The 72,089-nt window shown below is 36.4% G+C and overlaps 1 pseudogene; it reads right to left on the bottom strand.

Moving 5' to 3' along the window:
- On the bottom strand, window positions 33,936-34,474 carry MRPS35P3 (mitochondrial ribosomal protein S35 pseudogene 3; annotated as a pseudogene).

The following is a 72,089-nucleotide window of genomic DNA, read 5'->3' as shown; positions in this document are numbered from 1 at the left end:
TCTGACAAAAGAAAAGCATATATCAAGTGACTTAGAGCAGTGCTTCTCACACTTTAATGTGCATTTGAATCAGCATCAGCTGGGGAATCCTGGGGAACTGTTCTGATGCAGATTCTGGTTCAGTAGGCCTGGAGTGGGCAGTGCCATGATACTGCATTTCTAACAGGCTCCCAGGTCACCTGTGAATGAATAAAGGCCACAGGTCTTCTGGCTTTGGCTTCTTTGTTTGACCATCAAGATCTTCATCTAACACAGATCTTTTTTTCCTGGATATATACCTAAAGAAATGAAATAACCACCTTGTAAAGACATCTGCACTCCCATAGTCATTGCAGCATTATTCACAGTAGCCGAGATATGAAACAACTAAAGTATTGGCCAACAAATGAATGGATAAATAATTTGTGGTAAGGGAATGTTATTCAGCCTCAGAAAAGAAGGAGAAAAGAAGGAAAACATAGATGAACCTAGAGGACATTATGCCAGACACAAAAAGATAAATACTGTGTAATCTCATTTATATGTGTAATTTAAAAACCTTTGAACTTTTAATACATACAGAGTAGAACTGTGCAGTGGTTACCAGGTGTTGGGGTGGAGAAATGGGAAGATGGAAGTCAAAGGGAACAAAGTTACAGTTATGTAAGATGGATAAGTCTAGAGATCTAATGTACAACATGAGACTATAGTTAATAATATTGTGTGGTGTACTGGAAATTTGCTAAGAGAATGGATTTTACGTGCTTTTACCACACACACACACACACACACACACACACACACACACACACACAGAGGCAACTATGTGAGTTGATGGATATGTTAATTTGCTTGATTTGCCTGTGGAAATCATTTCACTATGGATATGTACACCAAAACATCATGTTGACCACCTAAAATGTATTCAATTAAAAAAGAAGATTTCTGCTATGTGAATTTGAGTATTAATGCTCTCGTATTTGTATCTATTTACAGTCAAACAGTTTGGAAGAAAATAAAGGGGAAAAAATGGAATAATTGAATCTGTCAGAAATGTAATACCAATTCAGCACACCAGTTCAAAGACTAAAACAGCAGCTCTGGAAGAACCACTGACATTTTCATTACTAAGGTCAGATAAAATTTATTGGGCATATGCAAGAGCCCAGTCCTCCTTTTTCTCCCTTTCAGGTCTTAAGGATCAAAATAACCTATGTCATGGACAAGTGAAATGATCCTGAATATAAATGCACACCCAGACATTGCAGGGCTGAAGCAATTGAGCTGTCTGAGGTATTTCTCACTAAAAGTATTTCTCACTGCCAGTTTTAACCTTGGCAAAGTTTTATGATCATTGTTATAAAATTCACTTTTCAGTTAAGAGCTGTGGATAATTTTGCCCTAGAAAAAATTTTGCACAAAACCTATTTTCTTTAAACTGTCAATGTTAGTGTCATGGAGAAGAAAAAGGCTTAAGGGATAAAATTAAATTAAACTTCTAATAATTCTCTGTCTCTCAAGTTTCAAGAGGGTGATGATGATCCAATGTGAAATGGGAAGAAAGAGATTTCTCACAAAATACCAAATCATGGAGAGGGAAGGGTTCCTGTCCATCTCACGTTAGGAATTTCCCTTTGATTTTTCTGAGTTCTTAATATCTTTGATGATGGGGCATGGAGAATGCATGCTGATGTCTAGAAGTGTTGGCCAATTGTCATACTCTTCCCGTTGGTCAGACTTTGAAGTCACGAAGAGAGAGGGCAAGATAGTAAAAACTAGCGTGGAGAAAGACTGGCTTAGATGTTCATGTTTGCTGATAGCTGATGGTTTATTGGTTGAAAAACTGTCTGAGCTCCCTATGTTAGATATATAGAGCTTTCAAAGGAAAAGTTAAACAACAAAAATGAGTGGAAAGTTTTGTTTTCTTTAATTTCAAATGTCCATAGCAATGGAATGTGCATGAGGAAATAATCTGGAAAAAAAGTAGTGAGTTAGATTGTGGGAAAATGTCTGACAGTAGAAACGTATTTATGGAATATCTATATTCTATAAAATAAACACATTTATAGAATCTATATTCTTATATACATATTTAATATATTTATACATATACATATTTATAATTTTATTTGTGTACTATATAATACTTTGTGTTTTATTTTAATGGATAATTATACATATTTATGAGTACTGTGTGATATTTTGATACATGTATACATTGTATAATGATTAATCAGAATAATTAGCTTATCCATTACCTCAAATATTTCTCATTTCTTTGTGGTGAGAACATTCAAAATTCTCTTCTAGTTATTTAAAAATGTACACAATATTGTTAGTCACGCTACTGGGCAATAGAACACTGGAATGTATTCCTCCTGTCTATCTGTAATTTTGTATCCATTGACCAATCTCTTGTACAATGTTGGTATTTCTAGAATATAGAATATGAATATCTTCCTGAAATATAAGTAATTAGATTTTTTTGCATATAAATCCTCTGATGCAACTAAGAATTTTTTTGTGACACAAATGTTTACTTGGCAATGAGATTGGATATTTTAAAACTTGCTTTTCTAATAGGAGTGGATACCTGCCCTTGATATTTTCATTTTTGGAAATTGATTACTTGCTCCCTTTTGGACAGTGATCTGAGACCAGGTATCAGTATGAGAGATCAATGTCATATTTTGCCAAGGATATTAGCTTGGCCTTAATGTTAAAAATTCATAGCTTACAGAACTGAGATGTATTCAGCTCTTAAAGTGCTTTGGATAATATCTTATTGCTGGATCTAGTGGCTAAATTCCTCAGATGAAAATACTAGCTTCGTCTCTGTTCTCTTTCCTTCCTTACCAGGCTTTTCTAATCTTGGTCACCCAAACACACAAATATTCAGTCCATTGCAACTCCCAAATCCCCTAACCCTGCCAGGTTGTTTTGGTTCTAACTTTGCCTTAGAAATGCCACCAAACCAGGATTGATAAACTTGGATTTTGTTTTTCCAGTCTGAAGCGAATCAAAATGATTTGATTAACTCCTTTTAGGAGGCATAACTTGCTTTATGTATGGCTTGGAAGTGTATGTCCATTTGAGGCCAAGTCAATGGTCCTACTGCTTAAGGGGCAGATGGTAACCATAACCTAGAGTGGATATTAACCCTGCTTCTGTGCTTGCACTGAACTGGGTCTGCTCTCTGATCTGGCTATGCTCTTACAGCTCTACTATGCTAGGGGGAAAAAAAAAGTCCCGAATAACCCTGGACCACGATGGGCTGATTTGCTGGCCTGTTCAGCGAGAGCAGATTTATTCAGTAACTATCTTTAAATGTGTGACTTCATGGCTTCCAGAGCTTTTCATTCCCTTGCGTTCTATCTTTATATAGTGAGTACTTGTTGATGTGATGATTCAGCAGCACTTAGAGTGCTGGGGTACTGTTTAATGAAGAATTGATGAAAGAGAAAAGTTTTCTTATATTTTAGGTTAACCACAGAAAGTATTATTTTGGAACTGTTCACAGGGAGCTGCATCATGGAGTTTATGAGTTTCCTGGTATAACTTCTCATCTAGTCCCAGAATATCTTCCCTTACATTACTGTTGAAAGAAAACAGGTGGTCATTAGTAAAAGGAAAATGATCCCACTTCTTACACACAAATTACTGAGTAAAGTTATACTACATCTAGCAAATGCCTTCTCTGTGTCAGATGCTGTATTGGGCATTGTTAATGTTTAAATGATCAGTCTTGGTTCCCATCCTCAAAAAATGACTTTTTGTTGTATTTTAGCACTTTAAAATCTACACAGATAACCCATGAAATTAAAGACTTTCCATGTGTTTCCTTGCTACATGCATATAAACATTGAAAATTATGCGATAAATAAGTTTCCAAATAGAATATTAGTTAACACATTTATTTCTTCTGTGCGAACTCAATTCTACTGATTATAATTTCATTAAGAGCCAGAAGTATATGGTAATTCTTTCCTTTTTGTTTATACCAGAGGCCATTAATTAATAGCCCACATGCTGAATATCGATAGTAGATGTATTTTTTGGCATGTACTTTATTTCAAATGCATTTGAACTGACATTTAAATCTTGAAAATTTCAATAAAATAAGATTGTGGTGATAGTTGCACAATTATGTGAATATACTATGTGAATGTACCTTGAGTGACTGAATTGCATGGTATATAAATTCTATTCACTGGAAGTATTAAAAACCAATATCTCTGGTTTCTCTTGAAAAATGCAAACTCTCTGGCAATCCTGGACCTATATTCCCCCATGGCAGCCATCAGTGGGAGCTGAGCAGCTGCTGCTTTTAGGTGCAACATGAGCTCTCCTTACCCAGCCAACTATACTACTAATCCAGCAAAAAATACATGAGTCTGGGATTCTCTTAGTTGGCCAGTAATTTTCAGCTCAAAGCAGTTTGTCATGATCCTTGCAGGTAAGGGAGGAGAGAGACTGTGATACTAAAAATGTCATGCAAGATGGGGCCTCTAGGGTCCTTCCAGGAATGATCAAGTTCTCTGAGTTCCCCCATTAAAAGCCTCCTTGTTGTGAGTTAATGTCCTTTGCTGGGACATGGATGAAGCTGGAAGCCATCATTCTCAGCAAACCAACACAAGAACAGAAAACCAAACACTACATGTTCTCAGTCATAAGTGGGAGTTGAACAATGAGAACACATGGACACAGGGAGAGGAACATCACAAGCCAGGGTCTGTCGGGGGATTGGGAGGCTAGGGGAGGGATAGCATTAAGAGAAATACCTAATATAGGTGACAGGTTGATGGGTGCAGCAAACCACTGTGGCTTGTATACCTATGTAACAAAACTGCACGTTCTGCACATGTAACCCAGAACTTAAAGTATAATAAAAACAAAAAACAAAAAAGCCTCCTTATGAACACATAAAACAATGGGAGAGGCAGAGGTTTCTTTTCTCCTTGTTCTGCTGCCTAACATTTTACTACCCACAACTAACCACTCAGCAGAGTGCTGCTGGCCAGGCTGCTTGATTCACTCTGAATGCATGTCATGGGGTGGCCCATTTGAAACATCACAAATGTATTCAGACCTTTAGAGTAGTACTTCCAAAACTGTTTCCCTCAGAACTTTTGAGTCTCAAGACAATATAAAAAGCTTCTGTGTTTGAATATTTTGGGGAAATGCTGGGTACAATATTCACTCTTCGTATTAGCATTGCATATTAGCATATTAACAACCTTCAGAAGGCTCACAGTGAAGGAATCTATTTGATTTTGTTGTTTCCCAAATAAAATGATCTGGTGAGTTTACCCAGGAATCTTCACCTCAGTTTTTGAGATCATATATCTACCGAAAGACTGGTGGATCACACTTTGGGATACAGTCAAAGAATGTTCTTTGGATATTACAATTAATTAACTGTACATCATTTTAGCCATCAACTGATATCCAATTGAGGACCTGAAAATCCAGCTTGGGAATAAAGGCAGGGGTGAGGTATTGAGAGATAACAAGTTCGCCATCATTTATAAAGCATTTAAAAGGTGGAATTATATATAGAGAAACATGCCTTTTGAAGCAGAATTTTAAGTCACTGAGTTGGATATAAAGACCAAGGTGATCTGTAAATCCAGGTGGGGACCTGATTGTTTCTCAAATACCTATCATGGTGGTCAAAGGCTTTTTTTTGATTCTTTGAGGATAGAGTGTCTATTATGTTCTCTCCCTTTAGTACTTCCATAAGTGATCAAGTTGTAACATTCAAAGAAAGTATTTCTTTGAGGAACCTAGTTTGAACTCACCAGTTTGAGTACAGAGGTATGAAGAGACTGAAATCAACCAATTGCAACCACTTATTAACACTTTGATCTATTTCCTTCTCAATATGCATTGAGCATAATGTGAAACAAGTTCTGGCCCAGCTTTTTCACTTACGTTGAGAGCATTTCTCTGCCAATAAAAATCCCTCATAAACATTTTAATGACTACATTAAGTTCCATCTTTTAGATTTACCATAAATTTTTAAACTGTCATTTGTATTATTAAAGTATAATATGCATGTGTTTCTGGCAAAACCTTACTAATCGTCTCTGTCCCAGGGCATGAGCACAAATAATGTTGAACTAGATCAGATGAGGACATGCAAATGCAGAGGGGCAGGTGACCTGTTTAGATTACCAGCAGACCTGGAGCAGAGCTGAAAACAGAATTTGGCCTTTTGTTGTCTGATGCTCAGTTCAGTGCCCCACACCTCCAATCCCTGCTGCTCACACCTATCCCAGACCTCTAAGGAGGATTTCTGTAAAGACTGTCATTTGGGGGCTATTGATTTGAGGGTAATTTAGCCTGCAGCAAGGGGAGCATAAGTGAGAAAATTGCTGTCAAAATGGAGCATGTCCCTGGAGTGTTGCTTTCTCTGCTTTGAGCCCTTAGAGGCTCAGTGGAGGGCATAGGCAGAGAAGTTATGCTGTTGGCCTCTGTCAGTGAGAAATGAAGAGGGGAAAAATAGCCCTGGGGCAATTACCAGTCTTAATTGCTGTGAAAGGGACAAAATGCTTTTTACAGGGTGATCAACAATCGAAAAACCATCCATTTAGTTTATAAATGAAACCGAGGAAGATGGACATCCCCATTTCTTAGGTAATCAGCACAGATTGCTTTCAAGAGGGTCAGGGAAACCACCTGCAAATGGAATGGCACAGGAGACTCACCGCTGACCTGCAGTGAGAGTGAGTGATTTGTGCCCTAATGACATAATCCTCTTTCCTTCCTGGGTTATTATCTTGCATCTCCACCTCTTTCCAAACCAATCATAACCTGGCAAGATGCGGTTTTCGAGGCCAAAAGAACACAGGTTAAAGTAATTGGTTTATTATTGTCTGTATCTATTCATTTGTTTTTGTCTTCTTTTAGGAGAAAACTAATATAAAGCTTCTCACAAAATTATATGAGCTTTCCTTCTATGGTGGCAGATTTATTCCTTTATTAGAGTTTTTGAGTATTGAATCATTTCCCCATTGATCAGAATGATGAAATCATGGGTTTTGAAATTCTATATTCTGAGAGAGGAAAAAAATGCAGCTTCAACTGTAATAAAATTTATATTTATGACTATCAATATTCACATAAAAGTGCATTGCATCTGTGCATGTGGAAACTGTTTACATTGAATTATCCCACACAAAGCCCATCAGGGAATCAGGCTGGACCTCCTTGAAGCCTCTTTGGATTTGTTCTGGACCCAGGCATGAGCACTTGGCTGAAATGTTGATTAGGCATTGTGGGAAGTTCTCTCTCCCATAATCATGTCCAATTATTATGTGCCAATTATAAACAAAATTTTAAAAATAACAATAAAAAAGAGAGGGCTCTTTCAAAGGCTGCTGGTAAGAACTTAAGTTATTCTTTTTCCTAAAACCAAAGTTATAATACCTTCTAGGCCATTGCATAGCCCAATCTCTGCAGCACATGCCTTCCTTGGTGGCTTGAGGAGTCTCACACTTGTCTGGCCCGTGTGCCAATTCATAGGCTGGCTCAGGAGCCTCAGAGTAATGTTCTCTCTCTGTCTCTTGTGAAGGCTTGCCACAAGGAGAAAACAATGAGGCTTCTTCATCTCATCATCGTCTCTAACATCATCGTCATCAGTTATCACCAAGAAGCACTTTGTTAAATTCTTTTTTTTTTTTTTTTTTTTTGACAGGATCTTGTGCTGTAACCCAGGCTGGGGTGCAGTACATGATCACAGCTCACTGCAGCCTCGACCTCCTTGGCTCCAGCCATCCTCCCACCTCAACCTCCCGAGTAGCTGGGACCACAGGTCCATGCCACCATGCCCAGCTACTTTTTGTATTTGTGGTAGAGACGGGTTTTGCCATGTTGCCCAGGTTGATCTCAAACTCCTGAGCTCAAGCAATCCACCCGCCTCAGCCTCCCAAAGTGCCAGGATTACAGGTGTTAGGCACCGTGCTGGCCCCAAAGTATAATTCTTAAAATGTTAAAAGTACAACTCTCATACAGAATCTAAGCATATGTCAAATTTTATTTAATGCATTAACGAGGGAACTAGTAGTGTGATAGAATGATTACCAAAGAGAATAGGGGAAACTCTTTTTTGGTCAGTAGAATAAAAGAGAATGCTCAGACAAGATTAACAAATTAGAAATAAAAGTGGTTCATGTCATATAGGGGAAAAAGTAATTGTTGGGGCTTTCTTCTTTACTAGACAGAAAATAATCATATGGTGTTCATTTCTTAGAGCTGCCATAACAAATTACTACAAGCTTGGTGGCTTTCAGTGGTACAAGTTTATTCTCTCACAGTACTTGAGCCTAGAAGTTTGAGATCAAGGTATTGATGGGGCCAAGCTTGCTCCAAAAGCGCTAGGAAAGAACCCTTCCTTACCCCTTCCTAGCTTCTGGTAGCTCCCAGAAGTCCTTGGTGTTCTTTGGCTTGTAGCTGCATCACTTCAGTCTCTGCCTCCGTTTTCACACAGCCTTCTTCCCTCTGTGTTGCTGTGTCCTCTTCTCTTCTTATAAAGAGACTAGTTGTTGAATTTAGTACTCAAGTCCAGGATGACTTTATCTCAAGTTCCTAATTACATCTGCAAGAGCCCTACTTCCAAATAAGTCAAATTTAAGGTGCCATGTGAGCATGAGTTTGTAGGGGATACTATTCAACCCACTAGACATACCTTAACAGTTTTTCAGACTGGGCAAATGCTTGCCTGCTAATCAGCCAAGCAAATACAATTAGATTCTCCCAGAGAGTAGGAGGAGTCTGAGACAGACTTGTTTAAAAATGACAGCAGATGATCATATAATTATATATACATCTTCCCCCAATGCCTACTCAGTGCCAAGCACTGTGATGCATGATCTTTATCTATTTTCTCATTGAATTCTCATACCTCAACAAGTGGGTTTTTTTCTCTGCATTTTTTACTGGTGAAGACAACTGAGGCACAGAGAAGTCAAGTAACTTGCTTAAAGACACACAGCTAGTAAATAGCAGTTTGTATCTGAACAAACCCCAAGGTCCATTGCTCTTTTTGCTACTTGTTCCTTCTTCAATTCAGGTTTGATGAAAATCTTCCTTTTCTGTTGTTATTTCAAGGTCTAACTGTCTATCACGGAAGATGAATATAACTTATCAGTGACTCCTTCTGAAGTGTTACATTACTTCACCCCTCATTGGAAGAAGAATATCACAGTACATGACTCTTTGAAGATGTTTTCCTTAGATCAAGGCAGCCCCAAAGACACTCATTGCTTTTCCTTTTACTTACTGCTGTTCAAGCAAATATGCAGATAATGCTGAACTTACAGTCTTTTGGAAGGTTATTTAATACCTGCTGTTTGCTCAAGTCACATTAAAGAAACACACAATGGTGGAAAGCTGTGCATGTTGTACTTCATTTAATTGATAATGCATCCTGGTTTCTTAGGTTAATACACATTGCAGTATGTGTTTTAATCTGGAAAACGTGTATTATGGATGTGATTTTTGTTTGTAGGCATTTATGAAGACATTTTTAGATGAGCTCACTGAAAATCAGTGTTAGCTTAAATTGCAGTTTAGGTTGAAATAAGAATCCAATTAGGTAGGCAAGGCCTTGTGCAATTATCCCAACATGAAATAAGTGCTCATGCTAAAGCAAATAATTCCTCCAGGAAATCACAGGCTTGGTTTCTGTAATCCTGGGAAAACTAAGGAAGGCTGAATGGTACAGGAGAAGGACTGCAGGCCAGGGGCCAATCTGTGCTATGCTGGAAACTACCAGTGTGACCTTGGACTAATCATTCAACCCATTTGAAGCTCTCTCTCCTCCTCTCTAAATCTAATGTGAATGACCAGATGGTTTTTAAGCTGTGTTGACTATATTCCCATTGAGTGATGTTTACTCTGTTTTGAAGTGTATGCAATGCAAGCATTTATCCACTAACAAAGATGTTTATTTTTAAAATTTGTTTGCTTAGGTTCCCACTAAAAATATAAAAGCAAATGGAGTAGTTTGGTTTATTTTTTATTTTATTTCGTTTTGAGACAGTGTCTGCTCTGTCATCTGGTCTGGAGTGCAGTGGTGCCATCATGGCTCACTGCAGTCTTGGCTGCCTGGGCTCAAGCAATCCTCCTGCCTCAGCCTCCTGAGTAGCTGGGACTGCAGACACACAACAGCAGTCCTGGATCACTTTTTTTTTTTTTTTCTAGAGATGGGTTCTTGCTGTGTTGCCCAGGTTGGTCTCAAACTCCCGACCTCAAGCGATCCTCGTGTCTCGGCCTTCCAAAGTGCTGGGGTTACAGTCATGACACACCTCAACTGGTCATAGTTTGCATTTAAGTAGTACTGTTCTTTCTTAGAAACTCAAACTTCTTCATGTGTTAAATGCTTTGTCACATGTTGCAAGTGATCTACATGTATTTGACCACCTATTTACACAGATAGGAGCTAAAAGATAGTAGCTGCCAAAAAGTCATTGGCTTTATTGCTGAAGAATATAGACTAGATATTAGGCAAATAATATGTAGACTGATTTCCAGGCAGGTAAAATACATTGTGGCTCAGTTTACAGCAACCTTGAGGGGTAGGTCTTTTCCACATTTTATGGCTGAGGAAACCGAATGTAGCAAATGCTGTTTGTGTCCTGCATCTATATGCTCTTGGGCTTCACCTGTAGGCAAGCAGTACTTCCAATTCCCAGCATCTGCCTCCTTTTGCTTAAAGACCTTTCCTAGCAGCTGGGGGCCACTTTGCCTCTGTGCAATGGCAGCCCAGAAGTGCCTAAGAATTAATACTCTCCAGGAGCAGCCCTCTCCCAAGGACTGACAAAGTTGGTATATTAATACCCCAGCTTCCCCATCTCTCAATTCTTCTTCCAAGGTATTTGAAGCATCCCTATCATATTAAACTACAATTACCTACTTTGGGTAATTTTCTCTGTGAGGCCCCACTCGTCTGCTATTGTTTCTTGAAACATTCTTTCAAATAAACTACTTGCTCAGGGTCTGCTTCTGAGGGCAACTGGACAAAGACACAGAGGCTCAGGTAGCTAAAGTACTAAGCCAAGGTCCTATCGCTGGTCACTAGTAGAGCTCTTTGAGATACAAATCAATTATTCTTTTTAGGTGAAAATTGAAATAGATTCATGTAAATATCCACAAATTTGTGTTGTGAAACAGTGATAATTTGAAAAGATTTTGAAATATGGGATTTATGGACATAAATAATTCAAATGCAGATAATAATTTAGTATAAACAAAAATATAAATAAACACTTTCAGGCCCTACATACTAGTATTTCCTGTAAAGTAGGGTATACTTTAAAGAGAAATAAAAACAGACTGAATTCAAGAGGCATAAACTAGATCTCATTTAGCAGATTGTATGCTTCCTAGATGAGGCCAGTCAGGTCAACCAAGCAAACTGTAATTGAAATAAAAACAAAAATACCAATCGGTTGTTTAATATGAAAGTTTATCCAAAGCAGTGGAATTATGATTGAGTGAGGCAGAAGATTTTACATATTCGCTCAACAGATGTTCATTACTAAATTCCAGGCTCTGTGTCAGGCTCTGGGACTTGGTGGTGAACAGGAGAGGAGAGACACAGTACATGCCTGTCCAGAACTTACATTGCAGAGGGGAAGACCAGCAGGTAGGTGACCAAGTGCAGTCATGTGTACTCAAAGTTAATGACAGTGGAGTGTTGAATGCTCTGGAAATAGATAGGAAGCCACTGAGTCCAGATTGGACAGGTCGGGTAAGGCTGCCTAGGATAAGTGGCATCTAAACAAGGAATTGAGGGATAAATAGGAGTCAGCCAGGTGAGTAGGGGCCAAATGTGTATAGAGGTAATCCACTGAGAAGGAATGGCATTGATGAGACATCTAGGGAATAAAATAGCATGACATATTAGGTACCAAAAGAAATTCAGTTTGGGTAGAGTGAGGGTAGGATGGAGGGTGGGAGAATGGCAAGATATCATGGTGATTCTAAGACATTTGTGTCTCTAAGCACTTTTACCTTGAAACTCTCATTTCACATTATATCCAGTATCCATATCCAATATCAAATAACTTATAGATCAGTTTTTAAGAACCATATTGAATAGCAATTAGTTGATAAAATGTTCTGTGGAAATTTCAGGAAACATTTGCTAAATGTGATACTGATCTTGTTTTCTTTTATATTTTGAAGGCAACTTTTTATTCAGCTTTTCAACATTTCTGTAGGTCCTTGAGAAACTTGAGGATTCTAAGTGTCATGTCCACTGGATCCATAGGACTAGATGGGCCCATACCACTCACTGGGGACTAGAAAAGGAACAGTTTTGCAGTGATGTTAAACCATTAACTTTTTGTCCTGGGGGCAATGGGAAATTATGGCAAGGCTTAAGTAGGGGAGGATCATTGTCAGAATTATACTTTAGAAACAGAATCCTGGCTGCAGTGTGCAGAACAGAAGTAAGAGGAATGTGTCAGCGTAGGGGTTGGGAATGGGGGTGTTAGGAGCAAATATCCAGGGAAGATTTGACTGGACTCTGAACTAGTGTGAAGTTATGACAAAGAGTAGAACTGCGATCTGCAGGCTAGTGGCAGGATGAGGTATTAGTGATTTTGTGATTTTACCTTTGAGGATATCCTCACCTTCAATCTTTGAAACAATTTTTTCATATGACCCTTTCTTTGATGGGGCTGTTCATTAAACCTGGTATAGCTGGTGAATTACACTCCATGCCAGAATGAGGTAAATAAAAAACGTTGGCTGAATAATGGTTTGCAGCTGTTTGACCAATGGACTCACTGACTGATTTGAATGTGTCCCTAGGCACACCACTGACGTCAGGACTTCAAAAGTGAGTTGGCCTTGGGAAGACACAGATAAAATATTCACTGTATTTATAAAATGATACATGTTTACTAAGAAGTCTCCTTTTTTATTATTTTCTATTGTAAAACCCACATAACAGATAATGTCTGCCCTCCTTTTGGCAATGTAGTATATCACTTGCAAGAGCAAGTCCCAGTCATGCTTGGGTCTCTCTCTTCTGCGTTAATGCTTCCTGCTCATTTATGTGATGCAGCAAGGAATCTATCCATCTTGATGGTAGCCCCAAAAAAGCTTCTATTTTAATCAAATTTACCTTGTAGTTAAGAGCTGAGGGAAAGCTTCTGTGTCTTCCTTTTTACTTTGTGTAAATGGATGTTAATTATACAGTATGTTTACATTTTTTATTTCCAAGTTATCAAGGCATGGCAACTTCTGGCATGTGAATAATTGTATAACTGCCTAAGATTCTGAGGAAACTGTAAGCAAAACTCATCTTAAAATGTATTTATCAAGCTTAGCCCTATGTTGCAAATTACATTTGCTAAAAAATAATTTCAGAACTTGTTCCCCACGCTATCAATGATTATAAGTTTGGGGGGAAAGATAGGAAAGAGTTGGACATAAACAGAGAAAATCAGCAAATATTTTGTTAGCAACCTTGACACTGAAGAACTTTTGGAGACATGGGGGACAGGTTTCTTTCCTGGAAGTACAAGTCTATTTGTTGGCATCTATTCATTAAGACAACACTTTGAATTTGATTAACTGAAATAGCTAATTTTTTGTAATCCCTTATTCACGTATATTGGAGTTTTGGAAGTTACAGGAAAGTGGGAATGATAACATGCGTTTGTGTGATTTCCAGACAAATATACAAACCATTCTAATAAATAAAAATGAGGAAAAACAGAAAATGAATTTTTGTGCTTAGTATACACAATGAACTCAACCCCCTGTGTGTCCTTACAATGAATGTGACCCGGAGCAATTCAAAAGGCTGCTCTGTGAACTTTAGTTTTGTCATCTGTGAAACAAGAATGACTTGTGTTAATGTTCCATTGAATTATGTGCATAAAAATATGAGCCCTCAGCCTGGGCAACATGGCGAAACCCTGTCTCTACAAAATATACAAAAATTAGCTGGGTGTAGCAGTGTGTGCCTGTAGTCCGAGCTACTTGGGAGGCTGAGATGAGAGGACTGCTTGACCCTGGGAGGTCAAGGCTGCAGAGAGCTATGATCATGCCACTGAACTCCAGCCTGGGTGACAGAGCGAGACCTTGTCTCAAAGAAAAAAAATGAAATAAGTGCTATGATCCTATGAGACGCTAAATAAACAAACAAAGGAACTGCTCTTATCTACTACTTAATAAGGCAGGAACATATTCTTCACATTTAAGAGAAAATTTAAGTAACTGGTTAAAATAGCCCACATCTCCATCTATATGTTTAGTACTTTATTAACTGGGAAATTCAACTAAGCCATTTGATAAATTGATATTTTTATTGAATTAATTTATCATTTAAATTTTTCTGGACTTATTTTTATCTTAAGTAACTCATATAAGTCTGAAAATCAGAACTAGTCAGCCATCACTTCCTGAAGTAGTTCTTTATCTCCTTGCCTGGAAGGTAGAGTTCAAGAAGCTGTGGGAAATTACATTGAAAAAGGGTAAGAAAGTGAGGGTAAGAATTCTATTCTGTGGGCAATGGGGAGTCTTTGAAGGTTGTTAGCAGGAGAGTAACTTGCTTTGAACTGTAGAAGATTAATTTGACATTGGTGTCTAGAATTCATTGGACAGGGAAGAAACAGGAGAGTTAGGCATTTATTTTAATAGTATGGTGAGAGGCAATGCATATCTGAACAAGGATGGTGGTAGTGGGAAAGGAGAGGAGGAAATGTGGCAAGAAACATCACTTCAGCTGATTGAATAGGGCTGATTGGTTAATTAGATATGAGAAATATGGGAGGGACAGCAGTCAAGTGTGACTTAGCTAACGGAATAAAAATGACATTGAAACTGGAAAGGAAAAAAGAAGCAGTCAGGAGACATTGAAAGCATTGTAATAGTAAAAGGGTTAAGAAAAAATTTAATCTTTATAATTTAATTTAAATTTTTATAATTTAATTCAAATAAATATGTATTAAGAGGTTCAGAAAATATCATATTCCAGAATAATGATAATGATTATAATAATTATGAATTTTCAAGGAAATACTTTGTCAGGTATGTGATAACCAGTATATCATGCATAATTCTTGCAATGTCCCTTCAAGGCAGATTTGCTTATCTTAATTTTACAAATTAAGAACAAACTTCCTAGAGAAAAATAAGTCTTCCCAAGCATTACCTAGCATATTGGTGGTTAAGTAAGAGTTAAAATACAGATCTGACAGATGCCATGTGACCTGTCTTATGATTGAAAAGACTTACAGATTTGTTACCTGTAAATTTTGAAAAAAATTATAACAATTGAGATAACTATGCTAAATTATTAAGATATTGCTAATATTATAATAAACTATGCTAATTACTCATATATGTAAAATAAAATATTTTAAGCACACAGTATGGTACAGAAAATAATATATCATATACCAATGTACCTATCGATAGACTTATTTTAATGTTTTGCCATATTTCTTTCACTTTTTTAATCCATCCAAAGCCTTACAGCTGACAATTTTAAATTCTGCTTGTCTTTACTAACACTCAGCAAGTAGTTTCATGATTCCTATTTTACTGATGAAGAAACTGAAACTCTAGAGATTAGGCAGCTTGCTCAAAGGTCTATAGAGAGCCCTAAAGCTAGAGCTAGCTTGGTTCTGAAGTGCGTCCTTTTTATACCACTCTAAACTCTTCTGTAAAGCTATCAAAAGCCAAGAAATGAACAAATATTTTAAATTTCAAAAAATGGCAAAAATTTAGACCCCACAACTAAAACTCGTAAGTTTAATGTTGATCCAGATGCTTAAATTGGTAATTAGCTTATGAACACTTATAAAAGAGAGAAGTGTTAAAGGTCAACATCGGCTTATCAAAAATAGGTAATGCTAAACCTGGTTTCATAAGGAATAATACTGTAGACTGGTAGAAGAGGTCAATACTGTAGATATAATATGTTTTGATTTCAGATGATATGATTATGGATAAGAAAACATAATAGACTTGCTTATAGTAGAATTTGCTGGAATTATACCCAGGCTGTATGACAGTTAAAGTCCAATGTTAACCTCTAAGAAGCCCTCCAGTGCTGTGTCCCATGGGTCTGATCTGGTCCTCTTCATTGAAATTTTAATCTATAGCAGTAGTTCTTGATGTTTTTATACCTGTGGCACAGTTTCAAAATATATTTTGCTAGCATGATTGAAAACTATAGTTATTGGACTTTTCACTTGGTTGCTCTTTCCCCCAAGTTCCGTATTAGAGTGGAACTGCTGAATGCCCTGCCTCCTTTTCCTCTTTCTTATGCACGTGTGAGGCACCATGCGCATATATTCTGGTTCTCTGTTGCCTGCTTGTTATTACCTTTTGCCTTTGACTGTAACATGTAATCATGTAAGTGTTTTATCAGCTCTGCCCTCCCAGCTTAGTGTTCCGTCTGAAAGATAGGCATATAGAGCTGTTTTTGAGCCTGTTTGTTGCAAAAACAAATTTTACATGGGGATCAACATTTTTGAAAGCATACCTATGAAGACTCCACAGTACACTGGAGTAGCAAGGCTCATGGATTGAGAAATGATTAACTATAACATGGGTAGAGTCATGGAATAGAAGATATATGCATTTTTGCATTTATAGATAGCAGAAAACAATAGGGATGGTCATAATTCCTCAGTGAGATGAACAAATTATGAGTTCTAAGAAGATGCATGTACACACACACATACACATATAATGAACAAAATTTAAGTCATTTAGATGCTAGATGGGGAAAGATTTGATTTAAAAGCAAGTCATGTAAGTCTATTAAAATATAGTGTAATGTGAATTTTTGTGAATGGAAGTACGAGTTCTCAATCAAGTTACAAAGAAATATCATGCGCCCTAGTGATTATATTTTATCTTGAGTGTCTGCTATTTGAAATTTCAGCAAGCTGGAATATTTCCAGATGAGAGACTGAGGAACCTGAAGGAGTTGAAAAACCAGATTAAGTTTGACAATGGTTGGAGGATCTAGAGATGTTTGGTCTGAGTAAGGGAAGACTTACTAGAGAGAGGATTAGAGTTCTGAAGCAATGCTGCTCAATGGATAGATTATTTGAGCTACAGATGCCATCACATATGTGATTTTAAATGTTCTAATAGTCACATTAAAAAGTAAAAAAAGATAAAATTAACTTTAATCACATATTTTATTTGATGCAATATAAAATATTTCACTAGGTAATCCATTAAAAATATTAATGTGGTATTTTACCCTCTTTGTTTTTGTTCTAAGTGTTCCAAATCTTGTGTGTGTTTTACACATAGAATACACCTCAGTTTTAACCAGTCATGTTTTAAGTTTTCAGTAGCTACCTTGTGGATAGTGCCTACTGTATTGGATAGCACAGTTCTAGAGTGTTTGAATGATTGTCACATGGAAAGGAAATTTGTCTTTTGAACTGACATTGATAGACCAAAATATAAAAGAGCAGATTTAACTCAGTTTTCAACACACGTTAGTTGGGTGAAAAATGAATGCCTCTGTGTGTGGTATTGAGCTATCTTTTACTGGACTTGCTGAAGCAAAGACTGAATGATCATCTTTCAAGGAAGTGGTAGAGGGGATAGTGAGTAGAATATTCAATTGATGAATTTAAAATAGAATAAAATTATGTGTCTCACAAATATAAAATGAACACATGTCAAAATTTTTATTTAACTCATTAATTAATGAGAAAACCTGTAGTATTACAACAAATTCAGAAGAGAACTCAAAATGCCACATAGTTATAGTCAGATTAGGAATGATGAAATTAGTAAGTGGATTTAAAACTACAAAACTGGTTGGTATCCAGGAAGTAATGATTATAGTCCACTGGACATAATTTGCATTTCTAAGAATAGGAGTTATTTGTATTATTCTCAGTTTTGTAAAGTAGCCTAGCCCACAAAAGATGGTGATAACCACGATGGAAGAATTAGTCAGGACGACCACTAAATTTCAGAATTTTATTTTCCACAAACAGTGTGAGGGGTGATGGTCTGAATTGAGGTGTTGTCAGTTAGGATGGAGGGCAGTGGGTTCTATGCCTGCAGTATGAGAATAGATACTGTGCAAATGGATAAAGAAAGTGTAAGACAAATTACAACCTAATGTAGATAGAGTTCACGTTGAGTCAAGGCTCTCTCTCCTTTTCTTATTTATAGTGTGATGTGTCTTTTCTGTGATTCAAAATAAAATATTTAGAACCTAGACTTTGTGCATCTTCCTCTACTCATTGGTGACTGCTAGACATTCTTTTCTTAGAGTTCTGTTTCCTGTGTATTAAGACTTTGAGAGGTATTAAGATGCCATGACACATACACAAATAAACATTTAAATCTCTGTCAGCTCAAACTTTCTCAAATCAAAAATTGAATAAATTTCAGAAAAATAAATAGAAACATGAATGAAAACACAAAACATATGCATATAAATTGCTCACCCAGATCACAGAATCAAGCAGGTAAGGAACAGAACCACAGAAGTTCTGCAAGTTGAATAACTAAGCCAAACAAGGGCAGCAGATTAAACAACAAAATTTAAGGGCACTTCAGAAAAACGACCTTTAAACATAAGAAGATGGAAATGCTTTATGGAATTTAGATGTGGTGAGAATAATTGTTGCCCCTACTTCACCAGTCTTGGCAGTGAAAAAAGAATGCAGAAATCTTCAACTTAAGTTGTGATTTTGTAGAATCTCACTAGTCGTATTCATGTAAAAGTAGTTTTGTGATATTCCTATTAAATAGTATAATGGAAAATTTATGGATGTGTTTATTCTGGGATTTTTTAATACCATTTGATGCCCTGGTTTAAATTCAAAATTGTACTGACAATATATCACTTTGTTGGGAATCACTTTGCTTAAACTTCATTAAGAGCCTGTAAAGGAAAATGGAAGCTCTGTAAACATTCAGGAATAAGGAGCCAGTATTCTTTATTAGTTCTTTACTCGTATCATTTAATGAGATTTACAGAACACTTATAGACTACACAATGCACTTAGGCAGGAAATTTTATAGAAGGATAGTTTGATTTCTGAATCTTACTCTTGTATTTAAAATCACGCAATAAAATGGAGGGAAGGAACTTAAAATATGCATTATTAAGATGATTAGAGTTTTTAAGATTTTATTTCACTTTAATTTTATTTTTACCATTGTAGCATGGCATCATTGATGAACTGAGCACATAGTATAATGGTGCTGACATGTAGGAATGATTCCCCAAGGAATTTATACCACCTTAAACCAGAGTGCAATAGGGCATCAGCTCTTTGCTGAATCCACTAGAGTGGAATTATTTTATAGACATGCCAGCACTGTTGGTCTCCATAGTGATTTTTTAGGGTGTCCATTCAGTAGTGGGCCAGAACCGTAAGCCCTGTGTCTCTATTTACACATCTGGAATTTACCCTTTCAGTTACATTTTTACCATTAGAACTTTAATGCAAACTACCATGATCTCTCTTATATATTAGCCTCATTGGCTCTTAACTAGACTTCCTCCATGTGTGCCTCCCTACAAACTGTTGTTTACACAGTACCTGGAATGTCACTTTCCTGCGTAAAACCAGTAGTGGCTTCTTTCTGTTGCATTTACAATCAAATCCAAACTCCTTACCCTGGCCCGTCTCTTCTTCTCCCCCATTGCTCTACCATGCTCCACTCTCACGGTCCTTATTTTGGCAACTTAAGCATGCTAAGTTCATTTCTACCTTAGGAATTTTGTACTGGAATGTTCTTCCTTGGGCCTTCAGATGGCAGGTTGTCATTCCTGTATCAGTCTAAAATGCAGATTTATCAGGGAAGTGTTCTCAGACTAACATATCTGAGGTGGCCTTCTAGTCACTTCCTATTACTTCTCTGTTCAGCCCTTTCATTTTTGGAATAATTTTTTTTGTGTATTTTAAATGTATGTTTGTAAAATTTATACAAAAATTGTCTGTCTACCTATCTATGTTTAATTTTTTAGTCTGACTCTTACACAATTTCCCCACGATCTAAGCTCCATGGGATCAGAGTTCATGTCTGTCTTGTTCACTACAAAAAAATCCAGTAACATAGAAGCTTCTTCACAAATATTGAATCCATGAATGGATGGCTAAGAACATCAGATATTACATCAGATGGGCCTGCAGTAAATTCTCAGCTCTTCTTCTTACTTGCTGTACGACATTGGGCAAATGGCACAGTCTCACCACAGCTGTTTTAGTTTCATTAAATAAAGACAATAATGATACCTATCTTTATGGTCATTATGAAAACAAAACCCAACAAATACAAAGTGTTGAGGCCACTACCTCTTACTCATTAAAAAAAAAAAAAAGAAATTCACAGTAAATCACAGCTGTGGTTCTACGATTATTCATCCCACATCTATCTCTGTTTTAGCAGCCATTGCCCTGTAAAGTTGTCTGGATTAGGTTAACACAGTAAAGCTCTAAATATTCTGTAGGTTATCAAGGAGTTTTAAAAAATAGACTTTATTTTCTAGAGCAATTTTAGGCTCACAGCAGAATTGAGTGGAAAGTATAGAGTATCTGTATACCCTCTGTATACATAATCCATGCATACATAGCGTTTTCCACTATCAACATCTGTCACCAGAGTGGTACATTTATTTCAATCAATGAAGCTACACTGACACATAATCACCCAAAGTTCATAGTTTACATTAGGGCTGGTAAGCCTAATGTACTTGGTGTTGTACATTCTAGGGGATTTGGCAAATGTTTAATGGCATGTATCCACTGCTATGGTATCATACAGAATAGTTTCTCTGCCCTAAAACAATCCTTTGTGCTCTGCCTACTGGGGATTTTTAAATTCAAAAATGTGTTTCTTCATTTTGGGAGCTAGACAGTATTAGTCCAAATTTGGTTTATACAAAAACAAAGAAATTTCTATAAGTAATTGAAGTTGTTAATTAAATAAATTAATAAGAAAGCAGTGGAGTGAGTAAATGAATAAATCTCATCCATGAGTAACGAGACTTATTCAGACCAGGCTCAATCTGGATATGTGAGAATGTAGAGACATATTTCAAAACCTGCTTTTGAATGAAAGAGTGGCTAGAAAGTTGTCACAGGAGAGGAGACAGTCTACTATGTGAGTGGGTGTCTTTCTCCAGCATGCTATGTGCAGTTCTAAAGTGCTGCTCATTCTTTCATTTATTTATTTATTTATTTATTTATTTATTTATTTATTTATGTATTTATTTATTTATTTATTTTTTGAGACAGAGTTTCGTTCTTGTTACCCAGGCTAGAGTGCAATGGTGCAATCTCGGCTCACTGCAACCTCTGCCTCCTGGGTTCAAGAAATTCTCCTGCCACTGCCTCCCAAGTAGCTGGGATTACAGGCGTGTGCCACCGCGCCTGGCTAATTTTGTATTTTCAGTAGAGACGGGGTTTCACCATGTTGGCCATGCTGGTCTTGACCTCCTGACCTCAGGTGATCCACCTGCCTCAGCCTCCCAAAGTGCTGGGATTACAGGTGTGAGCCACTGTGCCCAGCCGTGTTCATTCATTTTTTTTTTTTTTATTATAGTTTAAGTTCTGGGCTACATGTGCAGAACGTGCAAGTTTGTTACATAGGTATACATGTGCCATGGTGGTTTGCTGCACCCATCAACTCGTCATCTAGCTTTTAAGCCCCGCATGCATTAGGTATTTGTCCTGATGCTCTCCCTCCCCTGGTCCCCCACCCCCTCCGACAAGCCCCAGTGTGTGATGTTCTCCTCCCTGTGTCCGTGTGTTCTCATTGTTCAACTCTCATGCATGAGAACATGCAATGTTTGGTTTTCTGTTCCTGTGTTAGTTTGCTGAGGATGATGGCTTCCAGCTTCATCTATGTCCCTTCAAAGGACATGAACTCATTCTTTTTTATGGCTGCATAGTATTTCATGGTGTATATGTGCCACATTTTCTTTATCCAGTCTATCATTGATGGGCATTTGGGTTGGTTCTAAGTCTTTGCTATTGTGAACACTGCTGCAATAAACATATGTATGCATGTGTCTTTATAGTAGAATGACTTATAATCCTTAGGGTATATACCCAGTAATGGGATTGCTGGGTCAAATGGTATTTCTAGTTCTAGATCCTTGAGGAATTGCCACACTGTCTTCCATAATGTTTGAACTAACCTATACTCCCACCAACAGTGTAAAAGCATACCTATTTCTCCACATCCTCTCCAGCATCTGTTGTTTCCTGACTTTTTAATGATCACCATTCTAACTGGCATGAGATGGTATCTCATTGTGGTTTTGATTTGCGTAAACTTTTAACAATTATAAAAATGGCTGAATTTTGCATTGAAATCCTGAGAAACTATACAAAACAATTGAATTATTAGAGAAGATATCAGATTATAAAAATCAAATAAAATTCTGTGGACAGAGAAAATTAAATAAATAAGAAAAGACATTAAAAGATAATTTAAATAGAAATACTAGATGCAAACACTTTTAATCCAAGTGGAAAAACGTAAGAAAGGAAAATATGTTTTAATTATGAGTACTACAAGAAGTTTGGATTTGCTTTCAGGCTGCAAGTAACTTTTGCTTCAGTATATCCCTTACTGTCAAAAGGGAAATGTTCAGTCAAAAGATAAATGTTCTAAAATTTGTCATTTTAAACACCACTAATAAGCTATGGCATAAATTTTGACTAAATGTGCTTTGATAGATATTTTTAGGGGTCAGTATTTAGTCAAAGATTACATATGTTGTTTTAAACAGTTTTCTCATTGAGTGGTTTGATCATGAAGTTGTTAATCATTTACTAAAAATATACAAAGAAATAAAATTTATTAAGTCATTTAGAACACCATGTTATTAGGGTCACTTAGAATACCATGTTATTTTTAGTAGAAATTGATTTCTAGTAATTCCATAAATCATATTAAATTACAATTGTACATTATAATCATTATCTATGATTAATTTATAGCTAGTTTAATGTGATATGTGTGATTAGAGCCCTAAACTGAGTGATGTCCCTAAAGTTAATTATGTCACGTGGAATTGCAGTCTTTACAGGTGCTATGGGATAAAAAGCCTGGCCTGGATGTTCTGTGCCAGTAACTAAGAAAAAATGATAATGGTTTGGAGTCTAAATACTGTCATTTTTTTCAGATGAAATAAGGAGAAAATGCCAACTGATTTCTATTTAAAAAAGTAAGTAGATGGTGACTGTTTCATGCTGAAAGGGGCTCGCTTAGTTTTAACTAATTATATTAATAAATCCTGTCAGATATATAAGCCTGTCTCAATCCACCTTTTTAAGTTTTCTTTAATTCCTATATTAGACAGAAATGGCAACGTTAATGCTGGAGTAAGAAGCACCTCCAAAAATTTTAGAAACTTGACTTACGATTTTTTGCTCACACTACATGCCCAACATGGGCCAGCAGGGAGCTCTGCTCATCTCTCAACCAGGCTCAGAGCAACTCCATTGCAACAAAGCTTCCGTGATCATCTTAGCTGGAAGACGGGGTGAGACTTACACTGGATCTTAGAGCTACTGCCTGGAATTGACACTTCTGTTACCATTTCAATGAAAATACATGGCTGGGCCTAAGTTCAAAGTGGACAGGGAAAGGCAGTTCTGCCATGTGCCTGGAAGGTAGAGAGCCAGAAGTATATGGTGAATAGCACAGCTGCTCACTTTGTGAGGTCTTAGGCCTGGGTTGTTGCTGGCATGCCAGGGATGTATGCCACAGGTAACAAAAGAAAAGAAAATGCCTAAGATTTATGATTTATGATAAACAGTGACCTCACTTTAATATATATCATTATCTTGTGAACAGTGTGGCTTTTTAAATAATGTAGGATGTGTTAGATCAGTCATTAGAAAAGTCATCTGGAGATGGCGACATTATCTTTCTTCATGTTAATAGGCAGAAAGATCTCAGTGTCACCAGGACAAGAACAGATCACAGGCTGTTTTGAAATAGGAGTACACAGCTGAGCACAATGTAGGCGCTCTAAGACTAATGAAAGAATCAAATCAGGTGTGTGAGTGATTCAGCAAGAAGTTGAATTAGAGCCAGCTGCTTCGTCTGAGTTGGGTTAAGTCAGAGGGGGAGGGTTGATATTGGGTAATCAGAACAAAACGAGCTGGAGGGCCAGCCACCTGCTTAGTCGGAGTAAGAATGCCTGCAGAGACCTGGACCAGAGTGGGCAGAATGGAGGTAGGTTAGAGGCTGGTCTGGGATACTGGGACAGGCAAGTGTATAGTCAGCTTGTTGATATTGAGAGAAGGTAATATCTTAGCCTTTTCAAAATTTACTAGTTTATCAGAGGTAAGAATGTGTTTTTTTAGGTGCTGGAACTCTCCAAATTTGACTCAAGATGCAGAAACTGCTTTAATGTTAACAAGAAAGTTCCTTGGAAGGTGAATAGGAATTGAATTCTTCAAATTCTTGTGGATGTGCTCACAGGAATGGCATATGTTTGGATCTCAAAATTAGATAAAATTGAGAGACTTAGTCAGTTGGGGTGGGATTGAGGGAGTACATTTATCTCATAGAAACAATGTTTTATTAATGTTTGATGGGAACTCTTGAAGTTGATAATGTTTTAAGTGGTGAGTGATAGACTGGATCAAAGTAATTATTACAGTGTAAGACATTATGCAGTCTACCTTTTTAAATTGCAAGTATTTTCCTCCTCTTTGGTTTATCTGATTACATATAACAGTGAATAAGGAATTTCATTTTATATTCATATTATATAGTATTATATAAGAACACCAAGTAGGTAAGGTAGCTTATTTTTTTTTTAACTATTCATGATTAAACCTATGTAAAGGCTAATTTTCTCAAACCAGTTAACAGTTAATTGACTGGCGGCAGAAGGAGAGAGGGTATCAGAACCAACTGGAGAACATTAGCTCTCCCTTAAGAACAATAGCACACCAGTCTCACTTTTTAATGTGATAGAAACAGTACCATTATTGCCCTTTTGCTATTTGTAAAATGGAGGCTTTAAGGCTTTAATTCTTTTTTTTTTTTAAATTATACTTTAAGTTCTGGGTTACATGTGCAGAATGTGCAGTTTTGTTACATAGGTATAAACGTGCCTGTTTTTTTTTTTGTTTTTTTTTGTGTTTTTTTGTTTTTGAGATGGAGTCTCACTCTGCCGCCCGAGCTGGAGTACAGTGGTGTGATCTCGGCTCACTGCAACCTCCACCACCTGGGTTCAAGCGATTCTCCTGTCTCAGCTTCCCGAATAGCTGGGACAACAGGTGCGTACCACCACACCCAGCTAACTTTGTATTTTTAGTAAAGATGGGGGTTTCACCATGTTGGCCAGGCTGTTCTCGAACTCTTGACCTCAGGTGATCTGCGTGCTTCAGCCTAATTTTTAAGAAATCCTTTAAGTAACTCTTTAAGCACACTGTTTCCCATAAAATAGGAAATGTTTGGTTTGTAAGAAATGTGTCTATATGATATTACATCTGTGGCTTTCAAAATAAGGATTCTTAATGAGAGTTTTGCATTGTGTAGACTTTTATTTTAAAACTAAACTACCTTAATATGATCACTTGATCTGGTCTTTAACTTATCCCTTCCATAATTTTTCATCAATACTAATGCACATTTGTTTTTTTTAAATTAAGAACACAGGTTCTTTGGTCTGCATTATTAATAAACTTCTTTATGTTCAGAAATGGGTAGAAAATATTAGATTTTGCTCCATATCATGTTTCTAATAACATGACAACTTGACGTAAATCTTTGTTTATAACTGTATTACGTCAAGTTGGAATGCTTCAAAATCAATATAATCACAAGGGTATATCACTAAGGAACTTTCACTGTGACGTCTGTACATTCTTGAAAAGAGGACTTTATTATTTTGATACATTAGGTATTTTGTACATCATAATTTTATTTATGTATCCTATTCATTTGAAGTATACATGTCATGATAGATATTTTTATATAATATATTCCCTTATGTATGTTAATGGGCTTAAAGTTTTATGGTAATATTTAAACACACATTTAATTGTGTTATTTTATTATCATACATGGGACATAAATAATTTTAATGGTTATTTAAACATTTAATAAAATGCAACAAACCTCCATATCTATAATTAAGAGGTTTTGGGAAGCCAGTAGTATGTGGAATTATTTACACTTGTGCTATCAATTATGAACGTTCCTCATTTAGCTCCGAACACTGGAGCTAGCAGATGATGGCATGACCTAGAGACCCTGCGGCAGGCCCATTTACCTCCTCCATCTAGACAAATGATTAAAGGCTTCATCAGTCTTTTAAGGAGCTATTTCAAAATCATGGTCCTTCATGCATTAAAAAACAGAATATTTTCAGAATATATTTCAGTTTTAAACAGAATATTAATGTGACAATAAAGAGGAGATTTAAATTGCAGTAAAATGAAGTTATTTCCAGTATTTTTAATTTAAATCAAAGTCCATGGTGGCTGTAGGGTTTTACATTTTTTTCATGGTTATGACTAGTATTGTCTCATCACGTGGAACAGAAATTGGTGTATGGGAAAAGCATATGGGGAGGGTAGTAGGGTAATGGATTTGAAGGAGATAGGAACAGATGTTAAATAGAGATTTCCCCTAGAGTTCCATTATATATGATAGTTCCAGTTGTCCCAGTCTGTCTACTTCATATAATTTATCTTCTACACATTTTTTTGGAAATCAGCCTCATGGCACCCCTTCCAGGAAGCCTTCTATGACCTTCAGGACTGGTTTAGGGTTTGTAATTATATAAAACCATAAATATTTTATTTTTCCTCTATCCTCCATACCTAACCACACTCAAAATATTATAACTGCTTGCTTTCTAGATGTATACTTCCTTAGGCAAAAATTGTATCCTATTCAACAGTGATAAATCCATAGTTATTGTATAATAATTGTTCAATGAATGAATGATTCTCATTCAGCCTGGGAGAACTGACTGGACTGTGTGTACTGGGTTGCAGTATGTTTGGTTTTAAGTAGGGGTAGCACTGGGGAAAAAGACAATGTGGTTGAGGATTAAAAGACAGGACATTTGAAAAGGAATTCTTCCTATTGGTGCTTTTGTATTTTAGAGTAGCAGAAAGTATTTTTGACAAGAAATCAGAATTTCTGAGTTCTGATTCTTAGTGGCATCTGCACCTGTTTAATGTTGGACAAGGCTGCTAACTTCTCTGGGCATCAGTTTCTGCACTTGTAAAAAGAAGGATCTTGACTATTTCCAGGGTTTCTTTGAGCACCTATATACAGGTTATTATTATATCAAAAGGACATTGATATCAACGACAGGACTGGCTTCTAATCTGAGTGAGCCTCCTCTTGAATTGAGAGTGGGTAGTATTGCCTCATTTTGTCAAATGTCAATTAAAAAAAACCTTGAAGCAGAAAACATTGAGGACCTTCCTGATTTGTGGCCTAAGGAATGTTTCTCATTCCTTATTATTTTCAGAGATTCCGAAACGGAAATTATGATTGGGTTGCTCCTGAAGCAAAGATCTGAAGACTTCAGGAAGGGGAACTTCCAGTATACCCTGAATTTCAGACTAAGCAGAAATGGGGTTATAATTTACTGTAGATGAACTACACTGGATAAGGAGAAGGTGAATTAGGCATAATTGCTACTGTAACAGAGAGATCAGATGATATAATAAGTTAAAGAACAAATGTATGATTTTCTTTCTTTCACATTTGTCCAAGAATGGTATCTTCCACCCAGTCATTCAGGGACTCGGGTTACTTTCGAGTCATTGCTCTATTCTAGGGTCTTTTGTGATCTGTTTGGTTAAAGCTGGGTTGCTGCAAATTCATGGTTTCAGTAGAGACATGGATGGGAGATTCTTGGGGGAGAAATGAATGCAGAGAAACACATGTGCAATGTTTTAAAGTTTAAGCCTGAAAATAACATATATCCTTCTGGATATGGTTCATACTTAGAAGCAAGGGGAATTGGGGAATGTAATCTCAGCTATGTTTTCAGGAAAAAAGGGAGAATAGATTTTGATGGATAGCTTGAAATCTCTACTGATTTTATGACTTTCAGTAGAAAAAGTGGTCAAATGCATTAAGAATGCAATTTAAATCATCATTGTACATTTTTGACTCATTATGTTATAAATACATATAGTTCAATAGCTAAATATATTTATAGAACATCCATACAGTAGAATGCTATGTAGTCTTTAACATGCTTTTGTAAAAGAGTAGCTAATGGAATGGAAATCAGTACACAATATGTAGTTCACTTTAGCAGTCATGGAAAAAGTTAAGAAATAATGAGTTTTTGTAAAAAATATAATTTGGATAAGCATAGCAAAGAGATGAGAGAGATAAAGTTTAAAATGTTAATGTTTGTTGTCTTCAGTGGTAGAATATAAGTGATATTTTGTTTCTGTGTTTTTCTATTTATGTATCCATACTTAAAAAATTTTCTCCATTAGACATATTTAGACAATAAGCAAAATCAATACATATTTATATTAAAAATGAGATTTTTAAAATAATGATCCAGAAGAAGTTAAATTTATCTACACTCAACTTCAGCTACTGATTCTGGTAGAATTAATAATCTCTTTGGTCAAAAGCAGCCAGATAGACTTATAGTCTCCCAAAGAATATATGCCAGAAAACTTGGCATATAGAAATAAATGGTAATTGTACCTTATGGTCCTCTTGACCTGTTTAATAGTAAAGCAAATGCATATTGTAGCATATTTGTACAAATTCTTATGAGAAAGCCCATAAAAGCACATAAATGTCTTGCTTCTCATAATCAGAAAAGCAAAATGTCTGAAATGAATGCAGCATTTAAAAGATAAAACTCCCCACTTTAATCCTAATGACTGAGTTGGTTAAAAAATTTAACCACGTATTATTTATTTGCCCTGAGTTAGGGTTCCAGATTACTTTTGATCACAACCAAATTAAATAAGAAAACAAACTTTTAATCACAAGCAATGTTGTCTTCCCCTGGTAATGGGATATATATGCACTTTTTAAGGCCATTTTTCTACATGATTATGACAAGTAGTCATTGTAAGTCTTATTTTCATTTTTCAATTAATCAGGGTGAGTTCATTTTCCTTTATATACCTAAAGTAAAAAGATATTTAAAAAAAAGAAGCCTTGACATTACTATCAGTATTCTCTCTCTTCATTGTCAAGTTGTGATACATGTCCATTTGGAGTGTACATTATGTGATCTATGTCCATGGGGCTGTGCATAGAAATATGTCAATTTACACCTAAAATAATCTGGTTGGCATTCCAGTTACTTACTGGCCCTTCTCTCCTCTCATTAAAAGAAACTGTCCTCTAACCTGCGGCTATTACCAGGTTTGTTGTGCATTTGTTCTTGCCTGTGTAGTCCCTGGAATGTTCCTCCAGTGCATTGTTGGGCTTTGGCCATGGTTCACCTCTAGTATCTCGGGGCCATTATTCCTTAGGCAAGTGCCTATTCTTTGCCAGAGCCAAGAGATGGGGCGTGCCAGCCTTTTCTATATTTTTGCTTCCTGATTCTTTTAATCTCACAGGATTTTGGGATGCCCTGAATTTTACCTTTAGTCTTGTGTCAGTATTTGCTCAAATCTGCTACTTGGCATTACCTTATGGCTTAGCTTTTGGGAAGCTGAACGTAAGTGCATATGGACTTTCACATCATGCAAATGTTATTGATGACACAGAATGCCTGGTGCGGGCTGTGAATAATTTAGGGAGCCTCTCCCATTTATTCACACATTTCAGTCATGTGTTCAGAAAGCAGGTACAGTACGGAAGATACTTCAGAATTATAGGTCATATTTGAGAGCCTTTTATCATTCTTCAGCCATAGATGAACTTCATGATTTGCAAGAAATTTTGGCACTGCCTTATCATATTCAAATAACTTGGAATAACAGAAATTACATGTAAGAAAAAAAACAAAACCCTGCCTGAGACAAATAACTTTAATACTGTTCTTTGCAATTAATCTTACCTGTATAGCTATGAGCCAATTTGCTTACCAAAATCAAAATAGACTTATGAACTACTAATATTGGTCTTACAGAAACTACTTCATCTTATTAGAGCTTGCTGATCTTTCTTGTGAGGGCACATATTTGTTACATGGGGCTTGCTTGATTTTTCTACCATTCTATTCCAGGAAAAATAATAAAATGGGTATATGTGCAGTGAAAGCTGAGTTGGAGGTGGCAATTTGGAGACTGTTTTATTTATCTTAAAACTCAAGCTTATAGCTTCATTGCCACTTTTTGTTTGTTTTTTGAGACAGGATCTCACTGTGTCACCCAGGCTGGAATGCAGTAGTGTGATCCTAGCTCATTGCAGCCTTGAACTCCTGGGCTCAAGTGATCCTCCCACCTCAGCCTTTTGAACAGCTAGGACTACAAGCATCCACCACCATGCCTGGCTAGTTATTTTTTTAAAATATTTTTGTTTTTTGTAGAGATGGGGGTCTCACCCTGTTGCCTAGGCTGGTCTCAAACCCATAGCTTCAAGCGCCTCCTGCCTCAGCTTCCCAGAGTGCTGGGATTATAGGCGTGAGCGACCATGTCTGACTCATCACCACATTTTTTTTGTTTGAGGTTTAAGCACAATTTGTACACAACTGATTATGTGAAACAGTAAGGGCCTGTAAATATATTGAAATAAAAATAAGTAAAAGGCCATAATGTTGCTTCTGAAAATAGTATCTTCTGCAAGCAGTGCACAGAGGTTGAGTTTGTGAACTGCATCAATAAAATTGTAATTGTCTTAGGGCTCTCCAGAGAAGCGAAAGCTCCAGTTGAAGTCTGAAGGCCTGAGAACCAGCAGAACCAGTGGGGTAGTTCCCATCTAAGGGCTGGCAGGCCTGAGACCCAGGAAAAGCTGATGCTTCAGGTAGATCTCAAAGGCAAGAAAAAAATTGATGCCTTAGTTCAAAGACCATCAGACAAGAGAAAGTCTCTCTTTTGCAAGAGAGGTCAAATTTTTGTTCTCTTTGGACTCTATTAGTGGATGATTAATATATTTCTCCACATTAGGAAGGGTGATCTTTATTACTCAAAGTACCAAATTAAATGTTAAGCTCATACAAGAATATGAAAATATAAGAATACCCTCACAGAAATACCTGGAATAATGGTTGACCAAATGTCTGGGTATCTTTCAGCCCAGTCAACCTTTTTTTTTTTTCTTTTAGACCAGGCCTGGCTCTGTCGCCCTGGCTGGAGTGCAGTAGTGCAATCTTGGCTCAGTGCATCCTCAGCTTCCAGGGCTCAAGTGAATGTCCTGCTTCAACCTCCTGAGTAGCTGAGACTGCAGATATATGCCACCATGCATGGCTAATTTTTACTTTTTTTTTTTTTATACAGATGGGGGTCTCACTATGTTGCCCCAGCTTGTTTTGAACTCCTGGGCTCAACTGATCCTATTGCCTTGGCTTCCCAAAGTGCTGGGATTACAGGCATGAGCCACTGAGCCTGGCCTTTAACCCCAGTCAACTAGACACATAAAATTCATTATCACAATCATCAGCATTTGGCTTAGGAGTTGAAGAGACTTTCACTGGTTACTATTAGAGGACATAAATACTGTAAGACCTTGGTGGTAACATCAGCTGTAAGAAACAATAGAAACAAAACTGATCAAAATATACTTTATGTCTTCCATTGACCTGGGTTGGAAGTGAACTTCAAAACAGTGTTGCAAATGTGCAGTTTGGGAGCTGCAGCTGCAATTAGCTAGTTACAATTCAGAAGCATTTTTTCTTTTCCTTTAATGGCAAACTTATAAAATTTGACTATTATTTTTAAAAGCAGTTAATTTTCCTGTAATAGTGTAGTATTGAAAATAGTTAAATATTATTATTTCACAAGTTTTGGACTTAAGATATACTCTTATCTCAGAAATTTTATTCTGTGAAGGTGATATTTAGCTTCAGTCGTGGTTAAATTTTGACTTAAATACTCTGCCATTCAGCCTTTGACTAAAATGTATTTTTGTTGTACTTATATATGCTTCCTTCATATTCCTGAAGATCAGGGCAATTTCAGAAGGGCATTATCTTGTAAGAATTTCCTGTTAAAATTTCAGCAAACTTGGTCTTTCCTTTGGACCCAGGAAGACAGTCCCTAGGGGTATGGCCCTCATTCCTGGCTTGGCTTCTTGTCACAACTATGTCACTAATACTTACACAATCATTTTTGGGCAACATTGCAAATAAGCATAATAGGAAGAAAAGTGAGAAGTTATCCTATTCCCATAAGATCTGATGGGGTCCTTAGGGAGGGCTACAGCTAGAAAATTTCTTTTTAGAGGTGGATAGGGGCAGCCTGGGGAGGGGGAGTGGGCACTGTGTGGACAGCAAAGTCCTCACTTTCAAGGTGGGTTTTTTTTGTTTGTTTGTTTGTTTGGTTTTTTTTTTTTTTTTGAGACAGGGTCTCACTCTGTTACCCATGCAGGAGTACAGTGGTGTGATCATAACTCACTGTAGCTTTGAGCCCCCGGCCTCAAGCGATCCTCCCACCTCAGCCTCCTAAGTAGCTGAGACTATAGCTACACACATCGCTACTCCCAGCTAATTTAAAAATTTTTTTTTTGTAGAGACAGGGTCTCACTTTTTTGCCCAGGCTGGTCTTGAATTCCTGGCCTCAAGTGATCCTCCCTTCTCAGCCTCCCAAAGTGCTAGGATTGCAGGTGTGAGCCACTGTGTCCAGCCCATGGTTGCATTTTTAGCCAAAATAGTAGTAGGTTAGGGAATGAGCTACACTGTTATCAGGGAGAAGAGAGTTCTGAGTAGAAGAAACAGCCAGCATACCTAGATTGTTCCACAAACAGCAAAGAGGCCAGTGTAAGGCATAAGGCCCTAGAGAGGCATGAGCCTTGCAAGGGGGAGAGTAGGAGGAAAAAAAAAGCCAGGGAAGCCATGGGGCCCAGGACTCCATTCACCATATAGCAACATGGACCACTAAGTGAGCTTCAGCTTTTAATAACTAGGATGGTGAGCCCGTCCAGGATTTGGGACTGATGGGTGGCATAATCTGACTTTCCTTTTGAGCATATATATGTAAGAATAAATTTGATTCCCCTATAAAACAACAGTTTTTAAGGAAATGTTTTAGAATTTATAGTAAATTTGACATAGTACCTAGAGTTAGGCAAGCTGCATAGTGTGAGGGAACAGCTCCCTGAAGACTGTTCTCTAATGCCAGCCACAAATTCAGGTTTCCCCCGGGTTATCTTTATGTCTGGCCATCTGGCTACAAATATGGGGATTCACATAATCCACCTCAGGTTTGATAACTCACTAGAATGACTCAGAACTCAGGGAAGTGCTATACTTAAAGATTACAGTTTTATTACAACAAAAGGATACAAGTTAGAACCATCAAAAAGAAAGAGGCACAGAGCCAATTCTGGGAGGTTTCCAAATGCAAAGCTTCTGTTGTCTTCAGGGATACGTTATCCTCCCAGCTTTGAAGTGTGACAATGTTCAAAGAGTATTGCTAACCAGGGAAGCTCACCTTAGCTTTGGTGTCCAGAGTTTTTATTCAGGCTGCATTGAGTCATGATGTTGATTGACTCATTGGCCACATGGTTGGATTCAATCTTCAGTTCTCCTCTTTTTCCCCTTCCAGAAATCCGGCTGATATCACACTGCTGAAAGCCTAATCTGTTAACCACATGGTTGGTCTTTCTAGCATGACCAGTTCCCACCTTTAGTCATTTGTTAGCATAAACTATCAGGTATAGTATGAGGTGCCCACCGTAAATAACAATGACACTACAATCACTCAGGACATTTCAAAGGTTTACAGTTTACCTCCCAGGAACTGGGGACAAAGGTCAGCCACATTCTTATTGTACATATAGATCATACAAGGATTATATAGAGATATTCTGATAGAATTGATAATCAAGTATGTTTTCACTCTAATTCATGTCAATTCAATATGTACCTTCCTTTCCACTGATTCTTTGTACTTAGACATGCTATTTTTATCCTTCTTCTCATTCTTAAAATGAACAGATATTTTGTGATCCTTGTTTAGAACAATAGTGTTCTTTTTTTGTTTTTATCAGTAGCTTTAATTTGTAAATTTTTTTATATTTTTCTTTTATGAACTGTTTTTCATAGATATTCCTTCCCATGTGCTTCCATCTTTTTTCTCTTACTCTCTGGTTTAAGATTCAAGGTATGAAACTGTGAGTGGATAAATTGCATAATCATAATTCTGTCGTTTTGCTGGTGAACATTTCTGTGGTCTTAAAGTATTGCTCTCTTGCAAGTTTAGTATATTTTTTCTTCACATGATCACTTAAATTCAGATTGGAAAGTTTACTCGATAAGGTTCCTACTCTACTTTGGGATTTTGAATGGATAATTCTGCTGAAACATAATCAGTTAAATGAGTTTTAATTGGGCAGTGCTACTCATATTTCTCACAAGTCTGATGCTGCTGGCCACTCAGTGCAGAAATCACATGCCAAATGTAGAAAGCCAGAAATATTTAAGTTTTGGCTTCCCTCCTTTGTCATAGAACCCCCTTTCTAGGGTCAAAATACCCATTTCAAGTGCTTTGAAAGGAGCTTTGAAAGATTTAAATGGTGTTGCAACAGGGAGAAGACTAGCCCAGTCTGGGTCAACAGCTGTGTTTTCTGTTCTAGGAGTCTCTCTCGACCAGACTTACCTTTGTTGTTGTTTTATTGTTTTCTGATATAAAGCCTTGGTCTTGGCTTTGGCCCATCAGTGACTGGAAATCTGATGATGGAGAAGGTACACAGGATCTTTGCCACCTGCCGGGCAGATGATGCTAAGAACCACGTGGCTGCCATTACTGTAGGGCCTGATTTGTGTTTTAAAAGAATCAGTCTGGCTGTTGTATCAAGAATAGACCCAGGAGACCTGGTAGAAGCCAGTTATAAGCTTTTTGCAATATTCCAGTATGAGATTATGATAGTTTGCATCAAAGATATCTCAGTGCAGATATTTAGAATTGCTCAGATTCTAGCTGAATCTTAAAGGAAGAACCAACAATATTTGCTGAGAGTTTGGATATAAGATGTGAGAGAGAGGGAGGAGTCAAAAGATGACTCTAGATGTATTAGTTATCTATCATTGAGTAACGAAGTATTTCAAAACTTAGAGGCTTAAAACAATAGCATTGATTTCTCATAGTTTCAATGAGTGTTGCTGGATGTTGCTTTAATGGGTGCTCTGGTTCTGGGTCTCTCTCAAGGCTGTAGTCATCTCATGGGTCAACTGGGAAGGATCTGCTTCCTGGCTCACTTTCCTGGCTATTGGTCAGATTCAATTCCTCACAAGCTGTTGGCCAGAGATGACTCTTTGTGTTTCACTATGTAGGCCTCTCCATAAAGCATCTCACAGTATGGCAGTTTGCTTCATTAGAGTGAACAAGTGAAAGCGTCACAGAGTGTCAACAAAAGGGAGGCTGCTAGCAAGATGGAAGTCACAATCTTTTGTAAACTAGTCATGGAAGTGGCATCCAATTACTTTTGCTGTATTCTATTTAGCAGAAGCAAGTCACTAGGTCCAGCCCACGTTCAAGGGGAGGGGCGTACCCAAAGGCACGAATACCAGGAAAAAGAATCATTGGAAGCCACATCAGAATACCTGAGTTTTAGCCTATATCCACCATGCCAGAGTTTCAGCCTCCATAACTGGACTGTTAGAGATCATATTTACTGAGATGAGGAAGACTGCATTAGGAGCATCTTTGTGAGGGGTTGGGTTGGGTAAATTAGAATTTTTTATTTTTGATATGTTAAATTTGATATGGCTAGTAAACATCCACGTTGGTTATATGTCTGACTTTAAAGGGAGCTATTCAGGCAGGAGATAAACAGGAATCTTCTTGCACCTTGATGCATTATCATACACCAGTGACAATGATGTGAGCACACATGGTAGCATGTGTTTTACATGAGTCAGTATCATATAGCAGTTAGCAGCAGACATCCCAAAGCCCCATTGCATAGGTTCAAATTTCTGCTCTACAACTTACTATGTGTTTGACCATGAATAAGTTACTTGTTTTTGAACCTCAGTTGCTCATCCATAAGTTGGGGATAATAACAATAACTAAAACATAGAGCTGTAATGAGTTGAATGAATAAGAATGTATGAAATGATCTTAACTTTGCTTATAGTAAGTGTAGTATATTATTATTATTATTGTTGTTGCTTTTTTTTTTTAAAAAAAAGAATCACCTTTTAAACAGCATGCAATTTGAGAATACTGTTGCCATCTGGCAGCTTTGGATGGATAAAAATGTACCAGTCTTCCATAAAATGCCTTATTCATCATATGTGTCTACATGTGATCTCTGGCTATTCTTTGACTTGAAAATAATGATAAGAGAAAGCTATTTACATAAATAAAGCTATTATATCATAAAAATAAACAAATTGAAGTTTTTAAAAGGTGTTTCAGATACATTTAATGCATCTATTAAAAAATAGAATTTATTCCACCATTCAACAAACTTGTTTTATTGTCTCCTATAGCTACATTCTGCTCCTTTCATATAGGAGGTCAAAGAATAAATTAGGATCTTCCAGGTATCAGGGTTTAGAAAAGTGCTGGTAGTAAAAAGAAAAAGGTGTTAATAGTCATTTTTTTTCTTGATTCCTTCTAAGAGAAGAGTGAATCATAACACATTGGTGGTGGGTGAGAATGGCATGACTCTGTTGATAGCCCTCAGTTTTGTTTTTTTGTTTTTTTTTTTTTTTTTACGCAATTGAATGAGTGGTGGAAGACCTGCTTCTTTTTCTTCTCCCTAACTAAAGCTCAGAGAAAGCTGAAACATGTGAGAATCTGCAGTGGCATTCAAATCTTGCTCTGAGGAATGAGGACTCTGAGGATGTGTGTCTGGGGCTATTCTGTATGAGAGAGGAGTTAAGAGTGCTGGTTTTTGGTTCCACTCGCATTACTTCAACAATAACTTCTGTTTTCACATGTTTTGTACATTTGGTATCTGTGTAAATTTTGTTTAAAACATTTTCTTGGGCTGAAAAGTACTTAAAAATTATTACTTAAAAAGAAGCCTGTTCGTAAATATCTTACACCTACGATTTCTGTAAACACATTGATTAAAACATAAATGTGCCTGGGAAGGTTATGCGGACTGGGCAAGGGGGAAGTGACTCATCAAAAAGTCTTTGCTTAGGTGTTTCAGCCCAATCAGATTGCTTTCCTAAGCCCCTATTTATGATCCACATGAGAAGTGGGGAGCTTTTCAGAAAAGAGAAAAAGTGATGTAACTGTGGAACATGTGACATTAGAGGTTAGGCAAGCCCAAGGGGACTCGCACTGAGAAAAATTTCAAAAGCCAAAGGGCAGTGTGAAGGCATTACATTTTTGTGGTGTAACAGAGGGATTACAAGAAGATAGATGTTAGTAGCAGAGGTGAAAAAGAACAAACACTTAAATTATTTTAAAATCGGACTTTGTGTTGGCCATTTTCCTATTTTTTGTATGTCTAGAATGATATAGCCCCATATAAGAAAAACAGGGCTACATTTTAGGACTGGACCCAGGACTAGCTGGTAGGGCAACAGCAGAGTGCATATTTGCACAAAATGTGTACCTGTGCTTATGTGCAAATTAAAGGAAATTTTTTACAGGTCTTTGCTTTTTTGAAAATTTGTTTTTGTAAATTGACACATTATAATTGTACACGTTAATATGTGTAGAGTACTATTTGACGTTTCAGTGTATATCTATGATGTATAATGATTGAATCAGGGTAGTTACCGGATCCATTGCCTCATGCATTTATCATTTCTTTGTGGTGAGAACATCCAAAGGCCTCTCTTCTAGCTGTTTTGTAATATATGATATTTTACTATTACATACATTTTATGTGCAATAGACCACCAGAACTTATTCTTCCTAATTGTAATTTTGTACCCATTGACCAACCTCTCCCCATCCCCCTCTCCCCTCCTTAGTCTCTCATAACCACTGTTCTACTTTCTGCTTCTATACCAACTTTCTTTTTCTTTTCTTTTTTTTGAGATATGGTCTCATTCTGTCACCCAGGCTGGAGTGCAGTGGCACGATCACAGTTCACTGCAGTCTCAAACCTCCCAGGCTCAAGTGTTCCTCCTGCCTTAGCCTCCCAAGTAGCAGGGACTACAGGTGCAAGCCACCACGCCTGGCTAATTCTTTTTTTTATCCTCTTAGATTCCACATAAGATCATGTGATATTTTTCTTTGTCTGTCTGGCTTATTTCACCTAACCTGATGTCCTTCAGGTTCATCCATGTTGTCACAAATAACAGGATTTCATTCTTACTTATTTTTTTCTTTCATCCATAGGACTCTGCTTGATTGGGATTTCATTCTTTTTATGGCTGAATAATATTCCATTGTGTATATAAGCCACATTTTCTTTTTTTAATTTAAATTTTATTTTAAGTTCTGGGATACATGTACAGAATGTGCAGGTTTGTTACATAGGTAAACATGCGCCATGGTGGTTTGCTGCACCTATTAAGCCATCACTTAGGTATTAAGCCCTTATGTATCAGCTATTTGTCCTGATGCTCTCCCTCCCCTCCCCCGACCGACAGGCCCCAGTGTGTGTTTTGTTCCCTTCCCTGTGTCCATGTGTTCTCATTGTTCACCTCCCACTTATGAGTGAGAACATGCAGTGTTTGGTTTTCTGTTCCTGTGTTAGTTTGCTGAGGATGATGACTTGCAGCTTCATCCATGTCCCTGCTAAGGACATGACCTCATTCCTATTTATGGCTGCATAATATTCCACGGAGTATATGTACCACATTTTCTTTATCCAGTCTATCATTGATGGACATTTGGGTTGATTCCATGTCACATGTCTTTGCTATTGTGAATAGTGCTGCAATAAACATACATGTGTATCATCTTTATAACAGAATGATTTATATTCCTTTGGGTATATACCCAGTAATTGGATTGCTGGATCAAATGGTATTTCTGGTTCTAGATCCTTGAAAAATTCCCACTGTCTTCCACAATGATTGAACTAATTTACGTTCTCATCAACAGAGTAAAATCATTCCTCTTTCTCTGCAGCCTCGCCAGCATCTGTTGTTTCTTGACTTTTAACTAATCATCATTCTGACTGGCGTAAGATGGTATCTCATTGTGATTTTGATTTGCATTTCTCTAATGATGAGTAATGTTGAGCTTTTTTTCATGTTTGTTGGCCACATAAATGTCTTCTTTTGACAAGTTTCCGTTCATGTCCTTTGCTCACTTTTTAATGGGGTTTTGTTTTTTTCTTGTAAATTTAAGTTCCTTGAAAATTCTGGATATTATAATTTTGTCAGATGGATAGATTGCAAAAATTTTCTCCCATTCTGTAGGTTGTCCATTTGCTCTGATGACAGTTTCTTTTGCTTTACCACATTTTTAAAATTTAGTCATCTGTTAATGTACACTTAGGTTGATTCGTATCTTGGTTCTTATCAGTAGTGCTGCAATAAACATGGGAATGCAAATATCTTCTTGACATACTGATTTCATTTCCTTTGGGTATATACACTGTAGTGGGATTGCTGGATCATATGGTAGTTCTATTTTTAATTTTTTGAGCCATACTGCTTTCTGTAATGGCTGTGATGGTTTACAATCCCATTGACAGTGTATGTGTTCCCTTTTCTCCACATCCCTACCAACACTTGTTATATTTTGTTTTTTGGCTAATAGCCATTGTAACTTGAGTAATGTGGTATCTCATCTTATTGTCCTGATGATTGGTGATGCTGAGCACATTTTCATATAGCAGTTGGCTATTTGTAGGTCTATTTTTGAGAACTGTCTATTAAGATTTTTACCCATTTTTAAATTGGGCTACTTTTTTTTTTTGATGTTAAATTTCTTATATATTCTGGATATTAACCCCTTGTCAGATGTATACCTTGTAAATGTTTTTTTTCCATTCTGTAGGTTGTCTCTTCACTGTGTTAATAATTTCCTTTGTGGTGCAAAATCTTTTTAGTTTTATGTAACCCCATTTGTCTATTTTTGCTTTTGTTGTCTGTGTCTTTAAGGTCTTATTTTAAATCCTTGCCCAGCCCAATGTTGTTTTCTGTTTTTTTTTAGTAGTTTTATAGTTTCAAATTTTAGATTTAAATATTTAATCCATTTTGAGTAGATTTTTGTGTATGATGAGAGGTAGATAGGGGTCTGGTCTCATTCTTCTGTATGTGGATATCCAATTTTTTCAGCTCCACTTATGGAAGACATTGTATTTTTCCCAATGTGTGTTCTTGGCACATTTGTTGAAAATCAGTTGCCTGTAGGTGTGTGAATTTATTTCTGAGCTCTCTATTCTGTTCCATTGCTCTATGTGTCTGTTTTTATGCCAGTACCATGCTGCATTGATTACTATAGCTTTGTAGTATATTTTGAAGTCAGGCAGTGTGATGTCTCCAGCTTTGTTATTTTTGTTCAGGATTTCTTTGGCTATCCAGGATATTTGTTGTATCATATGAGTTTTAGGATTGTTTTTTCTATTTCTGTGAAGAATGTCATTGGTATGTCGATAGAAATTGCATTGAATCTGTAGATTGCTTTGGGTAGTGTGGTCATTTTAACAAGATTAATTCTTTCAACCCATGAACATGGAATGTCTCTTCATTTATTCATATCCTCTTTAATTGTTTTATCAAAGTTTTATAGTTTTCAGCATAGAGATCTTTTACCTCCTTGGTTAAGTTTATTCCTAGGTATGTTATTTGTATGCATTCGTAGCTATTGTGAATTTAATTGTTTTCTTGATTTCTTTTTCAGGTAGGTCACTATTAGCGTAGAGAAATGCTACTGATTTTTGCATGTTAACTTTGTATGCTACAACTTTACTGAATTTGTTTATTAGTTTTAACAGTATTTTTGGTGAAGTCTTTAGGGATTTCTATATATAAGGTCATGCCATTTCTACAAACAGGAACAATTTGACTTCCTCCTTTCCAATTTCGATACTTTTTATTTCTTTCTGTTGTCTAATTGCCCTGGCTAAGACTTCCAGGACTTTGTTCAACAGAGTAGTGAAAGAGGGGATCCTTGTCTTGTTTCTTGTTCACTATGATGTTAGCTGTGGAGTTGTCATAAATGGCCTTTATTGTGTTGAGATACATACCATCTGTAAGCACTTTTTGAGAGTTATATCATAAAGGTATATTGACTTTTGTCAAGTGCTTTTTCTGTATCTATTGAAATGATCATATGGTTTTTATCTTTCCTTTTGTTAATGTGATATATTATTACACAATTTGTTGATCTGCATATGCTACATCATTCTTGTATCTCTGGGATGAATTCCACTTGATCGTGGTGAATGATCTTTTTAGTGTGCTGTTGGATTTGGTTTGCTAGTATCTTGTTGAGAATTTTTAAATCTATGTTCACTACCTGTAGTTTTATTTTTTTGCTGTGTTCTTGTCTGGTTTTGGAAACAGGGTAATGCTGGCCTCATAAAATGAGTTTAGAAGTACTCCCTCCTCCTCAATTTTCTGGAACTGTTTGAGGAGAATTGATGTTTGTTCTTTAAATGTTTGGTAGAATTTTGCACTGAAACCATCAGGTCCAGAGATTTTCTTTGATGGAAGACTTTGTATTGCCTTTTCAATTTCCTCACTTGTTACTGGCCTGTTCAGATTTTATATTTCTTTATAATTTAATCTTGGTAGGTTGTATGTGTCCAGTAAATTATTTATTTCTTCTATGTTCTCAAATTTGTTGGCATATAGTTGTTCATAATAGTCTCTTATGATGCTTGTATTTTTGTGCTATCAGTTGTAATGTTTCTTTTTTCATATCTGATTTTGTATTTTCTCTCTCCTTTTTTTTTTTTTTTTTTTTTTTTTGTGATGGAGTCTTGCTCTGTTGCCTGGGCTGGAGTGCAGTGGCATGATCTCTGCTCACTGCAAGCTCCGCCTCCCGGGTTCAGGCCATTCTCCTGCCTCAGCCTCCCGAGTAGCTGGGACTACAGGTGCCTGCCACCATGCCTAGCTAATTTTTTTTTTTTTTTGTATTTTTAGTAGAGACGGGATTTCACCATGTTAGCCAGGATGGTTTCACTCTTCTGACCTCGTGATCCACCTGCCTCGGCCTCCCAAAGTGCTGGGATTACAGGCGTAAGCCACTGTGCCCGACCTGTATTTTCTCTTTTTTTCTTAGTCTAGCTAAAGGTTTGTCAATTTTGTTTATATTTTCAAACAAACAACTCTTTTGTTGATTCTTTTGAATTTTTTAAGTCTCTATTTCATTTATTTCTGCTCTGAGCTTTATTATTTCCTTTCTTCTACCAATTTTGGGTTAGTTTGTTTTTGTTTGTCTAGATTCTTGAGGTACATTGTTAGGTTATTAGAAACTTTTCTTTTGTGATATAGGCATTTATTGCTATGAACATTCCTCTAAGAACTGCTTTTGCTGTGTCCTATAGGTTTTGATATGATATTTTTCCATTCTCATTTGTCTTAAGAAAATTTTTAATATTCCTATTGACCCATTAGTTGTTGAAGAGCATGCTTAATTTTAAAGAAAAGTATAATTAGGGTTCAGAGTTAAAGTCAACTGATCAGATACTTGAGTGCAAATAAAATTCAGTTCTCTTTTTGGTATATTTGATATTTTCCCATTCAGAGACAACCACAGATATTTTGTGTATATGTCTACATGCATATTCCAAAATTGTATTTTGTAAATGATAGTACTAATCATGGTCTAATCTTTACAAAATGCTAGACTGCACCTGAAAATGAGAGCTTGAGCTTTCCAGGTTCTATGATCCAGAGTGAATATTAGAAGACTATAGATTGAGAAAACTTAATTCTATTTCATGCATTCCCTTATGTTACAGAAATGTGGTCAATGTTATGTCTCTGTGTCTCAAAGACATCTTATACAAATTAGGATAGTAAATCCCCCTCCTTTACACGCCTCTTATTCATTGCATGCTTATAAAAAGTTTTTCTATTCCTTTGATAGAATTAAATTCAATTTTCTCACACATGTTACCTAAGGTGTGTAGCCTTTGCATTCTATATGTTTATTTTGACATAGCCTAGAAAGGGTGGCAGGTCAATGTGGAATATTCCAAATTTTCTCTCTTACCACAGGCAGTTATATAATCTTTCTATAAAGGTCTGACAATTGGACTGAATATGGATGCTGAACTTTGCATCTAAGAGGAATGTTATTTAAAAGAAAGCTGCAAAGGACCATGCAAGGACATGGTTTGTTTAAGCAAATATTTTTCAAGCCAGTTCATCTCCATTAAGAATGGTGAATTTTATCTGACTCATTGAAGCAGGAAATACATCTCACCTCTTCAGCAGGAATAACCTTTACTGAAGCACATGAATGTTTTCTTTCCATCTTTGTGCTCTGTTTCCTCTTCAGTGGAATCTTGATAACACGAAAACACTTCAGTTTTATCTCTGGCTCCTTCTGGTGCTGTGAGATTTAAGTGTGAATTTGAGGGCTCAAATTCTGCATGTGACTTGAACAAATTGTATTAAACTATGTCAAGGAGGAAGGAAATCAAGCTGATGATGAGTTTTAAGCACGTCTCTCAATACAATATACTGTAGGAAAAGTTTTAGTATCAGTAAAATGAGAATCAATCAGTATTTTGTTCTCTGGTAAGAAAGACAGAAAACAGAATTCCCAGTCCTTATTAGACCCCCTCCACATACCATTTTGTATATAAATCTTAGGTGTTTCTGATGAAATTACTTTGATTTTTATGAAAAGAGTTTTTAAAAATTGAAATTCTGTGTTATGATTTATGTGACTTATATAGAAAAGGCTGGATGAAATCCCTTCACTACTTCCCATAGTTGGAAGTACTTCCTTATAGCTTTTGGAATTCTGGAAAGTGTAGTCCAGAAGTTCTGTGTAGTCAACAGCACTTCCTCCTCAGGGGAGTGGGTGTGGTCCTTGTCATCCTGGGATGGTAAAAGTAATAGCTCCCAGATGTGCCCGGCACTGTTCTGCCTGCTTTACATTTAATTCTCAGAAGAAACCCAAGTATGAGACTTAAGTGTCCCCTCCATTTCATAGATGATGAAACAGATTAAGGGGATTGAATGACTTGTCTGAGGTCACACACAAGCTTACGCAGAACATAAGGAATTTGAACCAGGACTTTGATGCTAAAATCTATGCCCTAACCTAGACTCTTCTTATATAAACTCAAAATAAACAGATAATTTTAATCTTTAATCTGGCAGTAACTGAGGAATTCTATCTTCCGAGCATGAAAAGAGAAGTATCTTCTTCCAAAATTACCCATGGAGCATGAAGCGAAAAGACAGAGGGACATTTTCCCATTCCTTTTCAAGTAGAGGACATGGCATGCATCTTAAGTCCCAGAACCTTCCAACCATGCCTTTTTTTGTTTCCTCTCCTATTTTCTAAGAATGGATCCTTGAAGGAAATGGGATTCATTGAGACAGATAAAGTAGGGAGAAGAGCCGGGCCTGGTGGCTCATGCCTATAATCCCAGCACTTTGGGAGGCCGAGGCTGGTGGATCACCTGAGGTCAGGAGTTCGAGACCAGCCTGGCCAGCATGGTGAAACCCCATCTCTACTAAATATACAAAAAAATTAGCTGAGTGTGATGGTGGGCGCCTGCAATCTGAGCTATTTAGGAGGCTGAGGCAGGAGAATCATTTGAACCTAGGAGGTGGAGGTTGCAGTGAGCCAAGATCGCACCATTGCACTCCAGCCTGGGCAAGAGTGAGACTCCGTCTCAAACAAACAAACAGAAAGTAGGGAGAATAAGGAAGACAACATTTCCTCTTTTGGGAGTTAGTCTCTTATCACAAGATTTGTCCATAAGAAAAAAAATAAATTTGATTTTTAAAAGCTTATTCTCAATTTTTCAAAGTACTTTGCTCTAATTACCCAGATGGGAAGATTGTAATTGACCAAACCATCACTTCTGTACATTTCAGTATTTTAAAATCAGGATGGATTCAGGAGTTTCAAAAAGATGAATTAGAAAATTACTATTCTTAAAAAATGTTCTGATAATAAATATCAGGAAAAATTTAAGAGATAAGGTATTAAGAAAACTTCTTCCTTTTTTTAATTCTGTAACTGAACTGATCACTTCATTTTTATATGGCTTCTTTCTGTACCAAGAGCATATTTTCCATTCTGTACCCGTAGTCTTACATACAGGCTTTTGGAGATTAGTACATTGTCAGAGAAGATAGTAGAGAAGACAGGACCACTTTTCTTAAAGACCACTCTTGTGTTGGTCACTCTCACTTCACCTAGTCAATTTTTCTCACTCTGCTTAAGATAATCAGAAATTAGCTTGTTTATTTATTTTCTGATTTATTGTCTTTTTTCCTCATTAGAGTGCCATGATCATGATAGCAGGAACCTTAGACTCTTGTTCTTTGCCATGTCTTCAGGATTTAGGAGACCCTCCAGTAACACACTAAACATTCAAATTAACTGAGAAGGGGGATATACAGCATTCCTTTTAGGAACATAATACTTTGATGTATTCTAATCAGTACCCCATAGACAGGCAATTTATTTGTGCAATTGGGACAAAACTAGCATCAAATGTTATTAAAATATCACCATTTTACAACCTCCTAATGAAATAATGGACCTTGACAAAGATCATCAGCCCTGATACTATCACAAAGAGACCAATCAGGTAATATAATGTGGTTTTCCTGGTATAATTCATATAATCATCTATGAAAGATTCTTTTTTATTTTATTTCCAACTTCTGTTTTAAGTTCTGGGGTACATGTGCAGGATGTGCAGGTGTGTTCCATGGGTAAACGTGTGCCATGGTGGTTTGCTGCACAAATCATCCCATCACCCAGGTATTAAGCCCAGCACCCATTAGCTGTTCTTCCTGATCCTCTCTCTCCCTCCAACCCCTGCCCTCTGACAGGCCCCTACTAGTATGAGTTGATTCCCCTGTGTGCACGTGTTCTTAGTATGAAATATTCTCGCCAAAAATTTTAACCTGATTCATATAAGCTTTCAAATTAAATCAAAGGTTTACAGGAAATTCAGGACAGAGGAATATGTTACACAGCATCATGGCAATCAGCAATATCTAGAATGAGGGATTTCTATAGAACAAACAGCCTTGTATCCTTAATAAATAAAATGAAAGTAGAAAAGTAAAGAGAAAAAGGAAGCAATATATTGAAGGCAGTTTAGAGATACCACAATCAGCCAAATTGGGGACTTTGGTTCCCATCAAAATAAGCCAATTTTTTAAAATAATTTTGAGTATTTAGAGAAATATGAACACTAGGTGGATATTTGATGTTATTGTGGAACTTTTGTTCAAGTTTTTGAAATGGGGAAGGCTGTCCTTGGGAGAGCTCCAAGCCGTAAATGGATTTCAAAGCAATTCAGTAAGTAGTTTCAAGTTGGGGTGAATGCAGAAAGTATTTCAATATTTTGTTACTGTGTAGTGTCGCCTTTCATCTCTAGTAATACTTATTAAAGTCTACTTTGTCTGATAATACAGATTTTCCAACTTTCTTCTTGGTAGCTTGGGGATGGAATATACATTTTCATCCTTTATTTTCAACTTTTCTTGTTTTAGGCAAATCTATCTCAGACCACATGTATTAGGGTTTTGTTCTTTGTTATCTAATTTTTCATTTTATGTTTTACTTGGATTATTAAGTTGATTTGTATGTAAAATGATTACTGATATGTTAGAATTTAAATATACCACTCTACTGCTTTGTTTAGATTGTTCTTGTCCTTTATTTTCCTTTTTCCTTTGTTTTGAAGTCAGTGTTTTTTCATTATTTCATTTTCCCTTTAACATTTGGGAGGTTTTATACTTTTTTATTCTAGTCTTAGTGATTACACTATATGTCATAATGTAAATTCTTAGCTTATCAAAGGCTATTATTAATTCATGATTTTACTTTCTTCCCAAATGTTCTAAGGAACATTTTATCTTCCCAGATGATCTAAGGAACATCTGATCATTTTAACACAATTTACTTATTTTAGCATTTTTTATAATGTTTACTGAAGGAAAACTATGCTTTCATCAGCCAGAAAGTGTCTTTATTTCACTTTCATTTTTAAAGAATAAAATCACTAAATAGAAGATTCTAGTGTGAAAGGTTTTTTTTTCCTTTTCAGGATGTTAAAAATGTCATATCTTAACTTCTAGCATCCATTGTATCTAATGAGAAGTCAGATATATTTTTAGCCATTAAAAAAACTCTACATAATCTGATTTGTTTTCCATTTGACTGCTTTTAAGATTTTTTTTCTTTCTTTATGGTTTTCAGCAATTTGAGTGTGATATGCTTAAATGTGGTTTTCTTTGTGTTCATTCTGCTTGGAGTTTTCAGAGCTTCTTGAATTCATGCGTTGATATCAATACATTTTGGGACATTCTTGGCAATTAACTCTGAGCATTTTCATCTGTCTCATTTCTTCTCTTCCTTCTGGAATGCTAATTACAGAATGTAAGATCATTTGATACTGTTCTAGAGATCTTGGATGCTTTGTTCAATTTTTTTGCTCAATTTTCTGTTTGCATTTCAGTTTTGATAATTCTATTGACTGTGTTCAAATTCTATTATCCTTTTTTCTACTGCATCCAATGTGCTAATAAGTACATTTGATGGATTCTTCATTTTTAACATATTGTGCTCCTAGTAACTCTTTTTTTTTTGCCTTTTAAAAGATGATTTTGATATTGCTGCTGAAACCCCAGTATGTTGTACACATATTTATTACAGTGATTTTAAAGCCTCAGTCTTATAATTCTAATATCTGTGCTATATTTGAGTTTGCATCTATTGACTTCTATCTTTTAAACTAGGGTTAACATTTTCTTACTTCCACGTATATTTCATTTCTTTTGATTTTATGCCAGATTGTAGGCAAAATCAGGAGAGTCAGAAGTAAATAATATTTACTTCTGGAATAAGGTGCAATCCTTCTGCCAGGCTACTAGTGTAGGGGCTGAACTAATCCTATCTATAGTTCAGCTGGATCTGGGCTTCGTTACAGTTTTAATTTAGTTCAGTTTACCACTGTTTTTAAATAGTTTGAAGGTGAGGACAGTACTTCCCCTTCAGATTGGGATCTGAGTACTTGTGAAACTGTGGAATTCCGTGTCTTTTCGTTATACAGTCCAGGTGCTGGCTTGCTGAGCTGTGGACGTTTCTTTGCCCTCTATGTTGTCTGCCAGTTTCTTGGGTTGTTAGGGAGTAATCCCTCCTCTCCAGCCCTTTTGTCTATGCCTCTGGAAATCTCTCTTTCTCTCCCACACTTCCTTGCCCCCAGCCTTTCGAGGACCCCTGAAGTTCACTTGCGGAAGGCCTGTGATGCCACGGGGTGATCTCCCTCTACTTTCTTGCTCTACCCCCAGCTGGTAGCAGCTGCTGCCTTATACTCAGAGAAAACCTGCTTCTGTTTGAGCAGATTTTTTCAGTTCTCCTGCCCTGCACACACTCTGTGGGTTGCCATGCATTTTGAGAGGGCTCCATGTACCTCGAGAGAGATCTAGCAGCGTTTCTGTTCAACCTCAGCCTACAGGAGCGACCTCCTTGTACTGGGAGAAGGCCCAGTGTGCCTCCGAGGGTTCTCTCTCAGCAGTACTGTCTGGCTCCATCCTTCATCTCTACCCCAGGCACTCAGTGAAGGTCAGTGGGTGAAGACTCATTCCTGGGCTTGATTTACCTCCTGGTTATTCCTATCGATCATACTAGCACATAAGTGACTGTTAAAAATCTGTTAAAAGCTCATCTGGTTTCTCTTGATCCCCAACTAAGGGAAATTCCTCTTCTTTCTGCTGACCCTTTGGATGATAACAGCTATAGGTCTCTTCTCTTCTACCCGGGGCCATGTTTCTGGAATTTATTTCGTTTAGATTATTTTTATTGTGGGTGAATCTTCAGCAATCTGAAAAGTTTAAAACAACTCTGATTTTTGTAACTTATCCAGTTTGTTTTGATTGTTGAGTAGAGGTGATGGTCTTTTGAAATATTCTACATTCTAAGCAGAAACAAATATTTCTAGGAACTGTAACTCACAAGTATTGACATGCAGAATTTTATTATTTTCTATAGTACATTGTGATTGAGTTTAAAAATTTTCAGCTGTCTTTGTTTAAATTTTCTTATTGCTGATTTCTAATTTAATTGTATTTTAGTAAGATAATGTGGTCGATATTATACTTATTTTCATTTTATGTATTTTATTTATTTTTGATTTTTTCAGTATTTCTTTTTTTATTATTATTATACTTGAAGTTCTGGGGTACATGTGCAGAACGTGCAGTTTTGTTACATAGGTATACACGTGCCGTGGTGGTTTGCTGCACCCATCAACCTATCACCTTCATTAGGTATTTCTCTTAATGCTATCCCTCCCCCTGCCTCCCAACCCCCAACAGGCCCCGGGGTGTGATGTTCTCCTCCCTGTGTCCATGTGTTCTCATAGTTCAACTCCCATTTATTAATGAGAACATGTGGTATTTGGTTTTCTGTTCTTGTGATAGTTTGCTGAATATGATGGTTTCCAGCTTCACCCATGTCCCTGCAAAGGACCTGAACTCATCCTTTTTTATGGCTGCATAGTATTCCATGGTGTATATGTGCCACATTTTCTTTATCCAGTCTATCATTGATGGACATTTGGGTTGGTTTCAAGTCTTTGTTATTGTGAATAGTGCCTCAATAAACATATGTGTGCATGTGTCTTTATTGTAGAATGATTTATAATCCTTTGGGTGTATATCCAGTAATGGGGTTGCTGGGTCAAATGGTATTTCTAGTTGTAGATCCTTCAGGAATCTCCACACTGTCTTCCACAATGTTTGAACTAATTTACACTTCAACCAATAGTGTAAAAGTGTTCCTGTTTCTCCACATCCTCTCCAGCATCTGTTGTTTCCTGACTTTTTAATGATCACCATTCTAACTGGCATGAGATTGTATCTCATTGTGGTTTTGATCTGCATTTCTCTAATGACCAGTGAAGATGAGCTTTTTATCATATGTTTATTGGCTCCATAAATGTCTTCTTTTGAGAAGTGTTTGTTCATATCCTTTGCCCACTTTTTGATGGGGTTGTTTGTTTTTTTCTTGCAAATGTGTTTAAGTTCTTTGTAGATTCTCGATATTAGCCCTTTGTCACATGGATAGATAGCAAAAATTTTCTCCCATTCTGTAGGTTGTCTGTTCACTCTGATGACAGTTCCTTTTGCTATGTGGAAGCTCTTTATTTTAATTAGATCCCATTTGTCAATTTTGGCTTTTGTTGCCATTGCTTTTGGTGTTTTAGACATGAAATGTTTGTCCATGCCTGTGTCCTGAATGGTATTGCCTATGTTTTCTTCTAGGATTTTTATGGTTTTCTCTTTTACGTTTAAGTCTTTAATCTGTCTTGAGTTAATTTTTGTATAAGTTGTAAGGAAGGGGTCCCGTTTCAGTTTTCTGCATATGGCTAGCCAGTTTTCCCAACACCATTTATTAAACAGGGAATCCTTTCCCCATTGCTTGTTTGCATCAGGTTTGTCAAAGATCAGAAGGTTGTAGATGATAACACCATACATCATTTTCCTTTTAAAACCCATTGAGATTTCGTTTGTGACCTTTTACATATTCAATATTTGTAAGAGTCTCGTGTAGTCTTTCAAAGCATATCTATTTTATTTCTGGGGTGCAGTTATTTTTTCCTCTCTCTCTCTTTTACCAATTATCTTAATTATCTGTTTGTTTATGGGCTAGATTTATTTCTGCATTGTAATATTTTATATTAATGATAATTTCTTCTGATTTAATATATTATTTCTTAATTTATTCTATTTCAAAGTCTTTGTGATACTTTAATTTTAGACATTGATTTCATCTGGGGCAAATTTACATTTAAGTTGCTGATATTGTCAGCTTTTTAGTACTAGCTAAAATAGTGCATCTTCCTGAGATTAGGCAGTCTCATCTTAAGGCAGATTTTGTTGTTATTATTATTATTATTATTATTATTATTTTTTGCTCTCTCTCCCTCCTTCTTTCCTGTGTACTCTCTCTGTCTAAGAGTCTTGCCTTTTCCCTCACTGGCATCTTCAAGCCACCAGCTTGGAAACCAGGCTTTTCTATGACATTTTGTATCCCTGCCCTAGCTGATATTAAAGATATTGCAGATCTACTGAGTGGCTTAATTTATTCTTGCTAACAAGGCTGTGTTTGTCCTATATAGGCCTTTTGTATTTATTTAAATTAATTTCTTAAGCAAGAGTTGATTCGAGGCCCCCCTCAGGAGGTGGGAAGCCCCCCCTCATGTCCTGGATTTCGGCTACGAGCCTGACTTTATTCTCCATCTCAGATGTCACTCTTTGCCCTGGTTACTCTGAGAAGGCAAACTATCACCTGCTACTGCCTCACTGCAGATTATGAGCCCCTTAAATCTTCTTTAGTTCCACCCTGCTCCTACAGTTTCTGAATCAAGCTAAGGCACTCATGTTTTTTACTTTGTATTAATTTTTATTTTCATCACTAATGTTACTGTTATTTCTTGTTACTCTTGCCTTGGAGGGTCTCACTGTTTCCTTTGGATCTTGGATACTTACCTGATATCTCAATGTTGGTGTGTAAGCACTCTTTGTTAAATACCGCAGATATGCTATGTGGCTCTCTTATTGGGTTCTAAAGCTAATATATTTTTCCTAGTTTTAATAAATTGAAAGGATCTGTCGATCCTATAAGACTGGCTTCTCAGATGATGGTAATATTTTGGCTAGTATCTTGAAAGAGATCAGAACTAACAGTTTTGTTTTCATCTGTGTTGAAATTTATGTTACTGGTTTTTTTTCCTATTATTCTTTGAATATTGTGCTTTCTAAATGTCTTTTGAAAAGAAATAATGAGATTCTTTGTACATGTAAAAAGTCTATTGTCTTACACAAATTTATTTATAGAATGAGCTAAGTGCAATTTATTGGCACTAAAAGAGCTAATTCTCCTGAGAAATTGGTTTGTTTATTCATTTTTTTGAAAATTTCCTTTCTAGGCTTTATTTTTTAGTCTGGAAAAAATAGACAATCTTTGTTTTTGTCCTCATGCAGGTTGATTCTTTCCCTTTTCTTTTTTTAAAGCTGTGTTAGTAGTTTAGTATTTTCAAGAAGTGTTTTGGTTGCTATTCAGGATAATAATGGAACATCTATGGCTTCAGGAAGAAGCTTTCTGTCTTACCTATGATTATCTCAAGGCCTCAGAAGACCTGCCAGGAGAGGATGCACACTCTCTCAGTGGTTCTGTGTCAGTGAGCTCTTTAGGCACAACTCACCGCTGACTAACTCTTCAATCCAGCCTTGTATGCAGACAGAGTGGCTGCCATGGCCATTTCATTGGGTGAAGGCCAAAATGACTGCTGGCAACTCAAATTGTTTCCCTGTTGTCATGGACAGACTCCCGCTATGCCTCATTTGCAGGGAAACCACATCTAGCTGTGTGTACACTGCACAGTCCTGCGGAATACTCTTCATATTGATGGTGATGGCACTCCTTATGTTTGTGCATTGATCATTATTGCTTTCTTGTAAGACTGTTTCCTCTGGAAAATGCTGTTAAATGCAGAATATTCAGGAATACGGGTGTATGGATTGGTTGGTTAACTATATATTAGATATAAACATGGTTCTGAAGGAATTAGGTATAGAGGGAGTGTGTTGGACTAGGAAATTGAAATAGTCCCAAGGACAGGTGTCCCTTCTCATCTAGTAGGGTTAAGAAGGGGAAAAAGCCAGGGTGCAGTGGGAAGATAGTGTGTGCTGAGTGAGGTACTGAAAAGGAAGGGAAGCAACCAGTGGAAATTGGAGGGGTGAGCACTGAAGAGAAACAAACCTCATGGCTAGTTTTGTGAGAGCTTGCCTTGGTAAGGTTACAATTTTATTTTTATTTTTATTATTTTTTTTAGAGACAGGGTCTCACTCTGCCACCAGGCTGGAATGCACAGGCAGTAATAGCTCATTGAAGCCATGAATGCCTGGGCTCAAGCGATTTTTCTGCCTCAGCCTCTTGAGTAGCTGGATCTATGGTTGTGTGACATCACACCTGTTAAAATATGTATTTTCATTTTCTTTTTGTAGAAATGAGTTCTTTCTACGTTGCCCAGTGATATGACTTGACTGTGCCCCCACCAGAATCTTATCTTGAATTCCCACATGTTGTGGGAGGGACCTGGTAGGAGGTAATTGAATCATGGGTAGGTCTTTCCTGTGCTGGTCTCATGACAAGTGAATAAGTCTCACAAGATCTGATGGTTTTAAAAAAAGGGGTCCCCCTGAAAAAGTTCTCTCTTTCTTTGCCTGCTGCCATTCATGTAAGATGTGACTTGCTTCTCCTTGTCTTCTGTCATGATTATGAGGCCTCCCCAGCCGTATGGAACTATAAGTCCATTAAACCTCTTTTTCTTCCCAGCCTCAGGTATGTCTTTATAAGCAGCATGAAAAGGAACTAATACACCCAGGCTGGTCTTGAACTCTTGGCCTCAGGCAATCCTCCCACCTTGCCCTTCCAAAGCACTGGGATTACAGGTGTGAGCCACTGTGCCTGACTTTTTTTTTTTTTTTTTTTTAACACATCAGGAATTATTATTGTTATGAATTATTTTTACTTGAAATTTTATAATTGTGGTGATCATTGAACAACATTTGAGTAAGATTTAAAAATCTCAGTTTATTAGTTTTCCGTTGCTGTCATAACAAGTTACCACAAATTTATCAGCTTAAATAACAACAAATTATTATGTTACAATTCTGTAGGTCAAAAGTCTGCCCTAGGACTCAGTGAGCTCAAATCAAGCCATTGACCGGGCTACATTCCTTTCTGTAGGCTCTGGGTAGGGTCTGTTTCTTTGCTGTTGACACTTCTTAGAGGTTGCTCATATTCCTTGGCTCATAGCTCCTGTTTTTCCGTCTTCAAAGCCAACAATGTAGCATTTCTCTGACCTTACTTCCAGGGTCATATCTCTGTCCCTCTCTTCTGAGTTCCTGTTCTACTCTTAAGGACTCACCCACATAATCCAGGATTATTTAATGTAAACTCACTAGTAATCTTAATTCCATCTCCAACCTTAATTGCCCTTTGCCATGTAACCTAACTAACATTTACAGATTCTGGGTGTTAAGACATTGTCATATTTGGGGAAAGAGGGTCTGATTTTACCTACTACACTTGGTATAATGGTTTTAGTAATAGACAACATTCATTGAACATTTACCATTTTCACTGTGCTCAGTATTATATATGATTTATGCAAAAAACAGCACTAAGAAATAAGTACTCTGATTATTTTTGTTTTACCGATGTGGAAATTGTGACACAGAGAGGACTAACTGACTTGTCCAAGGTCACATAGTAACTGACAGGGACAGCCTTGAAATTCATGTTGTGCTAGAGTTAGCACCCTAAGCAGTTTGATGTTTTGTCTTCTATCTTTTTTTTAGCTTATGCTGTTTTTTTCTCTGAGAACTTTCCGGTGTATTGAGAGTGATATCCATTTGTGTCCATTTCTATACGATATTACCATACTATATGGCTGGCTATAAGTATTTGAACTATCAATGGACAGTTGGCTTAAACTGGCCATATTAGACTTTCTCTCTGAAAATTTGCATATTGTGACACAGGATTCTGATAATTGATTGGAGGCACTGGAGTAGGGAGGACATGTTTTAGTACCTGAGTAACTATTTCTGACCCCATATCTACACAATTAGTCAGTTCACTTATATAGAGAGGAATGAAATAGGTACACAAATAGAAGTAGGGAAGAGAGTTCATGTAGTTCCAGAGGAAAGGAGGTTTGTGTCTGAATTTCTCATAACTTTCCACTTTATTATAATTCTAGTACACTATGGAGTTGTACCCCACTTTTTGCCTTTGGGGTCTGTGATATATCCCTTTATCTTTTTCCCATATTCTCCTTTTTACTTAAGCTAGGCTTCATGGGTCTTTGTATCTTGAAATCATAAGACATCTTAACTAGAATTCTCAGTACATTAGTTTTGTATTCTCATCTTCTTTCTTAAATATTTATTAATTTTGCCTTATAGATATATGGATAATACCAGACTCCATGTATCTGAGGAACTTAAATGTTAAAATGAACTGTAACAGTGTGATGATAATCGTGCTTTCATCATTAGTATTTCAAAATTTATTTCAGTGTAAGAATGTGAGACATTCCAGTATTGTCACTGCTTATTCAACTTCATCGTAAAACAGTTTATGATGTTTATTATTCAGGGAGTTTGAAGGAAGCTTTAAGGGTGATTATTCCTACATAATTCTATGTGGTAAGTTTTCTCAAGATTAAGGGAGAGTATGTATTTTTCTTTTCTTTCTTTATACCTTTCATGGAGAAACAGAAGAGTTGTGTTCTCACTCTTCAGTATCTTGAATAGGGTGTCCTGTGTCAAGATACCAAAATTATCCACATAGGCCAGTGGTGCTCAACCAGGGGCAATTTGAAAATTTTGGGTGAGTGACTTTTGAACCTTATCTAGTCCTGACATTCCATGAGACCTCTCATTTTATATGCTAAGCCATTCTCATGCCAATCATAGTGAAACCTTATATTGGAAGAAAATGACAGAACTTTCTATGTATTTTAATGAACCTTAAGGACTCAGCCCATACAGCAAAAAAAGATGCTTTTTTCCCATAAAAGCTGTGCTTTTTGTACTGACATTTATTAAACATCAAGAGGGACTCAAATATTATTGCAATGTAGTTTCTTACATGAATATAATACACATGTGTTTCTTTGAGCTTACAAAAAGACACGAATTGAAGACTAAAATTTCTGTTACAAAGAGATACAAAACTGAAATTTATTTCAGAGAATTTGCTTCTCATATTCATCTGTTCGAAAGCCACCACCATTACAGTGCCACAGAGAAATCATGAAAGAATATCATAAACAATAAGAACAAACAGCATCCTTTGTTTTTATTATTAATGAGCAGCTAAGTGTTTATTAAAAATATCCTTTGTGTTTAATCTGGAACAAATGGCTTTTTGAAATGATTCTTTCAAATAAAGCTTTTCAACTTTTTTACTGCTCTCTTGGCAATTAATATGACGGTAACACTACAATGAATTTCTCTATATCCTGGAGGTCCTCAGAAGCATCTGACAAAGGATTGTCCCGGTTGCTCATGTTCTGGTACGTAGAGACACTGACATAGATATTACTAAGCAGTGTTAAAAACACACACATGGGTTTCCTGCTGACTGTCTAATCTCAGGAAAACAACAAACCTCCCTAGAAGAATTCATTAATAAATTACCATGTTGGCCTATAGAGATCATTTGACATGGACTTTAAAATTAGCTAAGATTTAAAGAATCACATGGAGTAACTTTATAGCCAAAGCTCAAGTCATTTTTATAAATCATTAATTGTAATATGAATAGTCATAGGCACAGGGTAAATGTGAAGAAGGTGGTTTTCCCTTCTTTGTAAGATGTTCCTCACAGGTATGAAAATATGTCGTTGAGTGAAGGAATAGTTTTTTTTTTGGTAAAATAAATGATTTGAGACACTTAGAGCTAAGAGGATGAATACATGAAATGATTACATTATCATCAGCAAGTGTTGTGGCCCAAAGAAGAGGTTTATAAGTATACAAACTTGAGTTGGCCCTAAAGAAGAACATGTTAATTTCCTTGTGAGGGTCTCTCAAGGTCCTGGATGGTTGCTTGGTTTGTTGGAGAAATGTTCAGGTTTAGTAGAATAAGCTTCCTTCTAAAATGTTTGATTCATTTCTTGAGCTTTTAAAGATTTTAACTTATGTAATTATCTTACATCAGATGATAAAGAGGAAAAGTTTTGTTTTATGTTTCCTTCAATCTAAATATTGGTATAAGAACATTCCACCTTTAGGGCAGTAACCCTTTTGCCTTCTTGCTCGTTATAAATCTGTACTGCACTATGAGGCTCCTTCTCTGAACTTGCAAATTATTGCTCACATAAGGATTTTCAGCAAGTTTCTTTCTAGTGAATATCAGAAGTTTAGAAATGAAAGAGAGTTTAGTGATTATGAAGCACAGTGTCCTTATCTCAGATGTGAATAAACAAGGGCTGGGATTGAGCAACCTGGCCAAGGTTAGACAACCTGACAAGGAATACTACAGAGATTCAGGCTTGACAAAAATTCCTATGAATCTCAATCAAGGTTGGAACCAGTCCTGGTTTAGATAAAATAGTTCTTAGACAAGTTCTTTCTGATGATGTTTTTAGTTTCCCCAGACCTCTTTATTTTGGCATCAGTATATCATGTTCTGTCCTTTTCTCTTTTTGTTGTATAAAATGATTGTTCTGGGCCCTCTAAGTTATATCTGAAACATGAAATTTAGATCCAGGCTGCCTGGGTATAAATGTTGGCTCAGTCACTCACTCACTAGCAATGTGACCTGGGGCAAATTACCAAACTTTTCAGTACTTCACTTTCCCTATATGTACAATGGAAATGCTGACAAATATGAGGCTTATATAAAATACTGCATATAAAACACTTAATAAGGACTTAGCTCATGGTAGGTAACTGGCAGTGGTAACAATGATAACTGCTTTTATTATTGTTACTATCAAAATAGCACCCAACAGATATTTCAAATTTCTGTCTTCTGCCTGTGTCTTCTACATCTCCAAATTTGGTTGGTGGCAACATGATGTACACATAGGCATCAGTAGTGTTTCCTGCTTTTTTTTCTTTTAAACTCTCCACCATGATCCAATAGCTACTATTACAAATATTGTTGATTTTAAATTTCTAAATATCTCTAAATATTTATCCTCATCTCTCCAATGTTATTGCTACTGTCTCATTCAGGTCCTCAGTAGTTCTTTTTTAAATTTTTAGAAATAACTTTTAAATTTTTGTAAATATGAGGCCGGGCATGGTGGCTTATGCCTGTAATCCCAGTGCTTTGGGAGGCTGAGGCAGTGGAATTGCTTGAGATCAGGAGTTTGAGATCAGCCTGGGCCAAACAGTGATAGCCCATCTCTACCAAAAAAAAAAAAAAAAAAAAATCTAATTAGATGAGTATGGTGTCATGTGCCAATCCTCCCACCTCAGCCTCCCAAATAGCTAAGACTAGCTAAGACTAGCTATTTGGGAGGCTGAGGTGGGAGGATTGGTTGAGCCCCAAGTGATACAAGCTGCATTGAGCTATGATGGCACCACTGCACTCCAGCCTAGGTGACAGAGTAAGACCCTGTCTCTAAAATATAATACATTTAAAAAGTCTTGAAAACATTAAACAGAAAGAAACAATTTTATCTGTTGTAAAGATAGGTTGCCCAAATAAATCACACAATCACCAACTCAGGAGATCTGAATTAGGTTTCATTAATAAAATAAAAACATTAGTATTTATCAATATTCACACAGAACCACAGATAAAACTATAAACAAGGACTTTGTACCAAAAAAATTTATCAAATAAAGGTTTTGGGCCTATCTTAGGCTGTTTAGGGTGATATAACAAAGTATCAGAGACTGGGTATGCTATAGGAACAGAAATCTATTCCTTATAGTTCTGGAGGCTGGGAAGTCCAAGATCAAGGTGCCAGCAGATTTGGTTCTGGTGAGAGCCAGCTTCACTTCCAAGATAACACCTGCTGTTGCATCCCCACATGGCAGAAGAGGCGAATGCTGTGTCCTCAAAAGGTGGAAGGTGGAAAGCAGAAGGGCACAAGGACCAGGCAGCATTTTGAAGCCTCTTTTATAAGGGGCACTAATTCCATTCACAAGGGTGGGGCCCCCATAAACTTAATTACTTCCCCAAAGGTCCCACTTAATACTGTTGCCTTGTAGGTTAAGTTTCAACATGAATTTTGGAGGGTACACAAACATTCAAACCATAGCAATATCGACAGTCTACCCAGGATTTGTCATATTTCTTCCCACTTAAGATGCAAAGCCTCAAGTCAATGTTTTGACTTTAAACTTGGCTATCTACAATAATCCTGTTTATTTTTAATATCCACTGGCAAGCATTGCAGTGGGTGACAGCCCCCATTGCTTTCTGCCTCTGGCTACATTCCAGCTCTTTCTTCTGCCTAATTCTAAGTACTATGAGTGAGAAAGTAGGCTCTAGGGATGTGTTTAATAAGAAAAGCTTTGTGGTATTTTATTGCATGTGTTGTACAGAAAGGGTACCATTTTTCTTTTTGTCTTTAGACTTTAGATGCCAACTTCACAGCAGGAAGGCATTTTCGAGGAAGACAAAGACAAAGCAGAGAGTATCAGAAACAACTGGCCTGATGCAGCCCAAAGCAGTTTAATACTTAAATCTTGTTTCCTTTCTTTACGTATGCACTGTTTCACTTAAAGCTTTAAAATTCAAAAAACGATCATTCTATTTTTTCCTCTTGTTAAGATTTTGTAGTGACTTGACTTAAAAAATATTGGGAAAGCCCAAGCATTAGACACAGAGTTAAGTATGATGGGACATCGGACTCAGGGTACACAGTGAGGCAGCTGGTAACCAAGTCTTATAGCAGACTGCATTCCACATGATGAATGTTAACTGCCTACAACAATATGCTCAGGTATCATCAGGTCTGTGGGCTGACTTTCAACATAAAATTTTGTGTACATCTTCTTGTAACACCTTCAATTGGACAATATTCAATGTATTGGTAGACATTTTTCCCCTAAGACAGTTTCTTAAACCTTGGTTGTTTCTTTAGAGAAGATACTGAGTTTTTTGATCTCAAAAATGACTTGGCATTGTACATGGTTCACGAAAAGTGAAGGCTGGATGGTTCAAAGGGGGTACTTCCACATAGTTGGTGTTTCAAGAGTGGACTTTTGATCTTTTGAGTTATGAGAGCATAAGATCTATACATCTAGACCTGTTATAAAAGTTATAAATAGCCCTCAGATTAAAATGTGGGCCTTGGGCTATAGGTGTCCATTATAACTTCTTACCTGCTGTACTTCTGTAATGGAAGGATTTTGCTATGTAGAATTTTAATTCCTTAGATGCCTTTGAGTTCAATTATTCTCCATTTCTTTGACCTCAGGTTGTTGCCTCATGTGACTCATGAGAAAAACAGGTGTTGAATAGCTTCTTTCTCCATAATAATCTTATTGGTCTAGAAGACTTATATGCTCAATGTTGGGGGATATCATCCCTGGTGTGAATGTAGGCAATTTATTTGAAGAACATACAAATGTAAAAGTACATGTTAAGTTGAATAACCATGACTTTAGGAGAAATTGCAGAGTTGTTGCCCAGTGGGATGGTGTGGGTCAACAAGCTCAGGAACATCTGCCTCCTCCAGAAATATACCTTCTGGATATAAATATACCTTCTGGATATAAATATTTCTGGAGGGGGCAGATGTTCCAGAGCTTGTTGATATGAAGATTGTGGGCAGATTCTCCATGACCTGCTTATCTCCTGTGGTTGTATTAGCTGAGATACAGATGTGAGGTTGGCACAGATAAAACTTTGTGCTTTGAACTTTTTTCCACACAGATGGAACTTTACTTATACCATAATTAGGAGACTGGCTGCTATGGATATAGTATGCTCACTTTTATTTAAGATCTAGCTTTTAATATAAAGAGTAACTTTGGGATGTTTTAATCCAAATAAATGCAGTTTTGAAGAACTATTATTTTTATGAGGATTGAAGTTTAATTTCACTTGTTTTTCAAGGCCCTGTTAAAACATTCTGAATGATATACTAGCTATGGGCAGGAGACTTCAAGCTCCCAGATGAAGGAATTGTTGGTGGTTGTGAAGTAGTCAGTGTACTAATGGACACGTGGATATTAACATCTCATGTCCTTTTTGATATATCTGTTTAGTTAAAGTGTTTGCCCAAAGATTAGATGTAAGTTAAGAAGTCTAGAGACCAGTTTGTAAAACTGATAGAAATTTGAGAGTTCATGGGATTAAACTGAGATACCTACCTAGGAAGCTGCTGTGTCCGTTGAGTTGTAAGCTAGCATAAGGCCTACTATATATATAATCAGATAGACTTTCCTGTGAACTATTCAGTAGTATAGGTGGAAGTACACTGTATAGGTGCAAGATATATTTCTGTTATGATCAATCTGAATGTTGTAGCTAAAGTAACCATGTAATTACATTTGGGAATGTGTTGAGAAAGATTAGGTGTTTGTTTGCAGCCTGAGTGAAATCCAAAATGTGGAACCACATATAGTGAAAAATTCAAAAACATTAAAGCTTTTGGGAGCCTGAGCTGATGCTGTCTGTGGTTCTTCCTGAAATAGTTCATTATGGAATACATCACCAAAAGTAACCCTTCATTGATGTTGTGTGTCCTACTTTCATTCATTCTATTTCCTTTTCTCCCATGATGGTTAACATTATGTGCCAGTCCAAGTGCAGAGAAGTCATGTGATTTATATAGGCTAGAAATTGCAGAATCACCCTCAAAATTAATTCTTCTTCACCGTAATGCTATTTTATACTCTCCTAAGAGACAATTGCACAGTAGGTATCTAGGTTACTATAATTCTGTATACAGATACAACAACCTCAGTTACTTGAGTATATTTTTGTAATAGGTCATGGGAAATCTGAAAGTTAATTTACTGGCTTCTTTGGACAATTCATATGTTGCCAAATCGGGGCTATTCAGGAAGCAATTTAGGCCTTAGTAGAACTATTACTCATCATTTCTTCCCACATACTTTCTGAAATTAGAAAATTTAGACTGCAGCTGCTCTAGGTTGGTTCAGTGTGGCTTTTTATCTTAAACATTTTAATTAAGTAACTTCAGTGAGCTCATCTCTACCTAATATTCTTTTTCCAGGGCAGGTCCAGGAACTTCACTCTTCCACTACGGTCTTCAGGCTGAGCAAAAAGGGAGTAGGATCAGCTGGCATTGCCCAGGTCACAGTGATGGCTGGATGGTGTCACAGCTCCAAAGTCCTAGGCTCCTTCTTGCTCTGCCACCTTCCTTTAGCCACTGCCACTCTGTCCTGCCCTCCCTCCATTCTCCTTCTCACTCACCTTTTCAGGACTCTGCAGTACGTTCTCTTCATGCTTTGTATGCGTACTTTACTAAAAACTCCTAACTCATCTTCCTGCTTTTCACATAACCTCCTTGGATCCATGCTTCATACCAGCAGAGATTTGATTTCTTCAAATATGGAAATACAGTTGATTCTTGAGCAACATGGGGATTGGGGTGCCAATCCCCATAGTTTACCGATCACATAGTTTAAAATTTACATATAACTTTTGACTCTCTCAAAACTTAACTGCTAATAGGCTACTGTTGTTGGTAGCCTTATCAATAACATAAATCATTGATTAACACATATTTTGGATGTTATATGCATTACGCACTGTATTCTTACAATAAAGGAAGCTAGATAAAAACTGTAATTAAGAAAACCATAAGGAAGAGAAAATATGTTTACTATTCCTTAAGTGGAACTGAATTATCATAAAGGTCTTCAGCCTGTTTTTTTCATGTTGATTAGGCTGAGGAGGAGGAGAAGAAGGAGGGGTTGGTCTTGTTGTCTCAGGAAGAAAATCCAAGTGTAAATGGAACAGCATAGTTGAAACTCGTCTTGTTCAAGGGTCAACTGTACAACTCTAACTGCCCTGCTTAATGCCATTATTCTCTTATTATCCATAGATTCCCATTCCTCAGCGTGGCCTGCAATGCAGGCAGCCCAATGTCTGACTCTTGTTTACCTCTGAATCCTCCATTTCTACTATGGCCCTATCATGACAGCATGGTAAATACTTAATATTTATGCATGTTAAAAACTAATAGAATGGACTTGAAGCCTAGATAGAATTGAGTAGGAAAACCAGTTTGGGAAAACATTATTAGTTCATGTTAGAATCTAAGCAAATTAGATTTTTATTAAAGAGCAATATATTTAATCTTAATTTTTGATGAGGTAATAAGGAAGTATGGAATATGACTTCTGGACAAAGATTCCTCTACAACTTTAGCTACCTTCATCTGTGACTTAGGGGGATTTTCCTAATTTATACTTTTCTCTTAAAAGCCTCATGATAATTTTATCTGCAAGTAATGTATTTTGTTTTGTTTTGTTTTTTGCTCTAATTACAAATGCTCAAAATATGGAGATTAAGTGTCAATGTTTGTTGGCTGGCCAATACACAGTGTGTCATCTGCATAAAACCCAGTCATCAACATATATTAGAGGTGATATGCAATTTTATATTTAAATTGTTTATGCTTTCAATTTGACCTGTGATGGGAACCCCCACTTTTTCAAGCATTAGCTAGGTGGCAACTGTATTAAAAATATAAATGCTGTATTATCTGTCAAGGAAAGCATAGGATTTAAGACCTTACTAAATTCTCAGTAAAATGTCATCAAAAAATTACTTTGCGCTGTGAACTCCAGGGGTAATACCTGTAGCTTACTGAGAAGCACGAATTTGTAGACAATGTATGAGTTTCTTTAATAACTTTAACCAATAACTTGTTCCACCAGCTTTGATCTGTATGCAGTGTTATATAAACAAAATAACACATTCAGTTTTCCTCTGAAAACAAAGATCCCAAGTTCAAAGAAATGCATCTTTCAAATTTTGATACATTTTGCCAAATTGCCTTATAAAGAGTTTATACCGATTGATATTCATACTGTCTATGAGATTTCATCTTTGCCCATAATCTTACAGTTGTGAAAGCAAAGCTCTTGGAAATTATCAGTATTTAAATTCTTACCAATTTAAGAGGTGAAAAAAGTTAATCTCATCTAATTTTCATTTCTCTAATAATTAGAGAAACCAATAGAACTCTTTTGTAAAAGATATGTTTATTGAGGAATAGTTTATATACAGTAAAATTCACCCTTCTAAGATGTGCAGTTTGATGAGTTGTGACCCATGTATGCAGTTGCATAACCACCACCACAATCAAGATATAGAACATTTCCCTCGTTCTTTTTCTCCTTAGTATTTAGCTTTCTGACCCTGTTCCAGCTAATGACAGCCTCTCGGCCCAAACTGCTTACAAAGTCCTTGAGGGAAATGCAGTGCAGAATGTTGGGCTCAACAAAATACATTTCCCTTCTCTCTGTGATCTTATCTTTGCAAGTCTTGGTTTATTAGCTTTTTGGTGTCTTTTGTATTTTTATGTCATCCAGTTTCTCTAGTTGTTCTTGGTGGGGGAGTTTGTCTTATATGCTGTAGAATATTATTTTTATCACGGTAGTTCCCTACTTCTAGTACCAATTTTTGTATTCGTCAGGATAGGTTATGATGTGATTAGGAACAATCTCCAGACTTACCTGGCTTATCACAATAAATAAAAATATATTTCTTTCTCATGGCCACATGTCTATTATGGGTTGGATGGAAAGTAGATTTGCTATAGATGACCACTCAGGGATCCAGAGTGATGGAGACTCTTCCATCTCAGAGTTGCCTTTTCTGGAGCACACGGTTTCCTTGTACGTAGTGGCAGAAGAGACTTATTTGAGCTCTTATTCTTACTCTTGTATGTTTTAGCTAACACTTCCACTCCTATAGCTAACACTTCCAATTCCATGGTCAGAACTAGTCACACAGGACTGCCTAAGGGAAAAAAAGGTGGATAATATACTCTTGTGTGTTGTTGAAAGAAGAATCTGGTAGCTAGCTACCAGGGGAACTAATATTTACTGAGTGTGTACTAAATGTCAGGTCCTGTGACCAGAGACTTACATGTATTATTTCTGTTATTTCTTCTAAGAATCCTATGAGACAGATATTAATAATCTTATTTTGAAGATGAAGAAACTGATGATTGTGCATGTTTAATGTTTGTCTGTAGGCCACACAACCAGTAGTGGTACAATCAGACTTTGAATCCAGCGTGTCCCCTGTTTAAAAGTCTATGTTTTTGTTCCCCATGAGGACATAAATTATATGTGCAGTAAATATTTGCTGGAATAAATAATATAAATTATGGTAAGTGGCAAAATCTTACGGAATTTGCTTTTAGAAAAAATAACTGCTGACTGAAAACTTACTTTTTGGTGAAAAATGTCAACAAAGAATCTGTCATCTGTCATTTGTGGGAAGAACTATAGCTCACGGGAACTGAATTCTGGAAGTTGTTACTTTAAAAAGAATTATCCTGATGTCTGTCACTGTGGAAGATAAAATCACTTTTTATAGAAAGTATTTGAGACTGAAAAGGGGGGAATATAAAATACAAGCAAAATAAACATATTCTGTGGGTAACTTTGGTATTTTTTGGAGATTTTCAGTATAAGTAATACGGTATAGCAGCAAGCTGTGATTGGCACATTACATGTTTTTAATGATTAGAACACCAATAGGTTTTGGTCTCAAATAAATAGACCTTGGAAGAATATATATTGAGTCTGATATAATATACTTTGAGTAAACTGGGAGATTGTGGCTTAGAAAAACATGACCCCAAGAAACCACTTTCTCATTTTCCTCTTGTGTCTGGGAGAGATGTGGTCTGCCAGCTAAAAAGGTAGTTTTGAAGGCTGTTCTCTTGTTTATTAAACATTTCCTATTATGTAAAAGGTTAATTGTTATTACACCACAGTCTGAAATATAGAATTATGACTTAAGATGACATGCATTTGTGTAGTGAGGATGGGGGTAGAGGGAGTCCCTCTCATGTACCAGACACTGGGCCAAATGTTATTCAAAGTCTCTTATAACTGCTTAATTGGAGTTTTAAAATATGAGTCCAATTCTCCAAATTATTTTTATCGTTATGCAAATGCAATATGTCAACACCCACAAGGTTCTGGAAAAGCCTGCTGAAGGTTGATAAAGTTAAGTTTAAGGAAGTTGAAGTAAGTTTCTGTGAAATTTAATCAAATGTCAAAAGAGTCCTTGGAGAGGAAAAATGAGAAATCACAGCTGCTATGACCCAGGCCACATTATAAATAGATTTATAGTTTTGGATTTAACCTGTTGAAAATGGAGGCTGTGATTTTCAAGTGTTTTTCTGACCATTTATTTACAAAAATCTTTGCAAACATCTCCTGAAATAAATGTGTTTTCCCCGATAGTTTTGCAGTTTCATTGCTTCCCTTCAGTTCTTTAGACTGACTGGTCACAACAGAGGACTGCTGTCAATAAAAGAGCAATCTGTCTTTTGAACCAAACTCACATCGTAGCTCCTTTTGCTGCCACTGACTATTGATTGCAGCCTGAAATGTTCACCTTTTCTTTCCTAAGGTCTTGCAGCCATTACTTTCTGCTGTTAATGAGACTGAATTCCACTCTTTCTTGTGCATGACTCTTGATGTATATCTGAATACTGAGCTATTCTTCATGATGTTGTATTATGAAATTCCCCAACCTATACTACGTGGTCATTAGAGGACTGTGTGTGTAGAGAAGAAACTTGAGTTTCCTTTGTGAATTGGCTTTGAAATGAGTATCCTTACAATATTTTTATAACATGATTTCCAATTTAAAACTCGGATTTGAAAAGGGTACTTTATGTGCTCATATTTAAAAGAATGATATGAAAGAGTTACTCTGCAATTGTGATAAACAAAATGGGTTAAGTTATGCTTCAATGACATGCCCAATGCCTTAGTGTTTTAAAACAATGAGATATATTTCCTGTCTATGCTGCATGTTCTTCATGGGTCTGAGGGAGCTCTGCTCAATGTCATTTTCCCTCAGGGACTGAGATTGTTGTAGCCACAACAATCCTTAACATTATGAATTGTCATGAGAGAAAAAAAAAAGAATACAATTCTCATTTATTGATTTTTAAAGCTTCCTTCTGGAAGTGACAGAGATAACTTCTGCTTACATTTCACTGACCAAAGAAAGTTATTTGGCTATGCTTTATTTCAAGCAAGGAAGGAGATTATAATCTTTCTGTATTTCTCCGAAGGGGAGATTTGAAATATCTGTGACAGTTCTAATCACCAAAGTGTCATCATAATTGGCATAAATATTTGTTTCCACATTTTAAGAGTGGCTTTTTGGAGCAGTATGCAATTTTAAGTGTATTTTGTCTGGATTATTTACATCCCTAATTTTATGAAATGATTATTTAAAAAATCTGTTAATGTAAATCAATGAATATGTAAACTATAGCACTTTTTATTTAAGTACCATGAATAAAATGTACTTATTTTCTATTTTGTTTATTGTGAGCCCAGAAATCTTGTTAATAGTCATTGCATTAATCTCTTTTTTCTTCCAACATTTTATTGTGAAAAATGTTCAAAAATACAGAAAAGTTGAAATAATTTAATATTGAAAAGACATTTACCTACCAACTAGGTTCTACCATTAACTCTTCTATACTTAGTTATCTACCACGTATTTATCTCTCTATTCATCCATTGTTGTCTTACTTTTTGATGAATTTCAAAGTTAGTTGAAGAAATCAATACATTTCCACGTAAATGCTTCAGCATGCTCACTGTCAACTAGACTTCAATATTTATTTACAATCTTTTTATTTTGATCATGTACAAATCATAAATGTACCATTCGATGAGTTTTGACAAATGCAATATTTGTTTATATCCAAAGCCCTTTCAAGATACAAAACATTCCCATAACCATTTAAAGTTCCTTCTTGCTGCTTCTAATCTTCATTCCACTTTCCCTTCTCTCCCCAGTCAACCATTTATCTGATTTTTTTTCCCCTAAAAAATTAGTTTTGCCTGCTCAAGAATTTCACAGAAATGAAACGATATAGCGTGTACTCTTTTGTTTGAGGCTTCGATGTGTTTTTCATATTCATCTATTCTTTTGCCTATATATGTTTATTTCTTTTTATTACTTCATAGTATTCTGCTACATATCACATTCTCCTATTAACACACTCCTGTTTTTTTTTCCTCTAGTTTTTGGCTATTATAAATAAGGCTGCTAAGAACATTGCCTGTGGGCATGTTTTCATTTCTGTTGAGAAAATGCGTAAGACTGTAACGGTTGGGTCATAGGGTAGGAATTTATTTATTTATTTATTTATTTATTTATATCTTTTGTGAAATTGCCAGAACTTAAAAAAGTTTATATCATATTGCAATTCCACTATCAAAGTATGAACATGCTGGTTTCACCACATTCTACCCAACATTTAGTGTTGTCAGTGTTTGTAATTCCAGCCATCCTGATAGGTCTATGTTGGTATCTCATCATGGTTTTAACTTGCATTAAAACTGGACACTAATGCTGTTACACACTTCTTTGTGTGCATATTGGCTATTCATATGCCTTCTTTTTAAAAGTATATATATTCCAATATTTTGCTCATACAGGGTTTTTTTTGTCTCTTAATTATTAAGTAGTAGGATTTCTTCATGTTTGTCATATATCTGTTTTGCAGGTATTTTCTTTCAGCCCATAACTTACCAATTTCAATGCCTAATAGTCGTTTTGGAAAAGCAATATATTTTAATTAAATTTATTATTTTTTCTGTATAAGAGAATTTAGCTACTCTCATGACACAAAGATATTCTTTGGTGTTTTCTTCTAAAAGCTTTATATATTTAACTTTTTAGGCTTAGGCCTATGATCTACCTCAGATTAATTTTTTTGCATGGTGTGAGGTAGGGCTTGGCAGTCATTTTGTTTTTCCATGTGGATATCAGTTTTTCTAGCTTACTTTGTTGAAAGTTTCCTTTCCCTCTGGATTGTTTTGATGACTTATTTATTTTTATTTTTTGGAATATCAAATGACAGCATAAATGTGAGTCTGTTTCTGGCCTCTCCATTCTCTTCCATTAGTGGATTTGCTAGTTTTTATGTCAGTACCACACTGTCCTGAACACTGTAGCCTTATAGTAGTTTTTGAAGTTAGGTAGCCTAAGCCCTTCAACTTTGTTATTTTTTTTCCCCAAATTCCTCTGGATTTTCTAGTTTTTTTTTTTTTTGTTTTGTTTTTTTTTTTTTGCCATTCCATATAAATTACAGACTACATATGTCAGTTTTTGTATAAAAGCCTGCTAGGATTATGATGGGGTTGTGTCAAATTTACAGATCACTTTGGGGAATATTGATATCCAAACAGTATTAAATCTTTACATTCATAGACATGATTCAATTCTCCCTTGATTTAAATCCTCTTTAATCTGTTTAGCCAGTGATTTATTTGGTTGATCTCAAACTATAACTCTGACTTTTGGATAGTGGCTCAGTTATTAGTTCCGTTTCTTTAATCTTAGTTGGGCTGCTAGAAATCTGTTTCATGTATGCACTTTTCAAGGTTTCACCAGTGACTTGGGCAGAATTTAGACATAGAATTTTGGGCTCCCCCTCTCTGGATTTCTCTTTTCCAGTTGTCCCCTTTCACTTTTTAGTGGCTGTGGTTCTTCCCAACTCAGAAAGACAATGTGTTTTCTACAGGAATTTTAGCCACTAAGCAGGGCACTGACATGCTAAAAGCACTTAAATCAGGGAATTCACAGTTCGGTCTTGTCTTTTAAATATCAACTCCCCTGGAGAATATGCCTGTTTTTGTTTGCTCTCTAATAAATTCATTTAATTTTGAGTAATTTTCTCTAGAGTTTATAGTTGTTACCTGTGAGAAGGCCAGTCCTGTAAAAGTTTAGTCAACCTTGGAAGTAGAACTCACTTAATCTGGTTTGGACATCTGATTTTTAGCAATAGATGAAGGGATTCTTTAATTTGTGACTTTAATGTCAAAAAAAGGGATTCATTGTAATTCATTAAACAGTAACTCTATAATAAGAATTGTGCATAGCTTACTGAATCTATTAATTTTAACAGATACCTACATATAACCATAATATCCAGTCCACTTTTTTTAACTTTATAATCCAATGAAAACCTCAGCTGGAGGTGGCTGCAGCTTTAAGGCCATGTTATTTATAGGACCCCAGTTTTCTAGTTTTAGGTGTTATTTATAGGACCGTAGTCCTTCTAGTTTTAGGTGTCCTTGTCTTAATCTTTTTCTTTCAGTTTTCTGAATCTGCATTTAGTATAGTGCTTCTCTTCTCTAGTATGCATCTTACCTCTACTATTGCACACATTGTTTCAAGGATCTTAGCATTAATTTTAAAATCTTTAGTTTCTCTATATGTTGTTATTCAGAGTTTGCACTTAGGTACCAAGGCTTAAGAAACAACTTTTATGAAATGTTGTATTAGTCTGTTCTCATGCTGCTAATAAAGACATACCTGAGACTGGGTAATTTATAAAGAAAAAGAGGTTTGATGGACTCACAGTTCCACATGGCTACGGAGGCCTCACAATCATGGTGGAAGGTGAAAGAGGAGAAAGGCACATCTTACATGGCAGCAGGTAAGAGAGTGTGTGCAAGGGAACTCCATTTATAAAATTATCAGATCTTGTGAGACTTATTCACTATAGTTAGAACAATATGGGGGAAATAGTCCTTATGATTCAATTATCTCCACCTGGCCCCACTTGACACATGGGATTATTACAATTCAAGATGAGATTTGGGTGGGGACACAGAGCCAAACCATATCAAATGTGTTGCCTTTTCTATTAATTGGAATTCAAGATTTAAAAAATTAGCACATATTGCAACATGACTTATTTCCCTGTGTGTTCTGCTCTCTTCTGTATTCCTTTTTGTTTCTTCTCTTTATTTCTCTAGGACTTCACTGTATCCTTTACATCATGGTAGAAAGAAATAAGAATTTAGTTTGAAAATGACCTCACAATAATTCCTATCATGTTTATTCAATTATGGACATTGATACTTGATATGTTGCAAAATCGGACACCTTTCCTGACTGCGAACATTTCAGAAATTTATTGTACATCTGTTTCTTGACTATTATAGACAGGTTCCATTTGTTCTTAAACCAATTCTGTTTTTTCTATTTCAAAAAATCTTTAATCTAGTTAAGGAATTCACAAAATGGTTCGAACTTTAGAAGTACCCTATTAACCTAATAGATCACTTCCTGAACCTTTAGTCCCAGAGATTTTAGTGAAATACATATTGGGTGAGGCCCTGAGATGTAGGTTTTCATTACAATCACAGAGATTCTCAGGATGACAGTATCCTGTGTCAATTATGCAGTGCACTTACTCTAACACAGTATTAGTTTGTAGGCAGGTGCCACTATGCTTCTGGTGTAGATGGAGAAATCAAGGTACAAGCAAAAAACATAATGAAGAGTTGAAGAGCTCTGGAGTTAGTGCTGAATTTCATCTCTGCTAGTACCAACTTCCTCCTCTACAAAAGTGGGATTTTTTCCTGTCACGCCATTGAAAGAATTAAATGAGATAATTTTGTTCCTAGTCCCTATTGTACTCAAACTCTGAAGAATTTGACACTAAAATTAAGTACAATAAATGGTATAAGATGCAGAAATGCATTTTTATGCTTTGAATCACCTTTAAAGTTATACTGACTGGGATCCTACTGGGGACTCTGGCTGGTGGCCTTTTTGGTGGGTTGGGTCTTGTGGCAGAAATTTTACCAAAGAGAAAACTAGGGTCCTGTAACATGGCCTTTAAGCAATAATTTATTAATAGAATCTTGCACACAGAAGAAGCTAAAAAATATTGGTTTAATGACTGCAAAAGCATCCTTCCTAAAAAAAAAAAATCAAATCCTAACAATTTTTCTGGTTCTTGTTATTCTAAGCCTCTTCATGGAATACTTGTCTCCTTGGAGAAAAGAAATGAAGGTTCCTGTATTTTTTTTAGTACTTCAGATCCACTTATATAGTAAAATACCTTAAGTTGGATAATTGGTTTCAACAATTGGGTGCTACCTGCAATTTGATAGTGATTAGCTGAAATGGGTGATATTTATACATGCAGTATATTATGGAATTATGGAGGAACATTCTCAGATAAAAATATGTAAACTTTTCTTGCAAATTTTGAATGCAAAGGTGAAGCCCCCACTTTACCCCTTATAATACACGTCCCAGATACTTGTCTTACAACAGTATCCTCTGTTTTCAGGACCGCAAGCTCTGTAGAAGGTATGTAATTGTTATGTCCCTGACTGCACGCTCATTTTTTTTCTTTTTTCTTTTTTTTTTCAAGAGACAGGGTCTTGCTTTGTCTCCTAGGCTGGAGTGCAGAAGCACTATCATAGCTCACT

Source organism: Homo sapiens, chromosome 10 (assembly GCF_000001405.40).
Source record: "Homo sapiens chromosome 10, GRCh38.p14 Primary Assembly".
Taxonomy (NCBI): Eukaryota; Metazoa; Chordata; class Mammalia; order Primates; family Hominidae; genus Homo; species Homo sapiens.
This window is presented reverse-complemented; position numbering and strand designations above follow the sequence as displayed.